The sequence below is a fragment of the Ursus maritimus genome, unplaced genomic scaffold (genome assembly GCF_017311325.1).
Source record: "Ursus maritimus isolate PB19 unplaced genomic scaffold, ASM1731132v1 scaffold_21, whole genome shotgun sequence".
NCBI lineage: Eukaryota > Metazoa > Chordata > Mammalia > Carnivora > Ursidae > Ursus > Ursus maritimus.
The window spans coordinates 11,441,963-11,514,051 of record NW_024424564.1 but is presented as its reverse complement, the minus strand read 5'-3'; the positions used below and the strand labels follow the sequence as shown (position 1 = coordinate 11,514,051).

General features: G+C 43.0%; 1 protein-coding gene across 2 annotated transcripts; it reads left to right on the top strand.

The window, feature by feature from the left end:
* Positions 1-15,135: 15,135 nt before the first annotated feature.
* BEST3 (bestrophin 3) lies at positions 15,136-47,114 on the top strand. Of its 2 annotated transcripts, XM_008684282.2 has the most exons (9): positions 15,136-15,287; positions 18,406-18,500; positions 18,965-19,198; positions 27,956-28,110; positions 29,261-29,338; positions 29,427-29,579; positions 32,983-33,063; positions 34,792-34,943; positions 46,168-47,114. In XM_008684282.2, the coding sequence occupies exons 1-9, from the start codon at positions 15,136-15,138 to the stop codon at positions 47,105-47,107; spliced, it is 2,040 nt and encodes a 679-aa protein (XP_008682504.1). In that variant the 3' UTR covers positions 47,108-47,114. The 2 variants fall into 2 exon arrangements, with proteins under 2 accessions (XP_008682504.1, XP_040493189.1); XM_040637255.1 differs by lacking the exons at positions 15,136-15,287; positions 18,406-18,500; positions 18,965-19,198; positions 29,427-29,579 and having other exon boundaries at positions 27,961-28,110.
* Positions 47,115-72,089: the final 24,975 nt, after the last annotated feature.

Here is a 72,089-nt window from a genome sequence, read left to right as displayed (position 1 = left end):
GAGGGGAAAGAGATGAGGACTAAAATGGCATGCAGGCCACAGCAGATGGGTGAGATTCACCTTTGCAAAAGGAAATCAAGCTACTGAAGAGACCTCTGGGCTGTGGTGGAGAAAAATGAAGTGGTTTCTTTCTAGGGCCACTGAAACTATTACATCCAAGCCAAGAAGTATAAAGCATGGCAAAGAACGAAAAAAAAAAAAAAAACAAAAAAACACCACAAAAATAAAGCTTCTCAGCCTATTGCTGTGTGTTTACAAGATTTACACACTCCACAGGACAGCAAACAAACTACTTATCTAATTGAGTTTACTTATATGTAAACCTGACCTGTGGGGTCTCCTGGTTTTCATCTACTGGAGTGATTGAAGAGCTGGGACATCTATATCGGCAAATCTGTATGAGTGACAACCTAGCTGCGTTGCGGGTTGTAACCTAAGTAATTCCTTGAACCATCTGGCTTCCTAGATTCACTTTAGCCATCCTGGAGATGAATTTCAAGTCAGTATTGAGTCTCCCTGAGAAGTGACGTTAATATTGTGTTCAGAGAAGAGGGAAGAGCATTCAGATGGGTGGGGCAATGGGCCATGGGAAGGTTTGCTAATAACATCTGAGAGGATGGCTCTCTCCTCCTGACCACTAACCCCTGAAGTTCCCTGAGTGTGTGCTATTTCACACCTTTGTGTTAATGCTGCCCTTCAAGAGCAGATTGTAATCTCTCCCCACCTGACAATGATGTGTTTATATACCTGACTTCCTTCTAGACAGTGAATCCCTTGCAGGAAGGGTTTGGAGCCTTACTCATCTTTGTATGTCTAGCTCCCAGCACCAAGATGGACACATAGCTGTTACTCAATATTTATTTGTTGAATGAAGGAATCAAACGCTCGAATATATTTTTTTAACCTATGAAAATTTTTTGTTTATGAAACTTTCTTAAAGCCTAAAAAATAAGATGGAATGCATTGTTTTGTGTTCAAAATCACATTGGCCCCTGTGGCAATCAATGGAAATTTATGTAATCTGATTATTTATGATGTCACCAAAACTTCCAGAGTTAGACACAGACTGGAGGGTTGGACCCAATTAAAAGAGACAGACATATGAGTACTTTGCACAAGTGACAAATTAATATAAATAAATTTAAAGGCTATTAAAATTTACATCTTGGAGTTAACCCTAAAGTAGGTATTCTTAATTTAGGGGCCAAGGATCCTTAGCAAGGATGAACTTTGAGGGGCATATCTTTGAACCACACAAAAAAGTCGAAGTCAAAATGAGGTATGTGAATATGTGTATTTTGCAAGGGAGGTGGTGCATAGCTCTCATTAGATTCTCAAAGGTGTCTACAGTCTAAAAATAATACAATCCATTCATGCAGACACTTGCAGAAACACGAAAAGAAATATGCACAAGGATGTTTGTCACAACATTTTTTGAAAATGGAAAATCGGAAACAATCTGAATGGACTTCAGTAAGGGAGTGTTGAACACATCCACAAAACACGTGTGATGTGCAGATACATATCACAGCATGTTGTTCAGTGAAAGAGCAGATTACCACACAGCATGTATAAGATGGCCTCATTATGGAAAATAACGTGCATGTGTATCTAGGCATAGAACGTGTCTGGAAAGACTGTCATCAAATGTTAGCAGTTATTGTTGATTGGTGGAATTTGGGGTGGTTTTGTCCTTCCTTTTTACTGTTCTGAATTGTTTGAATTTTTACAGTGAGCATCTTGTCATTTTAACAAATAATAATACTGTTTTCAAGAATTGGAGGGGATGTTTAGAGAAATGTACGGAAGGTGGAATCATAATCGACAACTACTGGAAACTTGGAAATTAGCCTTAAAGTTGGCATCACAGAGATCACTGCTGCTCCTTGAGTGGACAACAGGGGAAGATAAATCGTAAGGTGGACCCAGCATGGCACTTCCTATGTCCGAGTTTAAGAGCATTCAAAGGAAGTGACAACTGGTCTTGTCAAGCTCACCATGAACTGGTTTTTCTGTGAAGACGCAAGAGCTCCATACAATAATAAAACCATGTGTGTAAGAAGTAGAAACAATTGCATATTACCACTTATGGTTGTGCCAGTCAGCCCGGTATGTGGCATGACCAGTTCCTGGAAGAGTTCAAGTTGCTCATCATCTGAATCAGGATCAGATTAGATTTTTTTTTAATGTTTTTAACACCTTTATTGAGGTATATTGGACATAATTTTTATTTCTTTTATTTAAAAAATGTTTAATTCCAGTATAATTAACATACAGTGTTGTATTAGTTTCAGGCATACAATATAGTGATTCAACAATTCTATACATTACTCAGTGCTCGTCACACTAAGTGTACTCTCAATCCCCGTCACCTATTTCACCCATTGCCCCCACCTCCTCTCTGGTAACCACCAGTTTGTTCTCTATAGTTAAGAGTCTGGTTTTTTTGTTTGTCTCTAGAAACTTCTTTCCTCCTAAATGGTCAAAGACCTGCTTTCAACCTTAGCTTTGAAATGTGAAATGTTTATTTGTGAGATGAAAACCCTTCGCAGAAAGACTATGTATGAATGCACATTTGCCCTGAGTAACCGTTGTCCCTTTTAATAGTTCTTCATGGAAGCTCTCTGGTTTGTTGTCACAGGTATATGCCTCAAAAACTATGCATTTTCAAAATGTCCCTTTGCTTGGTGCCCCCCCCAAATTTCACAACTTGAAATAATGCATTATAGTAATATTTGAGATGGCCAAAAGAATGATTTTCTTTTGTCAAGTAGAACTATGAAAGGAAAGCACATTAATTTTAGGAGAGAATATATATATAAGGAAGTTGTGGGTCTAAAAAAATGATTCTTAAAACTTTTCATGCCCCTTTACCTCCTCAAAACCCTCAGGTATATACCAGGAGTATGTGTACCCCAATTTGAAAACCATTGCTTTAGTCTACCTCATTTATTCATAGATATGGAAACTGAAGCCCAGTGTAGTGGCCAAACCAAGATTGAACCCAGGTGTTTCAACCTGCAGACCAAAGGCCGTACCATACTGCCCTTTATTGTGACATGGAATGTATTTTTCCCCCTCTTTAAGTCTTGTTTTGCTCATCTGTAAAATGAGAGAGATAAACTATCTCAATACTTGATGCCCTCCCTTTTTTCCTCCACATCCACTTTCCAAACTTCTGTACTCTGCTCTGAGTCCCTAAAGGTGCATATGTTTAAACTGACCTCCAGCTTCTGTTTGGGTACAGCCAGCTGAGGCCCTGGCAGGAGCTTGGAAGGCATAAGAGGAGTAAGACTGGGCCATTTTATTCACCTGGCTCCCCTGCTTGGTTACTCTTGGTTGGTTGTGTCCTACCCCTGAAGGCACCCACAAATCCCACCCAGTGTCCTTTTCATTCAGCTACCCTCTTTGGGTTCCACCAACTTCTCCTTCCCCTCTCTCATTCAGGCAGAGGGGTGGTAACATTTCCCAGATCATTCCATCCCACTGGATTCCCTCACCCACATCCTACCTCACCATTTTCCTATTTCAATTAAATCTTTTCTCTAGGAAGGGAGAGGGATCAGAGGCAACTTAATTTAATAATCCCAATTTCCTTCCTTAATCCCTTGGTTTTTTTGAAAGGGAAAGTAATGATGTCACTCTACCCATATTTTCAAAATCTTGGCTCAGCCAAATGTGAAAACAAGCAAAATAAACAAAAAGGTTTTAAGTGAGAAAGACTTTTTAAAAAATTTATTATTTTGAAGAATTTTAGACTTAGAGACAAGTTGCACCAATTGTACAAAGTTTCCATATACCCTTCATCCGGCTTCCCCTAATGTTGACATCTTACCTAACCACAGCACAATGGTCAAAACTAGGAAGTTAGCATTGATACAATACTACTAACTAGTCTTCAGACCTTATCCAATTTGACCAGTTGTCCTACTCATGTCCTTTTTCTGGTCCAAGATCCAGTTGTCATGTTTCCTTAGTCTCCTCCAGTTTGTCACCTTTTCTCAATCTTTCTTTGTATCTCACAACCTTGACACTTTCAAAGAGTACTGGTCAATTATTTTGTAGAATATCCCTCAATTTGTCTGTTTTCTTGTTATTAAGTTGAGGTTATGCATTTGAAATAAGAATACAATGGAGTGAGGATGTGCCTTTCTCAGTGCCTCATCTTAAGGGTTCGGATGTCAATGACTTATTAACACGGTGAAGTTGACTTTGATCGCTTGGCTATACAGTAATGGCCATGTTTCATCTCTATAAAGTTACTACTTATTCCTTTTGTAAGTAAAACTATCTTGTTAGGAAATACTTTTGAGACTATGCAAATACCCTATTTCTCAACATTCTTAATCTTCACTACTTTTAGTGTCTATTAACTCTTCTTGTCTTTGCCTTTTGGTGATTTTCTATTCTCATCATTCCTTCTATATTAATTAAAGAAGAGCTGTTCCGTCTCTCCATTTACTTATTTACTTATTCAATTATTTACTTGTGTCAGCATGGACTCAGGGATATTTATTTCACTTTCTGGGTTATAATCCATTTCTATCATTATTTATTTTTTAGCTCAACTTGTCCCAGCTTTCATTAGAAACTCTTTCAAGTTGGTTCCTGTATCATTTTTACACATGCCATCATTTTTTAGTACTTCCATACTTTCTGGCAACATAAGATATTCCAGACTCATCTTATATTTTCCCTGGAATCAATCATTTCTCAAAGAAGCTCATTACTTATTTGTTCAATCCTAGTATACATAGAAAGTGTTTCAGAATTGCTAACCCATACCCCTGAGGAAAAAAATTTACTAACTAGAGTATAATATTTGCAGGCAGTTCTGTCTTTAGCCTTACATTATACAGTCTAAATACTATTTTCCAGAGTTAGTTGGTTCTTCCCCAGCTTCTTTAGAAAGGTTATGATATTTATCAGTAATACATTTGCACCCATTTGTTACTCTTTGTATGCCAGATTGGGGTCCCCCCACATCCTGGTTAATTTTAATTCTTTATTTTTGGGGTATGTGAAACAGTACTACAGTTCTAAGAGTCAGAGCCATCCCAAACTACAAAACAGAGTATCAGGTAAATGTCATTCTCCCAACCCTCCTACCCACTCCTACTTCCTCATTCTTCCCACCCCGCTCCCACCCAATCCTGAGTAACCGATTTCATTAGATTTAATCCTTTTATATCTTTTGCACAAATGAACAAATACCTGTATATTTTCTCTCCCCCTTTTTCTTTCATGAAAGGAGGCACTACCATAGGAACTCTTTCTTTTGTACCTTTTTAAGGTACAATTCATAGACTATAGAACTGTCCATTTTAAAGTGTACAGTTCACTGGTATTTAGTACATTCGCATGTCATACAACCACCAGCTCTGTTTGGTTCCACTGCCCCAAAAGGAATCCCCATTACCGTTAAGAAGCTACTTCTCATTTCTCCTTTCCCATAGACCCTGCCAATGACTAATCTGTTTTCTGTCACCATGGACTTACCTAGTCTGGAAATTTAATATAAATGGCACTATACAATATGTGTGACCTTTGGATCTGGCTTCTTTCACTTAGCATAATGTTTTTGAGGTTCATCCACACTGTAGCATGTATCACTACTTCATTTCTTTTTATAATTAAATAATATTCCATTGTATGGATTTACCACATTTTGTTTATCTGTCCATCAGTTGATGAACAGTTGGGTTGTTTCCACCTTTTGGCTAATGTGAATAGTGCTGCCATGAACATTCATGTACAAATATTTGTTTGAATATCTATTTTCAATATTTTGGGATAAAAACCTAGGAGTGGAATTGCTGGGTCATAGGGTAATTTCATATTTAACTTTTGGAAGAACCACCAAACCGTTTTCCATAGCAGCTGCACCATTTTACATTCCTACCAGCATTCCTACCAGCACCATTTTACATTCCTACCAGCAATGTGCAAGTGTCCCAATTTCTCCTCATCCTTGCCTACACGTGCTATTTTCCATGTTTGTTTATTTTTTAATTATAGCTATCCTAGTGGGTGTGAAGTGTATCTCATTGTGATTTTGATGTGCATTTTCCTAATGACTAATGATGTCAAATATCTTTCCACATGCCTATTTGCTATAGGCACTCACCCTGGAAGTCACTCCCTATCAATTTATAAAGATCTGTAGTACTCCATTTTGTGGATTACCATAGTTTGTTCCACCACTTACCTACGTAAAGGCATTTAGGTTCTTTCCAATATTTTGCAGCAACAAATAATGCTGCGATTGATTTCTTGGTACATAAACATTTTTGCATTATTGGAGGCATACTTCAAGGTGGATTTTTGGAAATGGGATTGCTGAGTCAAAGGTGAGTTAATATGTAATTTTGTTAGATATTAATGAAGTTTGCAAAGATGATTCTCCTAAATAGTTCTCTTAAATAGTCTAATGATAAATACAACAAAATTAAACTTTTTAAAGATGGGTTTGCAGAAGGGAAGCCAAAGAGAAAAAAAACAACCCCCTAGTTTTACCATGAGGGAAAGGAAACTGTATGTAACTTACCTTTTTCTTTGGTCTTCTTATAACAAGATAATGCTATGCTAAGGGAAAAGTAGCCTTGTCCACACACAGACTTCATTTTCCCAAAGGCAAGATTTATGTTTTTATAGGATGCCATGAGATCTATGAGCTGAATTCTATGAGTTTGCTTTTATGCAACTAATTTTTGTGCTTTTAATTGAGTCTAATCATGAGTCTATGTGAAAAACAGATAAGAGTGAATGTGAGTCATCCCAAAATTATCAGGGTATGTAGACGGTAGTAAAGAGTGAAAATAAGACTTAATTCTCAACTTACCTCCATTTTTATGTCACAGAAATACTGAAATATATCAGAATATGCTCTGAAATACCCTTTAACAGAATATCTACACCCCTCATATACTATTACTCTGCTATTGGGATTTAGTCATTAAAATTACACTAAAGGACTTTGGTAATTTAATCTTCACCAAGAATCATATCCCCTATCCCAGGAGGGCATGCAAGGTCAAGAACCTCGAGGCACCTTATGTGCCACAAGAATGATATCACCACCACCTAGACCATCATTAAAGAACATTTACTGTATTCATCCTTTCATTACCCTGTTATTTTAATGGGTGTGCAATGCATTTGTCATCAGCAAAGTGAGTGCTCAGTCCCATGCCTGGAACAAAATGATGCTATGAAGTAGTCAACAGGAAGCAGAAGGAATCAATTTATTCCTGCCTCTCTCCTTATTGCTATTTAATACACAGTGGTGTCCTCATCTGAATCTCCTTGAGGGCAGAGTAAAAAAAAAAAAAGCGTAAGAGGCAGAGTTACAGATATCTGGATGCCTGGAAGAGGCCATTCACACCCCTACTCTCTAAATTCCTGAGTTAGCTAAGGATACAAAACTTCAGAAGAGAGATGACCACACAATGCAGGTGTAGCATTCCACAGTCCAGAGAGAACGCAATACTCAGAGGTCCCTAAATGGTATCAGTCTTTCCCTCTCTGGAGTGCTGTAAAACTGCTGCAGGAAAAATACTGAGACTCCTCATTTTCATTCTATAAAAAGTGTTTATATGAAAAGGATAGGCTAAACATCTGAATAAAAATATATGTTCTCTTATTCATTTCACAAATATTTATTGGGTGCCTATTAGATTCCAGACACTTTCCTGGGCATTAGATACAGAGCAAGTAACAAAATAATGGAATCTGTTCTCAGAAGTTTACATGAGAAAAAGTGGAAACCTCTCTAGTCTCTTTTTAGATGTACTCATTCAATAAATATTTCTTGAACTAGGCATTGGACGCACTTTGTTTTCATCAGTGAGAAAAACAGTCCCCTGCCCTCGTGAAACTTCCAATTTAGTAAGGATGAGTAGACAATAAACACAACAAATGTGTGAATTAGATGGTATACTTAAAGGAGATAAATGGCATGGATAAAAAGCAAAAGGATAAAGGGGATCAGGAGTGCAATGGGGAGAGAGGTGTGCTGGGTCAGTATGCAATTTCAAGTAAGATTATCAGATCACTGAGAAAATATTTGAACAAAGATTTGAAAGAGTGAGGGAGACAACCCCTCAAATACCTGTAGGAAGGGCATTCCAGGCACAAAATGAGCCATTCCTAAGGCTTTAAGATGGGACCATGCCAGATATATTCCAGGAAGGAAAGGAGACGAATGTGACCCATAGGATAGAGGACAGTAATGGGAAATGAGACCTGAGAGGAAATGGGGCAAGCCATGAACCTTGCAGACTGTTTAAGGCCTTGAGCTTTTAACAGAGAGCCATAGAGGGGCTGACATCACTCACCTGACTTACCTTTCAGTATGAGCACTCTGCCTTTTTGTCAGAAGCCTGAAGGGAGGAAGTGGAAAGCAGGAAGGTGTGCTAGGAAGCTGCTAGAATAAGCTGGGAGAGTGATGATGGTGGCTCTCGGGAGGCGGGAGAGGAAGAGACAGGGATGTGAGGACGAGAGGAAGAGAAGAGAGTGAGGTGACAGGTTCTGAGTCTATTTGGACGGTGGAGGATTTGTGGGTGACCACAGTGGTATGAAAAAAGAGGAGCTGAGAATGACTTCAATGTTTTTATCTTTTGGAAGGAAGGAATTTTCATCAACTGACATGAAAGGTTGCAGGTGGAGCATTTTTTAGAGAAAAGATCAGGAGTTCAGTTTGGGGAATGTTGGATTTGAGATGTTGATGAGAATATGAAGAATATTCTGGAGTTGGGTGAAAGATCTGAGATATCAAATGAGATTTTTTATTGCATATGATTAAATATGAAAATATGGATGTTATTTTAAAAATACAAAATTACATGGAGCACAAACTGAAGTTTCTCCATTCTCTTATTCCAAACCCACTACCCTCTCCAGCAGCAGCCATTAAGCAGCAACCCACCATATGAGAGAACCAGAACCAACATCTGTTTTTCATTTCCACATGCGTTTTACCTCAGACAGAAAGGTGTCTTAGAGGTGTCCAAATATTTATGCTTAGAATTTTTCTATTTCCCTATACCTTCCCTTTGCCCATATAGTTCTATAATTTCCAGATGACCACCTTCTACCATAACGGTGGTGAAGTAACAGAATTTCTCAGCTGTTTGGAATAAACAATATACTTGGATTTGCATGGTTTTTCATGTAAAACTAAACTGTTTTTTAGTTGGTTCTATGTTGCAGGGTTTTTTTTTTCTTTAGTGATCAGGAATGTACCTGAGCTAAGCAGTACCATCCATTTAAGAAATATCATTGATTAGAAAGCCCAGGATACACTGACTCTAAGCTTCCATCCCTAAAATAGAACAAAGTTTCTATACCTTCCATTAGAAAAAGATAACCTTCAGAATTTGAACTAATGCATTTCTGTTCGGCTGAGTTGGCAATTACTCGGTGTAAAGAAAGTAATGATGACTCTTCAAATATCCAGTCTCTTATGAGCTTAGAGCTTCATCTGTAATAAAATTCAATAGTCTTTCTAATCCTAGAGGTTCTCTATTTCTCCCCTGAAGTCAAAAAGAAAAAAATTACTTAACCCCGCTTTGGTTTGGTTTTTGCTGAGTTCTGTCGCTAACATGTATCAGAAACCTCCATACATCCGGCCTGACACATGGCTTGTCCCAATCAGCTGCTTGCTATGCAGGGATTGCGTGCTTCATGGCAACCAGTAAATAGGGAAAGAGAAACAAGAAAGACTAAGGTAGGAGTTCTCAAGAAGCTTACAGTCTCTCTGAGCCAATAAGAAATTATCTGTCAGGAAAAACTCACAGTGCATGGTTCTCAGACCAACTGAACCAAGATACTCTGCTGTGGGAAAAAAAAAATGCATGAATGAATGTTCTCAATTGAAAGTTTACTCTGTGAATTTTTCTTGGGCTTTAGCACTGACTGTTATCTATTTCAGAGAGATCCAGCATCTAGCAAAATGAGTAAGTGCCAGAAAAATTATTATTAACAGAATTATTAACAGAAAACCTGAGGATTAGCTGATCATACATAATTCGACAACTTGACTTTTTATTGGCACATGAGCTCCTACTTGTGATTTTACTTTGCACCCATTTTTTTCTGATAAAATGTTCCTATTTGCAGGATCAAATAAAACATCAAAGTCACATGGTGCCCTACAGAGAACTGTGTCACTTGAACAAATTTGAAATCATATTCTGCAGTTCTTGTTCTTCATAAGCAAACGGGTTCAAAGGACAAAGCGAGAGTCTATCAGACACATCTTTCCTCCTCCTCCTTTTGCTCCCCCCAGCCCCTGCAACTTTTTCTGCCTCTGGTGGTAGTTTTCCTCAGGGCTCTCTCTCACCATCCTTCCCCTGCATTCCACTCACCCACCACCCAGTTCATACCAGAACAGCCATAGTAACTCCAAACTTGTTCCCTTCCTATTGTCCCTGCCCACTCAAATCCATCATACTCTGTGCTCACAGACTCACCTTTCTGCAACACAGGTTTTTTTCAAGCCCTTTTCCTATTCAAAAATGTTTGCTGATTCCTTATTCCCCATTTAATAATGTCCAAAAGTGGGGCACCTGGGAGGCTTAGTCGGTTAAGCATCTGCCTTAGGCTCAGGTCATGATCCCAGGATCTTGAGATTGAGTCCCGCTTTGGGCTCCTTGCTCAGCGGGGAGTCTGCTTCTCCCTCTCCCCCTGCTTCCACTTGTGCTCTCTCTCTCTCAAATGAATAAATAAAATATTTTTAAAAATCCAAAAGTCTTAGAGTCAGAATTCAGTTCTTCAAAATACAACTCTGGTCTTTGAATATTTGAAAGCAAAGTTTTGCATGCACACACATGACCATGTTCAACCAAACACTCCAAAGAAATTTGGTAAAGGTTTCTCACATCAATAAAATAAATAGAAGAGTCTAGGGGCGCCTGGGTGGCACAGCAGTTAAGCGTCTGCCTTCGGCTCAGGGCGTGATCCCGGCATTATGGGATCGAGCCCCACATCAGGCTCCTCTGCTATGAGCCTGCTTCTTCCTCTCCCACTCCCCCTGCTTGTGTTCCCTCTCTCGCTGGCTGTCTCTATATCTGTTGAATAAATAAAATCTTTAAAAAATAAAATAAATAGAAGAGTCTAAAATGGCTGTGGTGCTTTTTAAATAGCTGGTTCTCCTCAAGGAACTGGCAGTGGCTACCTCAATTTGTTCTTGTTTGCCCTTGAGAAACAACGGGTGATTTATCCTGACACCTATGGATGAATATCAGTATTTTCATCACTTAGAAGTGATCAGTTGTTCTTTTTTTATGAATTTTCCTGTCACTGGATCTTTACTGGAATCAAAGACAAATGTGTTTATTAGGATTGTTGAGAGCCAGAGTGGTCAGGATTACATAACCTGATGTTTGCTGTCAAAAGAAAATATGACTGGAATAGTGTATACACACACACACACACACACATATATACACACACACACACACACACATATATACATACATATATATTGCTTGTTCATATATATATATATATATATACACACACACACACACACACAGAGAAATGTCTATCATATTGTTTGCTATTAATTATAGGAGTTAAAATATTTTCTACAAAAATCTAGAAAGACAAACTTTATGCCAAATGATTACCACTCATCTAGGGTAGCATGATAGAGTATGACTCTGTTCTTTATATGTTGTTTTATTTTTTATTTTTTAATAAGCATATGTTATTTTCAGAATCTGGAAAAATGTCTATTTTTAAAAAGAAACTTTAAAGTTTTCTTCGAAAAGTCATATGAACAGTTAACTGTGCAATTTGGTGTTTGTTGGATATTTTGAAATGAGCTACAGTGGCTTGTCCGCTTTAATGAGTTTATCTCTGAAAGACATCTTTCGAGACATGTTAGAAATAGTCACCGGACTCAGAGCTCAATAGTGAAAGTTTGTTCATTTAGTCTAATCCTTATTGACTAACGTGCATTTAGAATGTGATCTCAACCATTAATTAGTCATTCCTCAAAACAGCGCAATGGGAAAGATGAATATTATTAACCTTGTTTAAAAGTGAGACAGGCCAACAGTGCCCCGCAGAGGAGGCCGACTCCCCCGGTTACACAGTCATGACTGCTAGTAATCCTGCTACATTTCAGGGCCACCACACATCCAGTAGGAGACACAAAAGTGAGAATTTAAAAAAATACCTCCCATGTTTCTATTTCACAAGCACTTGGGTTTAGATTTGCTCAAATTCTGTAACATTGATCAGTCTTGCAAACCCTTATAAATGCACCATCAGTTCTATCCAACCACTTTTCATGGCAACCAAATGCAAAATGTGCAGCATTTTATATGAGCTTTTAAAATGTTCACAAATTCCCCCAAATGTACTGACAGAGTATCATAGTGATGATAAGATGATAATCAAACAACAGATGCATATTGAATATCCATTATACACAGAGCTTCATTCTGGAACTATGAACAGGGATGGGGCAAGAAATCAGATGCCTATGCTCCGTCTTTGCTCTAGGGTACTTATAGTTTGATAAAGAAACCAGGTAAATGCATATAAAACCTTAAAATGCTGTAAAAAAAATCTTTTCAATGTATATTTCTCAATTGTAAAATAAGCATCTTTTTTAATTCTTTTCTCACAAAAATATATGTTTTTCATAGTCACTTCAGTTAAGCTGAAGTTGCAATGCCTGGTGTACGTATTACTTTAGAAGGTTGCAAAGGCCCTGAATTGACCTGGAAATTATTTATTTCATTATTTAAAGAATGCCAATGAACTCCCTCTTTGAAGAAGGACACTATTGGAAGCCATTTTGAATTATTAAAAAATGTTCCTAGCTGACCACGGAAGGATGAATCCGTGTTTTATTTTCCACTACACTTAGCCATCGCACATAATAATTTTCTATGCTCTTTCTATGCTCTTCTATGCGCGCACACACACAAACACACACATGCTTACTTTTAATGGAAGAGCATTCTTGACACCTCGCAAACGAGAGAAAATCTTGTTTATTTTCTCGTCTGCCCCAGTTTATAGCCTCACAACAACTCACTCTTCATCCTAAGCACACACAGACTGTCCCGATTCCCCTTTCTGGCCCGTGAAGCTTCTTCAGAACACTTTAGGGGAAAATAGGTTTTTCTTCCTTGATCCCAGGGTAGAATCAAAATGAAAATAACAGACTTCAAGGGCCCAACCTCCTTCACGTCACCTCCGACTTCTCATTCAAAGGGGTACTTTGGGCGGCAGGTGGAGTTATAATTATAGAGTAGAAAAAAGCTACATCAGCAGCTGTTGCTTCTGTTTGTTCCCGGCTATAACTGTCATCAGTGGGCAAACTGGCATAAACAGGCCTCCACAAGTGGAAAAACATTTAACTCCTGGGCTTGTCACACTCCGGGTCTTCTCGGTGGCCAGAGAAGGAAAGAAAATCTGAGTGTGCATGAGCGAAGCGTGAAGCTGAGCGAAGCGTGAAGCCGCGAGCAACACCGACCTGAAGGCTCCTCTTCAGGGGGAGCCCGAAATTGGAAGATCTTCTTTCCCGTCGGAGACTCCAAACCCAAGAAATAGGTTAGTGCGCAAAGAGTACCCATGCATTTTCATTCTGACCTCTACTCTATCTGACCTTAGTTTTTCTGAAGGCTGAAACAGAAGGGTGAACTGTTAAAGAAAGTTGAGGACTATTATCTAAAACGATGCTGCCCGTGAGAACAAATTATGAAGTGGCCTTAATTTATTATGCTCCTCTCCCCCAATTTTGGCTGTACTCACATTAGACAGATAGACAAGGTAAAGATGGAAAAATGAGACTGGTTTTGCAGCATAAATCCCAGCCTCTCGTATCTTACTTACACCAAAAAGCCCCTGTTTCTTTACTAACATCAGTGATGTTGAAGGCTTAAGTTTGTGAATATAGTGCCAGAGTTTTATTTCTCTAGGGAAACTAGGCAAATTAGAATTTGATTGTTTTCCCACCTCTGAATAAAGATAGGAAGTTTTCTTGTTTAGATAAAATGTGTGTTGCAGGCTACTTCATGTAAGAAATCTGCTAGAGGATTTATTTCCTGTGTCTAGCCCAATTTACCTAAAACCTCCATAATTTCTGTCTAAGTAGCTCTGTAGGACCCTCCTCATAGATCCTTTTGAAGCAAAAAAGATTTCAGAGATGTTTCATGTTATCTGTATATGCTCCACGTTAGAGAGTAGTGGTGCAGGATTTTCAAACAAAGATTAGTTCGGGCCAACTCAGAACCTGAATGCTTGCTGTCTGGTTGAAAGCAATGGAATTCCAGAGAACTCACTGGAAGTAGGCATTGGGGTCCAATTCTTATCCTCCTCACATCTATGAAACAGATCCAAGAAGAAAGAGCCCTAAATAATGGCCTCATTTTGGGTCAGCTCCAAACAGAAAGTGAACGTCCCTAGGTATTTAATGCATGACTTTTCCATGGGGAAAGCACACCTTCCCTCCTATCGCGGTGGCCCTACCTTGTGAAGTCTACAGAGTGCTCACCGTGCACTCAGAACTCCACTAGAGAGAGATCCACATCCTACTAAAGCCACCAAGTGACCCATGAATTGAATTCCCACGAGAAGCTTCTTTTCAACAATACCTCCTGATTTCTAAGAGAGCTGTAAGTTCCCCTTAGGAAATTTAAGGCTGAAATAAATACTTCTTTACGTACTTTATCAAATAAAGACCCAAACAGTTAAGTTTGGCTAGTGCTTTTGAAAATGACAATTAATAGAGCATATTGATACCCTAAATCTTCCCATGGATTAAGAAAATACATGACAGGCATATATCAAGACATATTTCACATATCATATTTGTTCATTCAAATATTACTGAGTGATGACCATAAACCTGAAAATAATACTTAGAAATGAAGGCAAGTTCTAATATCACTCTTTCCAGAGACTACTTTCCTCCCCTTTCCTACTAAAAGATTCAGCGCGGAGATGGTGCTTATCCCCAAATTCCAAATTGTTTAAACAGAGAAAGGTAGAATGGGGAGATGGCTGGTCAGTGGCTTGAGCTTCTTTCGGACATAGACTTATGCTCAATCTTAAACATTGCTTTTTACTTGTGTTTTGTCTTCTTGCTCTTCTAGGAAAAAAAAGCTTTCCGGGATGACTGTCACGTACTCCAGTAAAGTAGCAAATGCGACTTTTTTTGGATTTCATAGGTTACTCCTCAAGTGGAGAGGCAGCATCTACAAACTACTGTACAGGGAATTTATTGTCTTTGCTGTTTTTTACACGGCAATAAGTTTGGTGTACAGGTACCTTCCTTTGCATGTCTCACATGGCCATCAAATCTCATGTAAGAATACAGTCTCAAAAATCTGAGCCTTTGGTTGCCGCTGACTTTTGCATTATGTAACCTCCTCCTTTGCATGATCCTCTCTTGCCGCCTTCAACTCAGGACAGGGTGTTTTAATCCACACCTAGCCAAGCTTAGGATGTGAAGTAGACGCCGACTATCATATTCAGGTGGCTCTCATGCCAGCCCCACGGTAACTGGTCACAACGAGGTATTAGTCATGCTGTCAGAACGTTGCTAGAGGTATAGAAGGGAAGACTGATACTTAAATCCGCACTCAGGGATGATTTTGAATGGCAAAGGCCACAGGTAATCATTTGTGCCTATCTCAGCTATGTCACTGACAATTTCAATTTGTGATTTGACAGCTTATAGCAACCACCTAGCTGATTAATGTGTCCGTGTATATCAGGCGACTTTCCTTTCTTTTGCCTGGAATGACAAGATCTTACCCAGGATGGTGCCCGCCAATCCTGCCAATACCTCAGCCAAATAAAGGCCTGTAAAAACTAATTTATTTTATTTATATCTTCTGAGCTCGGGGCATGTTATAGTCACAATGGGAGATGTTTATTCTTTATAACATCACAACCTATGCCTGTCAGATTGACAGAAAATTTGAGCAAAAGCATGCCCAAGAAATACTTTCATGATTAAAATCATAGCCTTAATAAAATTTTATCCGTAATACAAAAAAGAAGCTTTATAAGTTTTTTTTTATTCAAATTGATTGCATACATTTCTACTCTGGGGGAAGTTAAAACTTAAAAAAGCTAAAGGTTTTTGAGGCTGTATTTCCACCCTTTCTATGTACTTCCGTTTGTTCTTTCCTGCATACAGATGAACAAATTTGTATTATCATTGCTCTTACCCACCTTCTTCTTTGCAGCAGCAGGACTCCATCTGAAGAAGAGGGATAGTAATTTGGCCAGCTGATAATTATCAAAAGTAGACAAGGAAGAGCTATTTTGCTGCCTATCAAAAATATCTGTAAAGGGAAAGTTTTATTTACAAACCTCTAATAATCTTTCAGATGTGTCTTATAAATACAATATTATTTGGACAATTTATTTTTGTGTCACCTAATCCTTCAAAATATGAAATGGTGGAAGGCACATGACGTTTCAGATTAATTGTCTCATTAGTTTATTTTTACTAATGTGAGTTTATTGCTGCTACTACTGCTTGGGACAGAATAGCACTTAGGGCAGCTGCGTCGTAGCCAGAAATGCTCCATGGGGCCTCAACTTTTGCTCCAATATCTTATTTATACCCCATAAAATTGTATGCGTATATTTTTTCTAAAGACCAGGAAGTGCTTACATTTATAACAATGATCAACTGTGCAAGTCGTTCTTCATTTTTTTAAAGTTCAACTGTAAAATCTTGTTAAAATAGATGCTTGATCTCGACTGAAGGTGTACCAAGAACTATAAACTGGATTTACCAAGAAAATCAAACATACCTGTAGAAAAATATAGACATACTGTCATTCTCATGTGTACTAATAATCCTAAGTTTTAAAATTCTATTATAAGCCAATAATTATACTCAGCAACAATCACAAGCCAAAGCCAGAATTCATTTATTTGATTATATCTCTTTTTACTTTTGGATGAACTTGACAAAATCACCAATTTAGTACTTTCTAGCTAGTAAACTTTCTGTGTAGCTATTAGCTGAATATTTTTTCCTTTGGCCAATTATTAATAATAACCACTTTATTACCGATTAAGCATGACACCATATGTTAAGTAGTTGTATATACAATATATTCCTTAAGCCTCATAACATTCCTAACACATAGGTATTATTCTCCCCATTTATAAATGAGAAAACTGAGGCTCAGAGAGATTTAAAGATATGTTCCAAGTCCAAATCTGTAAGTGGCAAATCTGGGATTCAAACCTGGCTTCATCTGATGTTATGGTCTGTGCTTTCCACGTTTAAATCCTCTTTGACCATTTCCATTTGAGTGTCAGAAACTGTTCTGGCTGTGACTTGTCATTGACATGACCTTGATAGGCCCGTGCAACCTGTTCCTGACTTCAGAATTTCTGACACCTCCTCCAAAGCTAAGGCGGGAACTCCAAGCCCACCCTGCACTCCAGCTCTTCTGTCAGCACTAGCTCTTCATCTGCAACTGATTGTTGGCTCACTGTTACCTCATTATCCCTCTGCTTCCTCTATCCAAGTTCTGCTGACTCAAACAGGCCTTTGACACATGTTATAATGGATTTCCAAGGGATTTCTTCCTCCCTTGGAACAGCTGTTCTCATTCTTTTATGCAAATTCATCTGTGTTGCTCCTCTTTGTAGATCTTGACCATTACAATTAACCTGCCTTGAGACTTTCTTCTTACTCTGAATCCCCGCCCTATAATATAAATATCAGTAATAGTTTCATTAAATGAATTTATGTCGAACAATGCCAGAAAATGAGTTTTGGTCAGATCTGTAATATAAATTTTTGTATTTATATTATATAACTACAAACCCACCAAATATAGTAATAAAAATTTTTACTTCTTCATATCTGTGTTATTTTGTATTTTAAGTAATTGTAGGCTTTAAAGTGAACAGTTATAATATCCCTTGAAGTACAGCACATATAATCAAGAATGTGCTAAGTAGCATATTCAGGAGAAAGTAAGATCAAGATGCTGAATTTAAGGTTATTATTTAGTAATTAACTTAATAACTATAATTTACTTCATCAAGACACTCTTTTTTTTAAGCATACCTGATGAATAATTGAAAATTGGACTCTTTCATGAGGTATTGTGCTCTATGTATTCATCATACAAAAGCTTGAAATACAAAGTATTTAAAAATAAAAGTTAATAAACCCCACTGTCTAATGGCCAATAACATTTATGTGCTAAAAACATTGGTACTTGAACCATTCAGCAATTAAAAAGCTTTTGAGATACATCAGCTTAGGTAGAAAAAGAACATTATTGCTCCCTTAAAAAAATTACAATTATTTGTGCTTAATTGTTTGCACTGAATATCACTTGCAAAGCAGGTGCAAAAGTATAATATCATAAAGGGCTGTGCATTTTATTTTTGCTCCAGATTGTTACTTACAGGAGCCCAAAAACGTTACTTTGAAAAATTATCAATTTACTGTGACAGATATGCTGAACAAATTCCAGTAACCTTTGTGCTTGGTAAGTATAGGTCACACGCAGAATGCAGCCACACAGCTGTCTCCGTTAGGATGACACCGATGACTCTGCATGGGAGTGTTTCCAAGCTCAGAGGCATGCCTGAAAAGCCACTGCTTGCAATAGAACCAGAACCACCCGTAAGGTTTGCCTTCAGAGCTGCTTTTGCTAAATTAACACCAAACAAGTTTGAGGTCATCATTTGCTATTGGACAATCAAGCTTCCTCTTCACTAATAGTCCATTTTTGCTGTCAATATTTGAACTCTAATACCCACTCACTGGGTGCTATGGCATTGCCAGGCACAAATTACTTATTTTTTTTTTTTGGAGGGCAAAATCATAAGATATGGATAAAACCATACTTTTACACCCCAATCCCTAAAAAGGCTGAAATTCTGCTAAAAAGCATCAGGGTCAACATGTCTGCTGTAAGAAATTGCTTTATAGTTTGCTATTATTTTACAGGGTTTTATGTTACTCTGGTAGTGAACCGATGGTGGAACCAGTTTGTGAATCTGCCCTGGCCAGACAGGCTGATGTTCCTCATCTCCAGCAGTGTTCATGGAAGGGACGAGCACGGGCGGCTGCTCAGAAGGACATTGATGCGCTACGTCAATCTCACGTCTCTGCTCATCTTCCGCTCTGTGAGCACGGCTGTGTACAAAAGGTTCCCAACGATGGACCACGTGGTTGAAGCAGGTACCGTGAATGGCTTTGCCCTCCTTGGACGCCTCTCAGCCTAGATGGGAACCTTCAAAATTCCTCTGAAATTTTCTTTTATTTATTCATTCATTCATTCAAGAAACATTTATTGATTACCTACTATGTGCCTCAAACAGTTTTAAGAGGTAAAAATGAATAAGACATAGTTACTGCTCTCAAGAAGTTTACTTGGGGGGCAAAAGAGGGGAAATGGCAGACAGTCAACTTCAAATTAAGTGGCAGAGAGTAACATGGCCTTTAGGTAAATATACCATAATAATAATTACCATATTTATTAGAACCATTTTAATATCATCTGATCTTTTCTAAAAGTAGATTCCTGTAGGAACCAGCAATGTGAGTTTTCATCTAGGCAGTGTGGCTCTGTTGTCTCTCCCCCACTCCTCAAAGTGGATGGAGATGGGGGCACCTGGCTGGCTCAGTCTGCAGAGGGTGCAACTCTTGATCTCGGGGTTGTGAGCTCAAGCCCCATATTGTATGCGGAGATTACTTTAAAAAAAAAATCTAAAAAAAAAAAAATAGATGCAGTTATTCTACCTGGGCTCCTGGACACAGTATGCTGAGAACAAATCCTGTAGGGAGGATGGTTCTCTTTGGTGTGTTCATATTTAGAGAGAAGCTGTTAAACCAGCCCTCCATGGGATGAGGATTAAGTGAGATCATTGTTGGCAGGCACTGAATAAAAATTGGTTGTTGTGCTGGGTTGTTCCTAGTCGATCTGATAGTGTGTTGGGATATGTTAATGAATACACATTTAAAAACCATGAGATGATTCTGCCTTTATATTGAGTACAGTCTCAGATTAGGTTGCTGTATCCAGTCTCCTCTTCTGAAATGTCCTTGAAAAGAGATTTTCTAAAAAGATTAGTGCTGGGGGGCTTTTTTGGAAGGTTTTATGCATGGGCATAACGAGCCTCATTCTGACTTCAGTTACTCAGTTAGTTTGTGTGGAGCCTCAGAAGAAGGACAGAACTGACGGAGCCAGGAGGGGGCTAAGGCCGGCGGGTGCCTCTGGGGCCACTGCTGACATCACAGTGAATATGTCCCTGCTGTTCTCATTCACACCCAAGTGTTCTCACAAAAAGCAGAAAAGGCGGTAGCTGGACAGCTTGTGCCCACAGGAACATAAAGTTTGTGCACTGGGCAGCGAGGCAAAGGTTCCAAACCACTGCCTGGAAGCTGGGGGAGCCACTCCAGAGGCCGGGTCCTTCCTGACTCCCCATGGCTCGCCGCATGAGTGGGCACCCGCTCTGCGGACTGGCAGCTGACTCACCAGACTCCTTGCTCCTTTCCCCAGCAGACAGGGCTGACTCAGTCTGTACATGGGGTCAGTTTCTAAGCTCCCCCGGCTGGATACATGCCTCCGCCACTGTCTGACTGTCCTTGGCCTGTGCCAACGTTTCTGGGAAGAACAGGAAGTTCAGGGATGGCGGAAAATGTTTGGCAGAGGCCTTGAGCCCAGAGCCAGGACACCTGCTCCACCGAAGGGCAGAGAGGGCTGGTGAGTAAAGCCCAGGGGCCCCAGAGGTGTAGGGGCAAAGGCTGGAGGCAATGTTGAAGGCACAAGAAAACCTACTTCCCGTCAAGTGACTTTCCTACATAAAATTGCCTGTCAGAAAAAGTATGTGTTCTCAAACCTTAATGTACGTTAGGTATTGTTACAGATCAATATTGCCAAAAACGCAGATCCCGAGACACCACCCCCAGAGATTCGGATTCAGTAGATCTGGGGTGGTGTCCAGCAATGAATGGATTTAACAAGCCCCTGGACACTTTGAGGCAAAGTGGTCCCTGGATCACATTCTGAAAAACAATGGGTTTTAAGACGATTGGAGTTTCCCTGTAACCTCTGCCTGGCTTCAGGGAGGGTCCCTGCCACAAAGATTCAGGACCAGCCAGGAGAAACTGAGTGAGAGGGTGGGGAGAATAAAGACCAGCATCTCCTTCTGAAGCATCTGGCAATCTCTTGACCGGAGCCGGAGGAGCTAGGTCATTCACCTGCTAATCCCTGAACTTTCCTTGCTTTTAAGTTGGACAGTCAAGTTACGGTACTCTGGAATATTAAAAGGACCAAATGCATGCTATTGGGGTAATACGTATGCTTTGATGTTACAGGTTAAATTTCTCAAATTAAAAATAGAATGGTTTCATTTCTGCTCACACGAAAATAGAAATAACAGTAGAGTGTAAAATAATATCTATTATGCTGAAAATTCCCTAAACTGGTCTGTTATCAGTTATTTACCAGAGGAGCTATAACAGAAGAGTCTCTATCATTTTGCCTATTGGCAGCAAACCTGGCCTGGAAAATTCCAGTCATTCCAGTCAGCAGCCCTGGAAGATGTCACTCACCCCGTCAAATCAGGTGTACAATTCCAGACCTTCGCTGATTCAAGCGATGGCCTTAATTGGGTGTTTGCATTATGAAATGAGACTGAAACAAAACATTTTATCTGGTGTTTCACAGTGATCAGAAGAAAAAAATATTTCTCTTCAAAATTACTCACCAGAAGCACAAAAATAAGTAATGGGAAATTATCTGCATTCCTCTAAAAGAAACGTCACTAAAGCTGTTGCTAAATCTGTCATGCATTTGCTTATTTAACAAAGATCTGTGGAGTGTATATGATATGCCAGGCACTGTGCTGAGCACGGGAGCACAGCTATAAGCGAGAATAGATATGGTCCCTGTCCTCAAGGATCAGTAAAAATTGCTACAAAACTTTGCTCACATGAATCATTTTTAGAGACAAACACAAATGTATTTACAGCTGAACTTTATATCTGTACATCGCTTTTCTATTTCTCCAAAATTATTTCCTTCTGTGCTTGGTAGCCCATAAGAGTGATTAGAAAACAGTAAAGTTTGGGATGCCTGAGTGGCTCAGTCAGTAAAGTATCTGATTCTTGATCTCAGCTCAGGTCTCGATCTCAGGGTCATGAGTTCAAGCCCCACATTGGGCTGAGGCATGGAGCCTACTTTAAAAAAAAAAAGAGAGAAAGAGAGAAAACAGTAAAATTTGAAGAAAGGGCACTGTTCAGTTTTCCTAAAGCCCCAGAATCTTAACATGAAGTTCCTTGAGCTTCTCCTATGAGAGAGCCTGAGGAGACCCCATCAGGATTTTTAGTGGCACTTATGGTTAACAGACATTAACACAACTAAGCAAGCTCCCAATTGTCAAATGGCTGTTGAGACCCAAGTTCTACCTTTAGATGCACTGGCTGGGAGGCTAGCGCCATACTTAGATCATGTAACCTGTGATCTTCTCTCACTAAGTAAAATCAAATAGATGTTGTATAGTATTGACTTTCTGCCCTGTGTTCTGCTCTTCAAGTTCTTTTGGAAGCATTCCATGGCGCCGGGGCTCCTTGATCCTTGTAAAATCTTCAGCTACTCTGCGCTCCAGAGAGAGGAGCAAGGGGACGGTGGTATTCACAGCTGTGCCAGTTTTCCCTGTTGGCTGAACTTTTACAGGCTGAGCCAGTTACCCCTATAGTCTCACATGATGTGCCCAGAACAGACCGAATGTTATTCCGTGAGTGAAACTTGACTCACCTGTGCACACTTGCTCTACACAGGAGAGAAAATACACAGAGGAACTAGCCCTCCTTGAATTAATGCCATGGATGCGTAGTCTCAGTGGGTCAAGGTTTGAAGATTCCACACAGTTCTAAAAGTTAAATCAAGGCATCCACTCAATGTTTCTCAAAGTATGATTATAGACTACATTCATTTATCACAGGTACTTTAAATTGCACGTTCCTGGGAAGCTGGCGGAATCAGAATATCTGGGGCTTAGCACCCAAGAACCCCATTTCAGACGAGCTCCTGGAAGCACCACAGGATGTTTGAACTGGGCAGAGGATGCTAAAATGGCATAGCAATTCTGTGCACTAGGGTAGACATTCCTAAATTTTGTTGCAAGTTGAAATCACTAAGGATCTTTTAAAAATACCAATGTCTGGCTCCCACCTCCAGAGATTGGGATTTGATACATCAAACACCTTGGGCATCAGGAATTTTAAAAGCACCCGCCCCCCGCCCCCGGCCATTCTAACATGCAGCAGAATTTAGGAAGCACTGTACCAGAGCATAGAGCACTTCTATTAACTCTTCCAACCTCACCTGCAAATCACCTCGGGTCTATCCACTCAGGGCAAATGAAATTCTGGGCCACCCGGACAAGTGAGGGTTAAGAGCACTGATTTGGGGGGTGTTATTTCCTGTGTGTCATGTGTAGAAGGCAGTGAGCTACCAGGGGACAGGGATATGGCTGAGTAGAGATGTTTTACTCATATCAGGAAAAGAGAGAAGGTTCTCTGTCTCTTGTCAGCATTGCTATCCTAGAAACTGATTTTACTCAACCATATCCTATTTCAAGCTTTTCAAACTGTGGGTTGTAACTCATTATTGGGTTCTTAAGTCATTTTAATGGCTTCAACCAGCATTTTTAATGGAATGGAATGGAATAGAATAGAACGGAACCGATCAGAAAATATCAGAGAGCCCACCAGCTGGAAGAACCAATCATTGTTTGGGAACCCCATGCATCTTACTGTGGATCATGGTTTAAAAAAAAAAAAAAAAGTCTGACATACTGCCCTGCACAGAGCTGTCACAATGTGATGCCATCTTTCTCCCCCTTACCTCCCTTTGATTTTTCTAGTTGACAGGATTTCTAAACCTCTACCATTGAGTTTAAACGAGAGCTATAGTTGAATCGTTCATTTCGGAAGTACAGTAGAGAGATGAAATTGAGCCAGGCACATTGCAATCTTCCTGAAAAAGTCATCTCTCTGAGAGCGGCTCAGATGCTGAATGTACAACTTTCTCTTTCAGAAAGAACTGGCAATGAACCCATTCTGCCTTCAAGTTTTGAGATGCCAAGCTTTCAGTTCCTCTGCTAATAGAGTCTCATTTGCACACTCTGCTTTAAAAGCAAAAGACATCTGCCTCAGCTTCAACTGAGGCTAAATAGACCAACTGTACAGCAGATGAAAATCTTTTAAAGACTGCAATATTGTTTATCAGCGGACTTAATTAGGCCTTTGGCTTGAGGGCAATAACATTTTGCCTTAAAGTAGGAGGTCCTACTCCATCAAATCACAATCCAAGTTGCAAGTAAAAACGTGTGTGTGTGTGTGTGTGTGTGTGTGTGTGTGTTTTACTCTGATTTGAAATATTAAGGTTTCTTGGGATAAGTATGAAAATTGCTGAGCAGAGCTGAACTGGCCAGAAAGCCAGAAGGAAGAGAGAGGAGTGAAGCTCTGGGCAGATGTTAACAGCAAGATAAAACAGCAATGTCAGGGTTGTGGATAGGGCCCGAGGGAGCATGGCATGGAGACTGACAGGTCAAGGTCACAGGGTCGTGTGAGGACCAGCCCAACTGACAGTGCTACCAAACTGTGGCAGATCAGTATCTGCAGATCACACAATCCTAGAGATGAGAGTAATGACAGCATTCTGAAAAAGATCACTGGTCTCCGGTTACAGTGGCCTGAGGTACTGATAAAGGTAGCATTCCATTTCATAACAAAAGTTTTTTCAATTGATTTGACCAACAATTTATAGATTTCCTTGTAATCGACCAATGCCTTGATTTCCAAAGACGGGGTTACTTTAGATGAGATGTGTGACCCTGTGGGGAACAGCAAATACCACCATGCCTGGGCACTCTCGGAGGACGCATCACTGTCTGTCATCCATCTTCCACGGAGCCTAGCAAAGGACTCTCTGTACCTCGGGGCTGAAAAATTAAAAATCACCAGCTTTCCTTGCTCTGCACGTCCCCTTCCGGTTGGTGGGTGTGCTACCTGGGGGAGAAGCTAACTCTAGCTTTAGTGTCTGCACTGAATAAACCCTCACTCTGCTAACAAGCCAAGAAAGAACTTGCAGGAACAAATTGATCCATACTCCTGAATAAAAAATAAGCAGAGGTAAAGTTATTCTTTGGTCAAATGACACAGATTGCAGCCAGTACATAAATGGGGTAATTTTTGAAAATTGCGGTATAAATCCCAAGAATATAACTACTAGCCAATTGATATGAAATGTCTGAGAATAGGTTTCCAGGGAAAGGATGAACCACTGCCACAAATCTTTAAGTACAGAGCCAAGACAGGTGAAGTTTATTAACTTCTTGTAACAAGGTTCAATCATGCTCTGCAAGTCTTTAAAAAGAAAAAAAAAAAAAAAAAGGCAGAGTATTTGGATCAGGCAGCAACTTTGAGATGCCCTGAGAAACGAGAAGAGAATGATCAGGCTCGTTGTTCTGACATCCAGAGAAAGTCCGGTTCCTCAGGCACGGGCAGAACCCTTCTAAACTAATATAAATAACCTGAGCATTATCTAAAAGGAGTCTCCTGTTGGTAAATATTGGCTTTGTAGTTGATACTCTGTTTACTTCAAACACTGAATAAATAGAATCTTCATTCGGCAGGGCAATAATTTTCAAACCTTGCTGTGTGTCAGAATTTCCGGCAGAGCTTGGTACACATGCGACTGCCTGGACCCAATTAACGTTAAATCACTCAAGAAGATTTCAATGAATGCTGACGCCCAGACTCACTCTAGACCAAATGAATCGGAATCTCTGGGGATAAGCCAAGTTATTTTCTAGAAGTACCCATGTGAGACTCTAACGTGCAGACCTGGGTTGAGAACTCCTGCCCTTCTGAATCTGATTTAGTAGGTGAGGGTGGAGCCTAGCCCTCTCCCCATGTGTGACAGATGTCACAAGTCACTCAGATACCCATAATCAGTGGCCCTTATTCTCAAAAACACTGACCAAGCTCTAGGTATCTCCAAGGCTCTATGAATCAGTAACTCTCAAAATGAGCACGTCTCACTTCTCCTTTGACTCCTTTGACACCTCGGAAATAAAGCTCAGCCTCCATGGTAAGGAAGGGGGATTACTTACAGCGGAATAATCAGATTCGTAAATACGATTAACTAGAAAGCAGCCATTAAAAACAATAGTGCTGCTCTGTATATATTAACAAAAAAAGATCTCCAAGATATAACCAAAAAATAGAAACAAATGACAGATATGTATGTAGTATAAAGCCATTTGTGTTCTTAAAAATTAAGCATGTATGATATTTCTCTGGAAAGATACACAGAAAATGGTCATAGTGATTCCTTCAGAGATGGAAACTGTGTGGCTGGGAAAATGAGACTGACTTTTCTTATTAATATTCTTTTGGCCCCTCTGGAATTCTGTACCATTTGAATGACTCAATCAAATTAAAAAAAAAAAAAGTCAAGTGTAAATTGCAAGCTTTTAAAGTACATACTTTAGGGCGCCTGGGTGGCTCAGTCGTGGGATCCAGCCCTACAATGGGCTCCATGCGTAGTGGGGAGTCTGCTTGAGATTCTTTGTCTCCCTCTCCCTCTGCCCCTAACCCCCCCAAAATATATATAAATAAAAAATAAAGTACATATTTGTATGAACAAACCCTGGTACATAGTAGATATTCAGTAAGTGTTTGTTTATTAAATAAACCTGCTACCTTGTTTCTCCTCTCTTCTTATTCAAATCTCTTCTTTCCTTGGTGTGCAGGTTGGGGGTGGGGTAGATAGCTAAAATTTCATAATGTATTATGCCTTGGCACTTACTGAGTGCTAAGTATGTGCTAAGTGTTATGTTAACCTCTTGACATGTATTCATCATCTCAGGAATTTCTGCAACATCCCTGGGAAGGAGATATTATCATTTCTCTTTTACACCCAGGAAAACTGAAGCTAGAGAGATCACTGCAAGCTCAGGCAAACTGTGTTTTATAGACACGCACACACACAAATAAAGATTTTAAGAAAGAAGGGGGTAAACAGAAGGGGGAATGAACCATGAGAGACTGTGGACTCTGGGAAACAAACTGAGGGCTTCAGAGGGGAGGGGGATGGGGGATTGGGATAGGCCGGTGATGGGTAGTAAGGAGGGCACATATTGCATGGTGCACTGGGTGTTATACGCAAATAATGAATCATGGAACATTGCATCAAAAACTGGGGATGTACTGTATGGTGACTAATATAACAAAATAAAAATTATTTAAAAAATTATACTTTTAAGATATGCTTTGGGCACTATGAAGATCGCACGCTCTTTGCCCTTCCAAAGGGTCTTGGCAGGAGAAATCTTTATGTATGACATTCCTATAACATAAGGTAACAGAGAGCACTGTCGGGGAGCTTCGAAGGGGAGAAATCCCAGGGGAGGGAGAAGACAGGCATCAAGGAAGGCTTCACAGAAGGGGACCTGGCTGATCAGGACTGTGAAGGGAGCGAGCGGTCAGGAGGAAAAGCGTGCTTTATATGTTAACGGCTTTTATTCTTTTAATCCTAACATTTCTAAGTATTCTTACTCCCAATTTTAGATGAACAAACCAGAACCTAAAGAGGAAACCTTCCCCAGATGTTCTAGTCCACATTTAATGTCAACTTACTTCCTACTGGCCATCTCTACGAGGGATTACCAACATGCCTTGCCTTATACATTATTGTTAGATAGCTTGCGTGTGCACGCACACACGCATGTGTGTGTGCACTCACACATACACATTCCTTATGTCTAATACAAATATAAACTACTTGAGGCAAGAACCTTCATTTTATGCATTTTTAATATCCCCCCATTGTATGCTCGCGTAGTAACCATGAAAATATTTATGGTAATGTATTAGTGCTAAACTAATTCTGCATAATTGCGCTGTTTTTATTTTGTGCTAAAGGTTTTATGACAGCAGATGAAAGAAAATTATTTGACCATCTCAAATCTCCTCATCTGAAATACTGGGTTCCATTCATCTGGTTTGGAAATCTTGCAGCTAAAGCCCGAAAGGAAGGTAGAATCAGAGACAGTGTTGATCTGCAATCATTGATGACTGTAAGTACATCACAAACCATCAGTATAAGATGCTAATCAGAGACCAACAGGGATTTGGATATAACAGGTCAGACCAGGACGAGTCTGCTTTGTTCTGGTTCCAAAGGAACCAGAAAGACTGGGCTAGTATCAGAACCCTCAACATGCAGGACAGGAATAATACACAGGTTTTAAGTCACATTGATTCGTGGTGGTAGCTTAGAAACTGTCTAAACAGAATTAGGCTTTGTAATAGGCTCTGTGCTGCCACGAGTTCTGAATGACCTGGTGCCTACGTGGCATATTTACCATTCCTGGCTCCAGGATATTAGAATAAAATTTGGAGTAAAAATAAACCTGCCCAGTCGGTTCCCCCAAACTGGAATTTCCTGAGGTTAAGCCAACTTTTCAGATATGCCAGGAAACAAAATGATGTTTCCATTAAATGAAATAACCCCAAGTTCATCTGAGAAACAAATTAATGGAAGGGCTAGATAGACATGTATCATGACAATCTCCTGCCTGAATTAGGCCAAAAGGAATGAATGATATAAAAATAACTCCCAAATTAACACAAACTCTTCTTCCCAGTCTTATATAATAACTTATGCATGATAAAGGAATATTCAATGGATTCGAGTCCTTCCTGCTCCAAACCGAGATATTTTCTATCAATATAAGTGTTGTAAAGTCCTCATTTGGGGGAGGGGGTGCAGGATGTACCTCTTTTTTTCTAAAATCTATAGTAAGCACGTTTTCAAAAGAGGGAAACCAACAAAAAAATTCTGCCCTCCACAGAAATTAACCAAATGGATAGAAATGACTTATTTAAATACTAACCCCCACCTTTCCACCACCACTTTGGGCCAATAAACATGTTGGAAATTATGGATTCAACAGAGTAGGGGATGGTTCTATAAAGTCCTGATTTAATATTTTTTTAAATGTCCAACTGTAGTCGTCCTTTTTGCCTCGTGGAATGATGTTGATTGTCATATTCAGAATTTTCCTTTTGGAGTCGCCTTCAGAACCAATTACCAGCCTTACAAAGTCAGCCTCATCCTTTTACAAACATATTCATAAAAGCCATGGCCACATTATGAATCTCAGGAAATATTTATTGCCACACCCATCATTTTAGTGAACTGTGTTTTATTTGTTTCTGGCTTAGGAAATGAACAGATATCGCTCTTGGTGCAGCCTCTTATTTGGCTATGACTGGGTTGGGATTCCACTCGTCTACACCCAGGTATCAAACATTTGGCACGTGGTTTTTCCTTGCTCCTTGCCGCGGGTGCCTGGCGCGGGGCTCTCACTCAGGCTTCTCTCCACTGCAGGTTGTCACGCTGGCTGTCTACACCTTCTTCTTCGCCTGCCTGATTGGACGCCAGTTTTTGGATCCCACCAAAGGCTACGCGGGGCATGACTTAGACCTTTACATTCCAATCTTCACTCTCCTCCAGTTCTTCTTCTATGCGGGATGGCTCAAGGTAGCCCACAGTCTCCGTGCTTGAGACCTGCTCTGTAATCCCTGTCATGTTCTACACTCTACACACCGGTCCTTTACTGAGTTGCTCGTTCATGAGCCCTTCAGAGGGAGATTTAATATTTAATCACCCAGAGGTGTTATTACTTTTAAAGTAGGGATTCAAGAGATGTGGTGAGTACCGTATTACAGCAATCTGAAGCGAAGAGATGACAAGAATACTCTTTTATGGCTACTGATTTTTTAAGTCTCTGTGTGCTCCCATCAGGATTATAGTAATGTAATTAAAGAACTGTAACTGCCTTGAAATTTTATGCCACAATAGGCAACTAGGCAGAAAAAGGGAGTAGATAAGAAGCCTTGTGTATCAGACTTAAGCATTAGTATTGTATTATTATCTTGGTTCGGCTAGACTCCGTAGTTAACTGTGACTCTCGGAAATTCCACTAGCTGTCCCACATTAACTGCATCCCATTTTCAAAACCAGAACTGAGCCTCAGAAAATGATTCATCAGAATCAAAACCAGAAATATCAGGATTTATGACGACATTCAGTTTGCCAGGAAATTAAAAACAGGTCAGAGCCGTGAGAAGGACTTGTCCTGCCATTAGTGCAGAATTGCATTTGTTCCCCCCCACCCCCCCACCCCCACCCCCCACCCCCCACCGTGGACGCATGCATTAACACCCCAGCCTGAGTCTTCCAGCTCTTCTGTGAACTTCCAAAAGAGAAGTGCACACACACAAAGGCAATGGCTCCATTAAGTTAATTGAAATCTAATGACAGTTTGAAGATGACTTGAATAAAATCGAATTGCCCAATGTTTGACCTTCCAGCCAGCCACACGCTGCGTGCAGTGAGGCGGCCTTCCCGGCTGTGGCAAAATTTTCCCCGCCAGTGCCTTTATTTTCATTGGTTTGAATCTCAACCAGGAAAAATAAATATGTTGGCATTTCAAGAAGTAAAGGTGTGTCCTTTATAAATGGCAAAAATATTTTCAGCCGGGTGACAGTGATTCTTAATTATTTTTACCCATTTAAGAGAGAGAAAGAGCAAGAGAAACAAACGAATAGCTCTCGTCTCCCATTAGAGAAAAAAGCAGACTCTAGTCTTATAAGCAGAAAATCACCAGGCTGGCCCAAATGCTCGATCATTCTATAACTCTGTCCCCTGAGTTATGCTGAGCTTTTCATTCTTTGCTTGGTGTTCATGTGAGGTGTTTGACCAGCCTGTATGGAACCATGAGCAGTTCCTACCTTCCGAAATGCTCTCTAAAACATTACCATTCTGTTACTTTATAAAATACTTTTAAAGGCAAAATATGAAAAACAATCTTTTTTTTTTAAGATTTTATTTATTTATTTGACAGAGATAGAGATAGAGACAGCCCGCAAGAGAGGGAACACAAGCAGAGGGAGTGGGAAAGGAAGAAGCAGGCTCATAGCAGAGGAGCCTAATGTGGGGCTCGATCCCATGACGCCGGGATCACGCCCTGAGCCGAAGGCAGACGCTTAACGACTGCGCCACCCAGGCGCCCCTGAAAACACAATCTTATCTCCTTTAAGAGACAGACAACCCTAAAAGAAGTGTTTTCCCACCCAATGGATTATATCTCAATTTCTAAGCAGCTGTTTTATCTTGCCCATCCTAACATTTATAAATCTTTTCAAAGTGTAAAAGAACCTATCTTAACCTTATAAACAGTATATTACTCAGTTATTTGCTGGAAATGGAGCTTCTAAGAAAGTAAGATAATCAATTCAGACACCTAAGTATCATTTGGGTGGGTAAATGTAGACTCTAATACTATATAAGGGATTGAGTCCATAAAAGTGAAATTCTGAATGTAACAAAAATATTTTTAGGGCCTATCCAGTGGCCCATTTAAGGAAAACCCTGGGCAAGAAAGGGTGGATAGCCCCCTGGAAGTTGCAGTAAAGGACTTTGACATGGATCTTGCTGTGAGGCTGGCTGATTCTGGGCACAGGCCCCGCCCAGTTTTGTCCCTTAGGATAAGAGTTGTGCCCCTCCAAGCCGATGGTTCTCAGCTCCAGCCAGGCACTAACATCTCCTGGAGCTTCACTCAGTACTGATAGCTCAGCTCAACCTCACACCCCTTAAATCAGAATCTCTGAAGGGGGGACCCAGGCATCAAGTTCCTTTAAAGCTCCCCAGGAGCTTCATCCAAGGTTGAGAAGAGGTGCTCTAAGTGGTTAGTGGTTAGACTTAAATCCTAAAACTTAAGTAGATAGATTTTCTACCAAATAGTCTGAGAACACAGAAACTCAGCTAATCAATGGTGCCTTTATTTTATATACTTGTTTTTCTCATTTATGCCCAATGTAAAATTTTTCTCTCTCTCTTTCTCTCTCTCTCACACACACATCTAGATAATAAAAATCAAAGGGATTATTTTTTTTTAAGATTTATTTATTTATTTGAGGGAGAGAGGGAGAGTTCAAGCAGGGGGAGGAGCAGAAGGAAAGGGAGAGAGAATCCCAAGCAGACTTCACACTGAGCGCAGAGCCCCATGTGGGGCTCTATCTCACGATCCCAAGATCATGACTTGAGACGAAACCAAGAGTCGATGCTTAACCAACTGAGCTGCCCAGGCGCCCCTCAAAGGGATTATTTAAAAAGGAGATAAATAGGTGAGTCATATTTGGCATATAAATCTCTCATCAAGGCTCTTCAATTCTGAAACATGATAAGATCATTTCATATTGATCAACTATTAGAAAATATGTGAAAAAAAATGCGTTAAGGAGCTACCTAAACTTTTCCCAGGGGGAAAGCTGACATACCAGGTAAAGGCAAATCCTTTAGAGTAAAACAAAGTGTGACAAATTTCAGCTTTATGACTCACTAGCTCTCTGACTCATTCATTTAGCTGTTATATCCAATAATTGTGAAAACTCCTTGTTTTATTTTCTTTAATTGTGCTTTAAGTCTTTCTTGGCTGTTTATCTTCCCCATGGTTACATTTTGTCTCATCACCTGGGCTATGTAAATTCCTTAAGATCACAGGCTACATAGCCCTGCAGGTGCCCAGCACAGTGCCTGGCGTCTTGTCAGTGCTCCTTCAACTTTCACTGGCTTGATTTGTACCTGAACATCAATTATTTGGCTCCTAAATGGTACACAGCTTCTCCTGGGGAGGGCCTGCACCTTCCCCAGCTGAACAGACAGATCCACTGGAGAGCAAACCCATGCAGGTGCCTCATTGGTGGTCTGAGAGTGCAGTCTCACTTGTGGATAAATATTGGTGTCTGTGGAATGACCCACTCCCCTCTGGGCTTCATGTTATGAAGGTGGCAAAGGGCATCAGCTTCATCACTGTCAGCCTTCTTAGTTCTTAATCTTCACAAACATCATGATGGACTTACTCTTACATTCTCAACTGCAGGTAGCTGAGCAGCTTATCAACCCATTTGGAGAAGATGATGATGATTTTGAAACCAACTGGTGCATTGACAGAAATCTGCAGGTGAGAGGAGCTTCTCTTTCCTGTACAAACATTAGTAATGAATCACTTGTGATGTTTCAAATCTGAACAGACTCTGAATGCAGGCCCCTGAACTTCAGAACTTTAGCCACAGATGAAAGAGATTTGGCTTTTCAGTATGTTGTCTCACGTCCTTCCAGAACCTCACAGGTCCTGGGTCTCCGTTGCTGTGAAGTTTAGTCCCTTTTAAATAGAATATCAAGCCAATTTTTTTGGTAAGTTTCTTTATTAGCTTCCCACAGCCTCTTCCATCTTACTGCAGAGTAATATTTTCATCCATTCTTTCATCTGTTTTCTGTTGCCACCCACGTGAGGTTAGCAAGAAGATAAAATGGCAACCAGACATGATCTGGTGTGAGGTGAGTTCCCGAATTCATGTGATGTAGGAGCCTGCTGTCAGATTTCCACACAGCTGGATACTGGGCACGTGGGCCACACTGACCTGTGTCTCAAATCTGCCTGAACTAAACCAAATGGACCCCAGGACCCTGACCCCAAAGCATTATGCCAGAGAGGTTTTTCATGAAGAACCAGCATGAGAGAATTTTCCTCTCTAGCAGGACTCTCCTCAGACCATTCTCTTCCTCACAGGCTAGAAAAGAATTTCAACTTGTCTACTTGCTTCAGGCTCTTACTCAGCTCCTAAATACGCTCAAATGTTTCACCATAGATCACTGTTGGTTCACAAAATGGCCTGAACATGAAGGGCCAACAGAGAGGGAAGAAAGGCCACTTCAGATTGGTAGGTGGCAGGTTGACTAAGCAAGGGGACTGACAGACCAGGCTTGGCTTGGGTGGCCACAAGACAAGTAGATCCCCAAGCCCACCTGCCAGAATCTTCAAAGTTTATATAGAGGCCTTAACTGGGTTCAGCCACACTTTCAGTCCAGATGGTCTCAACCACACTTTCCTCTGTCAAGGCTGTGTCCTTGAAATGGCTGCACTATGGGAACAGTAAGCACAGTGTACATTCCAGTGACAGGGGAGGGGTGGGGGGTGAGGGGCCTCTAATTGTCTGGGTTCAGCTCTCAGGTCAACAGAGGTTACATCCTCTCCGTGACCACCTCCAGCAATCACGCTGTCAGTCTATCAGGGAGGAAGTATAATGGTTAGGCCACTCACTCTTTGTAAAAATTGGATTTGCAGAAGATTAATAATTTATTCATGCATCAGTGTGTCAAAGTCAAGAAGAGAGACCATAGCCCCAAGCAGTATAAACTTGCTGATATACTTTTCCAAACAAACAAACAAAAAATTAGGGTCCATAAGAAATGATATCAAGTATGTTTATGGCATCCACTGAATGGGATATTGAGAATCTTCAACTTCCTGTAACATCTGGAACTATGAGCTTGCTCTCAGGATAGCCATTAGACAACATGGTAACTTTGAACAAAGAAGAAAAAGGTGTCTCTCCTGCCTCCAGGTAAAATGTAGCTAGCTCCATTCTGGGCATGTGGCTTGATAAACCAAGTCTGGGCAGTTTTATAGTCCTACTTAACCCCCATTGCCAAGGGCTCTTGTGCAGTAAACAACATGTACAACTGTGTGGCAGCCCTGGTTACAACAAATATGAGCAATAGATATTTGTATATTTACTCTTTCAGACTGTTCTATCCTCCTGAAAATCCCATCCACCAACTGGAACTTACTCTCTTTCTTTATACAACTCACATCCAAATTACTCTAACAATAAAACAATGATTTTAGGTCTCTCTTTTAGCCGTGGATGAAATGCACATGAGCTTACCTAAGATGAAGAAGGACATTTACTGGGATGATTCTGCTGCTCGACCACCTTATACACTGGCAGCTGCTGACTACTGCATACCCTCATTTCTGGGGTCAACGGTCGAAATGGGGTAAGTGCATTTTTTTAAATCATCAATATTTGGAAAATAACTAGGGCACTGTTCTGATATTTTTATGCCCTGATCTTGAATTTACTTTCACGACAACTCTCAATTATTAATATCTTAGGAGGGTAGCCTTTTCAAATTATCAGATATAATTAATATGCCCAAGAAAATTTTAGAGTAAAGAGACTTTAGTTTCTGATTTAAATGTGGTGCGTGTGTACACACCTGAGTGTGTATTTGGGAGTAATTTGCACTTTACCTTGTTTTTATACCCCAGAAAACTTTTCCAATTGTTATGAAACTATCCTCTTTTTTTCCCTTCCAATTTGAAAAGTAGTTTAATTATTCAATTATACAGTCATTTAATCGACTGTCATAATTAAATGTATTTGTAACAAGTACTAATTGAGTGTATACACGCGCACGCACTGTGTTAGACTACACAGAGACAAGCAAATCTTAAGGAATGAGATAAGTTTTATCAAAAGTTTTCTCTATGATTTTGATTCAACTATGTTTAATAGACAAGTCAGTCTCTGTTCTGCGGTTTTAACATAACAATCTGTCCCTGTGTACTTAGCTTTAAATAAATGGGCTGAGGCCTGAAGTAAATCATGCACAGTTTTTGAATAATTTTATTAAATCTGATAATGTATTTGATTTTGGAGAAATGTGTGAATGTGGGGGAAGTTTAAGTATACTTGCTGAAAGCAGATGCCACAGTTTCCAAGTAACTTAAAGAGAAGTCTGTGGACAAATTTAGAAAAATAAGAAGAACCCCTCTAAAAAATTGTAGAAAAGGCAAAAACTTCTGCAGGATTTTTCTTATAACTTTTGGCAAAACTGTGTTTGCTAGTCTTTGAGGCTCTCAGCTCTCAGCAGATTTGTGAGGCGAGTTCATGTCCTGTTGTTGCCACCCAGGACTTTCTTTCCTCTCCCCCACAGTATTCAGCGTCCCTCAACCCTATTCCCACAAGGCTTTACCCTTGGCCAAATGTCTCTTCATCCTGACAAATAATGGTTGGTGGCATTCCTCCTCCAAAGGAGCCTCTGAGGCTGAAAGCCTTTCAAGATCCAAAGGAAAAGATGACAAAGTCAAATTTCAGGAGTTGTGGCAAATAATGAGATGATTTACGAGCCGGGAGATTTGCCTTGTTGTCCTCAAAGCACATGTTAGAGAAGGTTGCATGTTCCAGGGTAGGCCTCTGCTTCTAGAGGCCTGCTGAGCCCCGACTCTCCTGGCCAGGGCTTCCTCCAGCCTGGGGCGCTCATTCCTTCCCACCAGCTGGTTGGTCGGGATCCACGAATAGTCATTTACTGCTGTTCCCACTTCTCAGCGTTTTGTCATTCATTCTGCAGGGGCAATTTCATGGCTTTTGAAAACCTTCTCAATTTTGAAAAATAACATGTTGTTCTGTGAGTTTGTTTTTGGAAAACTCAGTAGGCTTTAACCTTTCCCTTCATTCCCATCACTGATTAATACAAAGTGTCTAAAGATCAAATTTGTAGAGAAAAGAAACCAGCACATTTGATAGGGCCAGGGAATCGTTGTGGTGATGCTGTTTAAACTATTAGCATCGTTGGGCTCCATTCGCCAACCCTCTCGTGCCTAGAGTAACACTGCCCAGTAGAAACATGATGCAAGCCACATATGTAATCGTAAGTGTTTTGGTAGCCAGATAAAAAACGTCAAAATAGACAGGTGAAACTGATTATAACTAACTCGATATTTTATCTCAGGCAAATACCCCGTGCTGTTGTCCCTTTAGTTATTTTTGCAGGATGGTTAAAATAATATTTTTTTGGTCTTAAGATTTTTATCTTGATCTGCATATTCATCCTAATCGTCATAATTTTACATTCTCATGGAAGTGTCCATGTTCTTTAGAAAGTATTAAGGAAAAAAAAGTATTTCTCCTATTTCTAAATATAGAAACTCAGAATTAGGGATTTACAAGACCTCAAAGTAAATATCTACCCCAAACAATTATTGAGAAGATCAAATGAGATTGTAAACATAGAAACAGTCTAGATATAATCATAGAGCATTGACAGTATTGACTTGTATAAATCTCTCATTTGTGGATGTCAAAGTGAGGTATAGAAAGAGTAAACAAGTCTAAGCTATTATTTGTATTAAGCTAGTTCTGGGAAATTAAGGACAGAAAATAAAATGCTTCAGAGAAAACTAGGAGATACGATGTTTAAGCATGCAGCAAGGTTTTTAGCTGTCAGAGAGAATTCCTGTAATTAAGACAGGCTGTTTGCTAGCAGATGGAACAGGCACAAGCAAAGGCCAGAGTCTGTCAGGGGAGGCATTTAACTGGACTCCTCTAGAACCAATTGATCAAAGAAAAATTAGGCAAAAGCTTACTTGATCTTAATTTTCTGTATGAATGAGGACCATTCAAGGGGAGCCTCACAACCAGGAAAAGTCGCTACAAGAATGCAGGCTTTTGGAGAATTCGAAGAACTGCCCTCTTGATCCATCACTGCTGATTCCTTCCAGGACTGTGCTATTAGACAAGTTGTTTCTGGTTGCCTGTGATGGAAAACCAACCCCAGCTAACTTAAGCAAAAAGGGGTTTCTTGGGTCACATCTAGAGACTGGCCTCGCTTTGAGTGTAGCTGGCTCCAGAGGCTCAAAGAATGTCACCAGGACTCACTATTGCCCTGTCTTTCTGTTCCCACTTTTCTCTCCACTGGCTCAGGTTTCAGGCAGGCTCTCCCCTCCTGACGGCAAAATGGCAAGATAGCAGCCAGAAGCTTTAGGCCTATGACCTATTTTCTGAGCAAATCCTACGGAAGGAGTATCTCTCTTCTCCAACTCTTACAACTAAAGTACCAAATTAATTGGCTGGGCTTGGCTAACATGCCCATTCTTGAACCAATCACTATCAACAAGAAGACATGATGTTTTAATAAGCCAAGGCTTGTTCATGTGTCCATCTTTGGACCAAGGGGTGTGGTCAGCCCCAACCAACCATATGGACCACATAATGTCTTAAGAAAATTAGGGTGGTATTAGCAGGAAAGGGTGAATTGTTTGCTAGGCTGACAAAAGCAATAGGTGTCCTCTGAAATCACAAAAGATAATTCCCTAAGCATTGTATTGTTCACTCACCAAATACAAGGTCAGTATCAATAGAGCCATCTGACTGAGGCTCAGGGAAAAGGGAAGGTAAAAGTAAGGATTATTGTAGCACAGATGATTTTATTGATGATGACTGAGCTAATGAGCCCTTTGCATTAGAATAAAGACCAGGTGTCAAAATAGTATGGATGCAAACATTTCAGACAAGTGTTTGCTGCTTGATGTGCATATAAAATCCTTTCCTGGATGAGTACATTTTTTATTTTCTTATTCTATTGAGGACGCATGTTCCCAGTTCCCTTATCTTTTTCATATCAATGTTTCAAGCTTATGATCACAATTCCCATGACCCAGAAATTCTAAAAATCAAGGCGATGCCCTTCAATAACTGAGCAAAAGTACTATCCAGGGGCAACCTGAGAAATTACTCTGTTTCATATTTCATTCACACTCGGCACACTGCTCATTTCCACATAAAAAGGAAATTCCTTAGAGACAATTCCTCTCTTCTCTATATTCAGGAACACGTTCAAAATATTGCCCTATTTTCTACACATTTACCAAATGTACATTAGTGAAATAAAGTAAGTTTTTCCCCCATTTTTTATGTTAAGTACAAATTTAAAATATCATGTTTTTCCTTGTATCTTCACATATGCAATGAACTCATCCAATTATTCCAGGCAAAATATGCTTTCAGGGCCTGGTATGTGGTAGCTTCTATACCAAATGCTAGGCAGAGGCAGAAAACCAAAACCAAAACCAAATAAATACCTCTTAAGATCACAGACATAATGAAGAGACAGTTTATAATACAATGTGGTAAACACAGCAATAGAGGAATGCTCACCCAGCCCAGTGAATCAGACAAAGCTCCTTAAGATGAGGAGTCTAATGTGCATCTTTAAGAATAAATTAGGAGCTAGCACAGATAGGAGTAAGGGGATTCAGCACAGGATAAATTCCAAGCCAATATAAGCAAAAGCAGCAAGGAATGATAGTGTACTTCAAGTAACAGGGGTTTTTTTGTTTTTAATTTCAGCTTTATTGAAGTATAGTTGACATATAAAATTATAAGATATTTAAAGTATACATGGCAGTGATATGCTGTTTTAATTAAGGCATCTTGTCATTGTCTTTGCTGTGGGGACACTGTTAACCAAGACGAAGAGAACACACACAAGCAGCCATATGAACAGCTGTCCATCAGACACACGAAAAGAAAACACGGCCCAAGCCCTGAAATGCAAAAGGGTCTTCTTTGGGCACTACTAAACACTTATGTCTAATAAACCAAGCTTTACCACAACAAACCTAGAATGCTTAAACTCATGCCAGCATTGCTGAAAATAAATTTCTTTTTAAAACAAACAAAAAATAAGATCCAGGCCTAGCCTACCACAGCTAGCTGGAGGTAGAATGCTTTTCACATTATACCACCATGAGTCTCTCCAAAATCCTTATTGTTTTTTAAATACCTGGGATTGTCCATTAGTGCAAATTTATAAGTCTCCGAGGAATGGAACACAGGGAAATGAAAAGACCCAAATTCTCCTAACTCCCTTGAATCCTGTCTTGAAAATCAAAACCACCAAGAATCCCTTAAAGGCGCTGGAAAAACCCTGATGAAATATCTATCCATAACAGCTGAAAGATTCCAAATGCTGGAGAAGAGGGGCTGTAGCTGCTTACAAAATGGGTCACTCAAGTGTGTACACGTGGGACTGTGCTCGCTCTCACTGTCCTGCTGATGTAGACGCATGCTCTCAGCCTGGGAACCTTGAACTGCTGGCTGCAGCGCCATTTAAAGAACACTGCTTTACTGGGCTTTCAGCCAGGATTCAAATATGTCACCACTTCCTCACATTTAGAGCGAGAATGGGTCTATGAAGTCAGTTCAGGACATTAGAAAAGAAGAGAAATATACAAATGTTTGTAAGAGTTCCTTCTAGTTCCGAGCTGAGGGATTTATTTAAGATTTATTTGGTAGTGTTAAACAGTAACCACTTACCCGGAAAGAATGACTTTTACTTATCTATCTTTATTCCAAAGGTTCTAAGAATATGTAGAGATAATACAATTATCTTTTTGCAATTATACATATATACTTAACGTGCACAAAGCATTAGGATTGCACAGTATAGCAGAAGTATTTTTAGTGATACTAGCTGAAATATACCAAAATATGCATTTAATGAGCAAATAGTTTATTAAATTATGGTTAAATATACTTCTAGATGGATGTTTTAGTCAGTAATCCTTTCTTAGCTAACTATATTCAAATATTTTAGCTTTACAAAAAAAAAATACAGTCTGATATATACTATTGCATGCTTGGTTATAAACTACCAAAAATATCTCCATTTCTGAATCACTAACTTCAACAAAAATGTATTCTTGGAACATTGATCTTCACTTAATGTACCAGAAAGGAAGGAGAGATGGAACCTCCCAAGGAGATGGCATTAAGTTTGTAATTTTAGAACTTTCTCAGGGATTCTTTCATATGCCAACATGGGTTTACCCTAGGCACTCAGTTTTCACCTTCTAAAAGACATAAGAGGTATAGATGACTTAATTTCCTTTTCTAGCAAAACTCTCATAGAATACAACAGTGTGGAAACGTGGGGGACTGTAAGTGAACCCCACTTTGGGCCACAATTTATTTTTGAGTCAGTCAGCAGAGGCCAAGTGAGCATAACCGGAGGGTAACATGAGGCTACATATGCCTGTTCTTTTACCAGATTTGCCATAGTCCTTGGTCCAAACTAGCAGAGAGGCAAGAGAGAGATAGCTGGAGGGTCACCAGCTCTGTGTGCACCTCTCTGGGCTAAGCAAACCTCCTACGATGCTCCACTTCTGGACTCTGTCCCCCAGCAAGGGAGTTGGGAGGAGCGCTGCTGGGTGGATACAACTTTCTGTCTGCTGGGTTTTCCTCACAGTGCTTGGCCCCACAGCTCCCAGTTCAGTATGAGAGTTACCTTTCCCATCTCACAAATCCTGGGCTACTGCTTTGACAAGATTCTGCAGCGCAGAAGGTTATAAATAACAGCCTTCGCCTCCAATGGGTTTGAAGAGTGCATTTTGCTTTGCCATGAATAAATGGTCCTCCGCACGTGCTCCTGCTGCCCTGATAGATTTTCAGGCAAATTATCAGCTCCCTCCGAGGCAGCTGCCTGACTTCGAGTAACACCAGCAATTAGAAAACAATAAATCTGATGTGAGAAGTAGAACTCATCCTATTAGATATCAATTTCCTAAATTCCTCATTAAAATTCTGCTAAAATGACCTAAATTCATTGAATTTAAGTTGTCAAAATACCATTTTAATTGTGGCACAACAAGAAAAAAAAACGGCAACCATGTGAGGTGACAATGTTGGCTAACCTTATTGTGGCAAACATTCCACGATACACACGTGTATCAAATCATCACATCGTACACATTAAACTTCAGAATGTTCTATGTCAGTTATATATCAATAAACCTGGAGGGATGATTTAAAAAAAAAGTGGCCCAGAGAAAAAAAGGCAAGCATCATCCACTTTTACCCTTCAACCTTTTGAAGCTCTATGTTTACCTATCATTACATGAGAAAGGGGTTGCTTTGTAAAAAGCTTGCTCCAAAAAAAATGCATTAAATCTCTCAAGTCATCAGGGCTGTTTCGGTCTTGCCATATCAGACACAACCCAAGAATTCTGAAAGTCGCCGCCGTCTCCAGCAGTCCTGTCCCCTGCCTCTTATTATGGCAACAGGAGGTGACAAGTGTTCTTCGGCACTCTGACCAGCTCAAGCAGCTTCTTGAGAGCCCTTAACTAAATCACTGCTGCTCATGCCCTCAGATATCTGTCACTGGCAAGGGAGACTGTGGGGCTGATGGTGTTGTCGGTGCTCAACAGATATTGTGAAAATGTGGTTTGTTGGTCTTTTTTAACAGCTGAGATTGAAATAAGAACACATCCAATCCTGGTGCCAGTGTGACCTGTAGAAATAATGCATGCTCTCCCTCCTAGGCTCGGCTAGCACCAACTAGCCTGACTGGCTTAACGTAACCTATTCTTGGTGCCCCACCTCCCCTTCTCTACCCCTTCAAAAAGAGCCCAACAGTTGGCATAACCTTCCTTATTCTCAATTCTTCTGTACTGATGATTTGCCCTGTGCAATCCATGTTTACTACAGGATTTGGCCATGTCTGCAAGTGGTACGAAAACCGCCTGATAAGCCCCATCGTCCTTCTCCGGAAGAATGCAGTTTCTCCCATCCCCATGCTTCCTCTCCCTACATTCAGTGCCCTCGTCCATGAAATGACTGCTAGAGTTTTCCCTTCTAAGGTGTTCATTGTCAGTTGGCAGCTCCAAGATGTAGTGACACTTTTAAAATATACTCTTGGAGGAGAAAAGGGAGTAACCTTCGGGCAGACGCTACCCTTCAACCAGGTGCGAGAAGTCAACGATGACTTGGAAGTCACCTCTGAAAGTCTGCCAGTCGCTGACAGAGTCCTTTTCATATCATCTACTCCTCAAAGCTTTTCCATATCTATTACTCCTTTTGAACTCCCAAACAGCCTGTGAGGCAGGTAGAGTACTGTTGTCCTCGTATATCAAGTATGATACTGAGTCACAGAAAGGTTCAGTGGCTCTCCTAAGGTCACACAGCTGGTTAGAGTCAGCCCAGGCAGCAGAAATCCTGGCTTTGCAAGCTCCCAAAATAAATCATTTTCCTCACCACAGAGGCAATTCTCAAATTCCATCTTCTGGACACTAATGGCTGCATGGCACTTTCCATGAATGTCCTCCTAGCTCTAATTACCTGCCTATCTAAGTCCAAGCGAATTCCAGAATGTAAGACCTTTTTCAACTGACCTTCTCTAATGTAAAGCAATATAATGTTTCTGCTATCATTGTTTTGAGGCATTTTAAGTGGTGCTATATTTGGGCCTCAGGATTGTACTAACCCTTCACTAAAGGTACACTTTAAAAACCAAATAAGGAGGAGAAGAAAGTCTAAAAGGACCTAAAAGGTACATCCAAACCTCCCAACTGGGAAATGAAAAACCTTTAATGTTTTCTATTCTGTGTACTCTAAGTTTTAAACCATTTTGTTCTTAGACCATGATTTCTGCCATCATATTGGGAACCATGACTTTGGGAGAAAGGAGATGGGGATCTCGTGCTGGCAGTGAAACGTTCGCTCACGGAAACATTTGGATGATAGGTCATTTGGTTCATCATGCAGGGGAGTCTCACTACTGCTCTTTGATAGCATAAACACCCAGAGGGCCTCCTTCACCACATCAGTCCCCCAAATCACAGGCCACTGAGTGTTCTTCCAAAGACCCACTAATGGGTCCTTCTGACTAACAGCATGGAAAGTTCCCATGTATGTTTCTCATCCAAAGCATTTCTAGATGACAACATTCATCAATGTTGCTTTCCATGTAGCTTTTCCAGCTTGCACACTACTACCAAACAGCACACGATCTAGTTATGCTCTCCATTCGCGGAGTCCAGAGCTGCCCGCTGCTTCTGCGGTAAAGTCCAAATCCCTTCACCTAGTATGTGAGACTCCTCAACACAATCCAAGGCTGTCTTTTCAGCTGTATGCCTGACACTCTTCTGTGCTTGATACAACACAAGTATCTCCCATTCCTTACAAACACCCTAGAGTTTCCCCTGTGTTATTTGCTCAAGTCACTTCTTCCCCTTGGAATACTCTGTCTCTTCTCTGCTCATTCGATTCCTACTAGATGTCAAATGTCAGCTCGAAAACTTACTTGGCCCCAAATGTAGCTATTTATATACAAACCTACTCCCTCCTTTTAAATGATGGGTACGGTACTTATACAGCCGATTCATTCATAGCCTGTGCTCAATAGATTGAGTAAGTGAATAAATCTCATGTGTCCACACCACAGTCTCCTGAGGCAGGAAGGTACAGTGGGGTCTCGTTGGCAGCCATGCCTGGTGTCAGCTGGTGAATCAGTATTGATTGAGCAAGAGCACTGCCCTTTGTGCAGTTTGTTCTTCGCAACTGGTTTGTTTTTCTCTAATTTGTGACATAGGGCTTATTCTTCTTGCCCCCGCCGAACATACACATCCATCACACCAGTGCATAGTTAGAAAATTGCATCCTTAGGATTTACAAAGTTTTGAAGTACTGATAGTATAACCATGTTTCCTGGAAGATGTTATCGTGCTTTCAGGATTGTGTGGTTTAGAGGTAGTCAAGGAAGACAAATCCCAAATACAAAGTCAAGATCCCAAATGGAGGACAGAGGCTCACCTATAAAGGGGGATCGCCAGCTCCACCTGAGATTCACAGCGTGGCGATCTGAGCAAATGACCGCACTGTCACTCCTCCAGTGCCCTCCGTAACCGAGTGCAGTCCTGAAGTGTGACTGCAGATCTGACCTCATGAAATCCACCAAGCCGGGCGGCCAAGGCCGCGGAGGCATGAGTCTGCGTTTCTCAAGTCCGTGTAACAGAATCAGACCATGCACAGCCGGGGGTGCTGGCCAGAGGCTATCTGGTAGCCAAGGGCCCTGCTGGGGCTTTAGAATAACAGCACGAGGTTGTAATCGGACACCATCCAGGGACATTTACCCAGTTAATCATCTCGATCAGCCATCTTTTATTCATAAACACGGAGGAACGTTTTTGCTGCTCACTTTGCCCTTTCAGGTTACATCAATATCGTGCTTTTCCAGCTTTCTCCTTTGGATCACAGAAAGTGCACCTGGCACTGTGTAGGCATCTTGTTCCCATGGATGTCCACACGAATCCTGGACCCGGGCGGATTGGGCATGGTGGCTCCCAGAGCCCGTGTGAGCATTTGCAGTTTAAGGGCGAGGTTTAAGTAGCTCTTCTTCGAACCTCAGTAAGACCATACACGCACCATGTACTCTGAGGCCAGACTAGGCCTTATTACCCCAGAGCCCTCACTGTCATCCCAATTATCCATTTTATTTCGGCCTTGAAGGAGATGATTCAAAGGGTAGGGTTATTTATTTTATGTCTCAAATGTTGAAAATTCAACATTATCGAATCAATCAAGCTTCAGCACTGGGGAGCCCAGCCACATTTCGAGGCCCTCCTCGATGGATGTGCTCTTTCCACAGAGTTCATATTTCTCCTTCCTTAACCCTAGGTGAGCAGACCAGGGATGGTAATAAATTACCTGTGGGCAAGGACCGTCTTACTCATTAATCTGCACTCCTCCCGCCCCCAGCTCTACCTTATCACCTGACACCCATGTAGCAGACTTTATACAAAAGAAATTAAGAACAAAGGCTTCGGACTTAGATTTCTGAGTTCTAACCCCACTGGTTACAAAGCCTTCAGGAATCTCTCTGGGCCTCAGTTTCTTCATCTGTAAAGTGAGAATCATAATAGTACCAGTTCACACAATGAATGTGATAATTAAGTGAATTAATGCATGGGAGGTTCTTAAATGTGAATGTCAGTTGTGTTTTCCATGGTCTTGAATTTATCTGTGGTCCAATGTTTTGGGGCATTTTACGGATCCTTAGTTCATGGCCTTAGTTCACCTGTAATAAGGGGGAAGGAACACACATTGTATCTTTTTCTTTTTAATCTCCAAATCTCTAGATTAGTTATTTTCAAAGTGTGGTTTGGGAACCGCTAGGAATCCCCAAAAACCAAGACCCCAAGACCCAAGCCCTTAAGGTCAAAACTATTTTTGTAACAACACTAAAATGTTATTTATCTTTTTCAGTCTCATTCTTTCCTGAGTGTACAGTGGAATTTTCCAGAGGCTCCATGCTCTGTGATGATGTCATCACTTAACATTTAATGGAATGTGTGCTTGCACATTCTTGTATGTGGGGTTTTCTTTTTTTTATATTCCTCGGTTATTTCTAATACAGTAAATAGCAATAGCTAGAATCCACATAAACAAATATCTTCGGGGTATTCAGTAATTTTTAAGAGTTTAAAAAGGTTCTGTGACCAAAAGTTCCAAGAACCTCTGCTGGACTATCTCAAGTTAAAATCCCCTCCATTTCAAAATCTGGAATGTGAAAATACCAAACTCTGTCCTTAACTTTGAGATGCTACCCAGAGAGTCGGGGCCTCGAAGCTGCGCTGCCTGCATTGTGTCATTATGTGTTTCAGATTGTCCGGGTCCGACTTCCCTGGTGAGGAGTGGCTGTGGGGTTATGAGAAGCATGGCCACCGCCGTTCCGTGATTAGGAGAGTCAAGAGGTTCCTGAGTGCCCACGAGCACCCCTCCAGCCCCCAGAGGAGAAGCTACGGCAGGCAGGCCAGCGACAGCTCCATGTTCCTTCCCCCAAGCGGTGATGTCAGCCCAGCCAGGGATCTGCTGGATGTGCCCTCGAGAAGCCCCCACCGTGCCTCAGCCACCCAGAAGCAACCCTGCTCCCCAGAGGAGAGCAGTAAGCTGTACTCCAGCCTGGGAGAGCTGTCCACCATCAGGGAGACCAGCCAGACGAGCACTTTGCAGAGCCTGAGTCCACAGTCCAGCGTGAGGGTCTCCCCCACCAAATTGCCGCAGGTCCCCGAGGTACTGATCACAGCGGCTGAGGCACCAGTGCCTGTGTCAGATGGCTCCAGTGCCTCCATCCAGAGCACAGAGTTTACTGGGGTAGAGCCAAGCAGGACTGGACAGCAGGAGGTCCCCGTGGGATTGACTCCATTCCCCTCAGAGAAAGGGACACCTCCTAGGGACCCCAATCCCCAGACTAGTTCGGCCAAAGATGAAAGACACATCCTCCCATTTGCCTCTGGGGAAGACCCTAATGATGACAAGTTGCTGAAAAGGTGGAGCCTCCCGGGGTTCCTGGAGTCCAATCACCCCTCCCCGGCAGGCCTGAGTCCACATCCCATGAGCCCTGAGCCTGTTCTTTTACTTGACACAGAAACATCCTCAGAGACCAGTGGAATCAACATTGTGGCTGGCTCTCGAGCCTCTCCTGATATGCTGTATTTAATGGAAAACCTGGACACCAAGGAAACAGATATCATAGATTTTAACAATGAGCAAGCTGAGGAATCAGCCAAAGGAAGACCAGAAAGGCCAACGACCTGGTTCTAGATGAGGCTCTTACTTTCCCAAAAGTTCAGCATTAGTTCCAGAACATACCTAGGGACTGGTCAACTTTTTAAAAAGCCACCATACTGTATAAGCTACTTAAAACTGAAGGGCATTATGATCCTGAGTTTCTGAGAACTGAGAAAATCAATACATTCACATCATCCATTACAAGGTGACTTTCATGGAAGTCACACAGACCACAGCGACCTATCTTAACCAAACAAGGAATCTTAATAGTATATATGTGACTTATAATTCAGAGATTGTTAGATTTGGAAAGGGCTTTGTAGACGATAGTCCCCCCGTTTCGCCTACAGGAGACAAAGGACGCTCTCCTCCCCACTTTTTCTCTTTTCTTTGGCTCCTCAATCATAAAGAGAAGGGAGAGGGGTCGCACAGTGCCGCAAAAGCTCCTTCCTAATACTGACTCTTCAAGGTTTCTAACCGTCTCACTCCCACTTTCTAGAACTATTATCACTTCTTGATTCTTAAGCTTCATCAACATCACAACCACCATCTCCCTTCAATTTCTTTTTCTTTGTTTTCTTTTCATTCTCCATCCTTTTGTCTTTCCCTTCTACTCTGTCCCACCTTTCAGGATGTACTGTTTCCTCTTGCCTACCCTGCTGCTTACTTTTCGCCACTGTTTCCAAACTATGAGGCGTTAGCAGCACCTCCCACAGGGCAACCAAAGATATCAGCCAAGTCCAACCTGACACACTTGGGCCTCCCAGTGGAAGGGGCGGGAGGGCTGATGGCAGCCATTGCCATTCTTTCTGTATCCACCCCCTGGTCTTGAACACTGGAGAAATTGGAAGCCAAGAGGACAAGGAACCTGCATAACCAAACGCTTATGGAACCAAAGAATAACAAGGCTTGAGTGTATTTAACTCAAACTCTTAAGCAAAAATCCCAATCATGTCACAACATGGGACCAGTTACTGTGTCTGCCAGGTTGTTTGGCATGAGGTAGGATACTGGAGCTGGGAGGTTAAGGGGGTCCAGGATGGCACGATGGGGACAGGACGATGACCAACTCCCTCCAAGGAGTTGTTGGGGGTAGCAGTTGGTTGGGGCCTCAGACTTTGTGTGGAGAAGGCCATGTCTTAGGAGTGCTGCTCTCACTATCTCTGTCGTATGATGAAGCTTGGCTACATGTGACTTAAGAAATAAAGTAACCCTAACTGCTACCATTGATTGAGTGCTCAAGGGTCCAGGCAGCAGAGTGTAAAGTTCACAGGGAACCTCACTAATCCTCACAGGAATCCTATGGGTCGATATACTATTTTCTCCATTTTAAAGATGAAGAAAACAGAGCTTTTGGAAAAGCATAATAGTGTAACTAAAATCACATAGCCAGAAAGTGGTAGAGCTTGGATTCAAACCCAGGTTTACCTGACTCAAGAGCCCACCCTCTTAACCTGTGCACTCCCTCACTGTGTCATGCCACCTGTAAGGCCCTGAATTGGCCAGCAATTTGCCCACAATTCTGGAGGATGCCCCAAGGAAGCCATGCCTGAACTTCTCCAGCCTTGGAAGGCCCTCTGGGTCCTCCCTGAGTCTACCTGGTATTTTTTTTTTTTAAGATTTTATTTATTTATTTGAGAGAGAGAGTGGGGGCGCAGAGGGAGAGGGAGAGAATCTAAAGGAGACTTCAAACTCAGCATGGAGCCCAATGTGGGGCTCAATCCCACGACCCTGAGACTCTGACCTGAGCCACTCATGAGGCTCACAAGACGCTCAACTGACTAAGCCGCCCGGGTGCCCCTACCTGGTCTTTTATGCAGACAGGAGGGCATAGCTCCCCTTTTGAGCCCAGCCATGGTCCTCTCCATTCTTCTGACAGAGCCCTTCCCTTCCTCCTCCCCAACTTCTCCCAACATGCAATGTTATAATTAGCACATTTTTACAAGACACTGCATTTAACTGGGCCACCCAAACTGTATGACAGCAGTGACATTTACTTTAACTGGGTTTTCTCAAAAGACTAAAACGAAATAATATTGGAAGAAATACTATACACTGATGGTTCTCTACGTGGGTCAAGAGTGTTAGCACCTGGGAAGGGACCGATATTCCCAAAGCATTAGTATGGACTATGCAATCAATCCCCGATATCACGCAGCTAAGAGCCAGGAACACTAACCCTCCCCCAGCCTCTTAATGCTATTTTTTTGGCTGTTTCAACTTAAGTCCCTCTATTCTCTTCTCTTTGGCTTTATCTATTCCTCAAATTCAAACAAGTTTCCACTTAGCTGCTTTCAAAATATAATCAATTTTTGTTCATAAATCCAAGGTGATAAATTATACACAGACTGTATGATTCTAGGAGTCCACTCTCCTGGACTAGGAGAGTGTTCATTCATCTCTGCTTCCATCCATCCCTTAAGCACCATTATTTAATTTCCTCAATATTTCATCAGACTCCGAGGTGGCCTCCCATTTCCTCCTTGCACTGGAAGCTGAATAATGACTCATTCAATGAGCCCATGTGATTGAATTCAGCTATAAATTCAAGCTAGCAATTGCCCAGATCAGAAGAAGAAATTCTCTATTTATTCTAAAATGAGTTTTTACCCAACATGGACCAAAGCTGCAAAGGAAGAAAAGAAAAAAAAGAAAAAAGAAAAGAAAAGAAAAGAAAAGAAAAGGAAAGGAAAAAGAAAAGGAAAGAAAAGAAGAGATTTCTTCTCTGGTGACTGATTTCATTGCCTGCCTAGCCCATTTTCTCCTGAGCTCTGGAAACTTCTACCCCCTGCATGAGTGGTCACCTGGCCTGGTGGCTTAGTCTTTTTGGCTTGTCCATTCCCAGAACAGGCTCTGCTGTGCTTTAGAGGCACTCCTCCAGCCAGAGAGCGCAATGAGGCTGAGCCCCCTCCAGCACCTTCTCTCTCTGCCCTCTGGAGCTGGCTGTGCCCTGACGCCTGTCCACAGGTCATGGAAGGTAAAGGGCTGTGAACTTTTTCTCTGTTGTCCAAGAATTCAGGGATGACCGGCCCCCCAAAAAACAAAGAATTCTCCACCCTCTTTAATTGTCCCATGTACTTCATGGCTCACCACCTCTGCCACTCCAGCCATCCACTTTCAGCTGGGTTGAGCTAAGCCATAGAAAACACATTTTAAACGGAATGGAGAAATGTAAAATTGTCCATTTGTTTAAAGACTCACATACACTCTTTTTCAGTGTCTTCCCCCTCTAGCTTCTTCTCCAGAAAAATAGATTCGGTCCTCAATCATTTTTCTAAAATTTTCTCATCATAACATCTACTCTCTGAGAATCTGCTGAGCCCAGGCGGCCATGTGATGTAACAGAATGAGGAGTACGAAACCGTCATGTTGACTTCTGCCCCTGTAGCTTTATGAACTTGAACGAGCCCCCATCCTTCTGACTCTCATAGTCTCACCTGTGAAATGCGCTCTTCTCTGCACCATCTCACTGGCCCTTGTAGGAGCTGAGGGGGGATATGCAAAAAGGCCGGGAGCCCCAGGCAGCAATGTCTTGTTGATGGGTAGGGCTGGACTTGATGCCCCCATGATTCTGCAGGAAGAAGGACTTGTCCCTTTCCACTTTAGCCATTTGCTTGTCAAGATCCCTTTATTCTCAAGGATTCTAATCTCTTTCATTCAAGAAACCTTATTATTTCTCTTTTGGCTTCATTTTTTTTTTCTTTCCTATGCTTCCCAGCATCTCCCACATCTTCCTTCTCTCCAGTGTCTTGTCATTCCTTCACTTCTCACCATACATAGCCCAGACCTCATCACCATGGTGATGAGTGCCTCCTCCGCCCAATCAAAATGTGGAACTTGAAACAATTAATTGCTCCTGTTCTTTCCACTGTAATTCGAGAGGATTTAGCAAACTTCAAACTTGGTTTGAAGTTTAAGGACCATCTTAGGGCATCTACTCTTCCTAAACCTGGTTCTATATCAGGTAATTTTTGAATAAGCACCACAACTATAAAAACTCCTAAGCAAGAGCCAAATTCGAATTTGATTCCACCTGCCCTGCCCTCATCAAATCATCATGAACATGACCCACAACAAACATTTTCCGAAGTGCTAGGGAGTATTAACAGTAATAACCAAGGATTTTCCTTATTTCGTCTTAGCCAACTATCTCACGGAGATCCTCAATCCCTTCACATGCACTCTGTTTTTCTTAGTTCTATGAACCCTAATTTTTAGGACAGTCGTTCCCACTGAAATGGCCACTGAGTCAAAGGAACCAATTTGAGAATGCCCGCCTTGTCCTATTGCAAATCCTAGAAAACCCAGGAGAAGGATTCCAACCCACTGGCACAGCTGGAGAGAGGCGACCCCAGCAAACATTCACCTCTTTCCAGCCGCTCTTCACACCTCTGCCGAGCATGCATCCGTGGCCAAGGCAAACAGGAAACAGAAGCACTTCCCCAGGAAAGCAGCCACACAAGAGCCACATTTGCCCTAACGACTCAATTAACTCCGACCAGGGATTCCGTTTTTGCGCTGTGTTGTTTTGTTTCTGAATTAATTCAGGAAATAGGCCCAAACCTTTTTGCCACAGGTGGATGTGGCCAGAGGATTACCTGGAACCATCTTCTTGGAGCTTCTGGTTTTAAACATTTACCGAACAGAGTCAGCAACGGGAATGCTGCATCTTGTATCCTGAAACAAATAAGAACATTTCTAAAATAGATTGTGTACAGGGGCGCCTGGGTGGCACAGCGGTTAAGCGTCTGCCTTCGGCTCAGGGCGTGATCCTGGCGATCTGGGATCGAGCCCCACATCAGGCTCTTCTGCTATGAGCCTGCTTCTTCCTCTCCCACTCCCCCTGCTTGTGTTCCCTCTCTCGCTGGCTGTCTCTATCTCTGTCGAATAAATAAATAAAATCTTTGAAAAAATAAAATAAAATAAAATAGATTGTGTACAGAAATGCTGATGTGTCCCCCGGCTTCTCTGTGCAGGCTAGTGGTTCTCCACTGGAGGTGATTTCTTCCCCAGGAGATATTTGGCAATGTCTGGAGATGTTTGGGGTTGTCAAACTGGGGAGCACTACTGGCATCTAGTGGGTTGAAGCCAGGGTTGCTGCTAAACTAAGCATCCTACAATGGACAGGACAGACCTCCGCAACAGCTATCCAGCCCCAAATACTGAGTTTCGGAACCCTGATTTAGGCCGATAGGAAGGTTAAAATGAGACAACCATCAAGGAGACTAATGAAGAGAGATGAGGAAGAAATAGGACTAGGAAAGAGCAGATGAACTCAGTCACTAGCTGACCTACTCAGTGCACCAGCTGCAAAGCTAGTCATCACTTCTTCCTGACGCTAAAGGAGCTGATAGGTCAAATTCAGAAAAGGGGGAACGAACCCCGAGGTTCACCCGTAGAGAATTCCTCAGATGTCTCTTACCAGGAAGAGTGGCAAAATGCCACTGCTAGCCTGACAGTGTGGCTCACAGAAAGGGTGGCGACAGTATAGTCTACCAAATACTACATAAGAACTTGTGCCAATACACCGCTAGATAACGGAGAGCGACCTCATCCAGCTTCAGCCTTTATATATGTCTCCCTGAGGACCAAATAAACCATATCTTCTAGAGAAATAATTTGGCATTTTATTTTGTATAGAAGGGTTTTTTTAGTAGAGAATTGTTACAGTGGGTAGGGTGTCTACCTCCTCCCCTCCGGCCAAGCAACCTCGTGGATTTCCCAGCGCTCCCAGAATAACATCAGAGAATTGGTGGTCTTGGATGACATCACCAGCTGGACTTTTATTCACAGTCACTTGTGAGACATGAGGCAACTGCTGAGTGGAGGACATTCAGCTGAAGCTGGGCAGGTGGGAGTTAGGACCCTCGGCCTCCCGCATCATCTGTCTCCCTCTTCCTGAAGTTCAGCCAGTTTGTATGTTTGTTTCCTTTCATCCCCAATCCTGCTCCCCTCTGAACTTTGTTTTAATGTAAAGCCCTTTATAAACATTCTTATACAACCTGTATTTGGGTGTGAGGGTTAACTTATGTAAATGATTTTATATTATAGGTCTCATCTGTTTGTGTGTTTGTTCCCTCAGTACAATGTTTTTAAGGTCCTCCCAAGCTTCCTTGTGTACCTCTCATCTGTTGCTTCTAACTCTGGCATGTTCTAAGATGTCTTATAGCTCACCTGTCTACTGCCCTATTGCCTCCATCCCTTCCACGATAAGCTCCTTCAAAGGCTTCCTTTATGGCCCCAGGGAGTGCATACCCTGGGGCAGCGCTGCAGGGTCCGGGAGTCTGGATATACTTAACCTGAGACCCTCCTGCCAGACGTGCTCCAGAACTGTAGCTACAAGCACAGCACATGGTTTCTCCACCACCCCCTCCCTGCCCTGCTTGGCACCACCTAGGTTTTGAATTTTTCCAGTCTAACAAGTGTAAAGTGACACCTAATTGTCATTTAATTGACATTTACCTGCCAATTAAGTATTATTGATCACTGTATGACATTTACCTGATTTACTAATGACATTAAGCGTCCTTTTATATACTTCTTAATTCTTTTGGGACTTCTCTTCTGAATTGCCTTTTCAAACTCTTTGCCCTTTAATTTAATGGGGTTTCTATCTTTTTCTTGTTGACTCTCAGGAGTTCCTTACATTCTAGAATAATAGTAGACCCTTGTTCGTTTTGGACATTGCAACAATCTTTTCAACGCTTCGAGTGCTTATTAAAAGTGTCCGTGCTGTTATTTGTTGACTAGAAATCCTTAATTATAACATAATCAAGTTCATCAAGGTTTTTTGTTTTATGTTTTTGCAGTTTTGGATAAGAAATCCTTCCGCACCCCTATGTCACGATGCTCTCCTACTCGCCTAGATTTTCCTATGATCCTACGGTGGTACATAGGTATCCAGTTTTATTTTCCTCTATAGATTGAGGCAGTTTCCCCCTATTGCCTCCTGCTAAGCGAGCAGTCTATAAGTTCCATGTATTTCTTGAAAGGCAGATACACTGGTATGATGGAAAGTAGCATCTGAGAGACGAGAAAGACGGAGTAGAACGGGAAAAGAGAAAGCTGGGTCATAACTCCATAAAACTCTAACTCCTCTCCACTAAATACAAACTGCTTCCAAAATGCATTCCCTCCTGTTGTATTTTGACTAGTGATTTGCCCTGCCTGGGTGCCTGAAGGGTGTAAACTCCTAGTATACTCGACTGCATAAAAACCCGCTAGAAATAAGCCATCTCTTCCATCAGGCTGAGACTGACCTGTAAGAGCTGAGCCTGGCACGCAGGGAGCTCTCACTGAAGAAGATACAGTGACTGCGTTACAAGGATAGCTCGGGATCCTGCGACGGTCAAAGGAAGGCAGGATGGAATCCGAGAGGCGGAGTCCACAATCACACCGCCATCCAGCCCTGGGATCCAGGGGGGGAGGGGGTTACAGCGGGAGGCCAGCTGTAGGTCTGCCCGGGACCCTCTAGGGCTTTCCACTTTCCACAGTCGTCCTCATCCTCCTGAAACAGGCTTTGCTCAGAGATGGGTGATGCTGGGTGTTCACGGCCACCCTCGGCCCAGTCCTGAGGAATCAGCTGCCGTGCTTGGGACAGGTGGCAGATGGTTTCAGATGAGAACTAATCTCATCTCCCCTTTATTCCTCAGGAAACAAAGCTTTCTGAAATGGGCAGCATCTTTGATACTAACAATACACTTGTTATTCAGACACATGGTCACTGGACCCCACAAGCTCCAAAGGAAAAAGCACTGTTCAAGATTAGAAAGTACTTTCAAACAAACCATCAGTCGTACTTTTCCCCAGTAAAAATGAATCTCAATTACATTCATCACTAAGGAATGTGGGAACACAGGCAAGTTCCTGAATGACACCTTCCCTTCTCTTCACCATTACATTTGCTCCTCCTGGCCCCGATTCGGAGGCTCTGTGCTCCCCTGCTACTCTGCCAAGAAAGAAGGTCCAGGTTTAGCTGGGAGAGGCCAGGTGGGACCGTGCCACCCTCGTGGGTATAGTGCAAACCGTGCATATTGCCACATGTCCTAGGAGGCAGCCATACCCCTTCCATTGGGTGTAAGCTCCAATCACTGTCTTGTTCAACCAGGGTATCCCCCTTGCTAACGACACTGCCTGACACGTCTCCAAAAAATATTAAATGAATGAATGCTAGAGAGAAAGAGAAAGAAAACTGTATCCACATTAAATCTAGATCCAAAGTTAAGAGACCTGGAAATCTCAATCAGATGTGACCATAACCTTAGCTGTGTGGTCTCAGTCAAGTTACTTGAACACTCTGGACTTCATTTTGCTCAACTCTAAAATTAATGGTTAGATTAAGTGATTTAAGGTCTCTCAAATGCAGTTCTAATAACATTTCTGGAGATTCTAGGAATGCGGGAGGAAGGAAGAGACAGTTATGATGAATATTAAGAGTGGCAGAAAGAAACAAATGGCAGAAACAAAAAGGGGCAAGGGATGAGGGGAGGGAGAATCAACACCTCTCGGGTACTTGGGGTGTGCCAGTGTTCAACGCACCTCACTTCGGCCGGTCCTCCAAAAGAATTAAGAAGTATATAAATTAAGAGGTATATAAAAGTATATTACCCCCTCATTATATGGAAGGAGACAGAGAAGCTAACCAACTTGCTGAAAGGAACACAACCGTTAAAATTTCAATCCTGGATTTCAGCCCAGGTCTCCTAGGCTCATTGCTGATTCTACTACTCCACACTGCATCTAAAAAACCATTAACCAGGAGAGAATAGAAATTTCTGTATTCAGAACACAACAGATCAGCAGTCGATGGCCATAACTACTCAGCCAGCTGTGTTGACATAGCCTCCAAAGTCTGTGGGGACCCCGGGAGGCCAAGACTGACTGAATACCTATCATGTTTTAGGCGTTATGCTAAGTGTTATACGCGCGCTCTCCCAGTTGATTCTCTTAATAAACAGGGAGGTGTCTCTATGCCCATACTACACATAGGGAAACTGAGGCTCAAGGAGATGAAATAGCGTACTTACGTCACAGGGCTGACAACTGGCAGAGCTGGGGCTCAAAATCAGGTCTGCACATAAACTCTGAGGCCAATACATCATTTCCCTGAGGGAGAGCCCAGGTCTAGAGCCGATTTCTCTATAAACACCTTTCTTGCAGCTAAACCTGATCTCCTCGCAATCCCTTCCTGCACCGGGAACAATTTAAACCCATGGGCATAAGACAGGACTGTCCTTTGTCTTTAGTTAAAGCCAGGGTGGGTGCGTGAAACAAGTCTGTGCATCCAGAGCAGGACTACTAACTCCTTCTCAGTGCACATGGAATGGCTGTAGGTGTATCCTGGAGAACGAGAGAAGCCTAGGAAATGCGTGTGATCTGGATGAATTCAAGGAAGGAGAAGCACGTGTACACACGTATAAAGAAAAGGACCTCCTCACGTCCACCCTCCTCCCCAGGGAACACAGGCCTCAGAGGGAGTGGGAGACAGAAGATGGGGATGCCACCCCATCGGCTCAGTTCCAGTGTGCGGAGAGCGAGTCCTGCGTGTGAAGGCACAACACTAGACCTCCTCACACAGTTTGGCTCCTAAACACAAGCCGAGCATTGTCTGCTGTTCCACTGAAACGCTTCCAGTGACTTTTAGTATCCCGGCACATGGGTTCCCGAGAAAGATCCTAATAAAGTGCCCACCATGGTCCCTCCCTAAGAGATTCTCCGTGGTAATTTCCACTCTACCAATGTTCTCATTACGTGCTGGATTGAGGGTCTTGCCTCTGCGTATGCTCGCTGGGAGACATTCACTACCCAAGGATCGATACAGGGGCATCCCAGAAGCCCAACGAAGGGAAAGTGCAAGGGCAAAAGTCCTTGAAACAGCTGGACTGTCTGGGCCGAGCCAGAGTTGGATGTATGACTTGGGTCTGCAGAGGAAAACTCACGGCCGGTGGCCTGGATCTGAGTTCCTTACAGTTCTTGCTTGTCCAGGATTCTCGGACTGACCACAGTCTCCACCACTGCCCACTGCCCCAGCCTGGGCCTTCTTCACTCCGTTGTGGCCTATTTGGCCCCGGGGGGTATCCTGAGTTGGCAGCTCTTTTACTAAAGCATCCACAGCTCCATGGAGACCTCAACCACTGTGAGATCCCTAATCTGTGCAAAGAGGGAAAGAAGAAGAAGATGCAAAGCTAAGGGTGGCGGGTCATTATTCTATGTATTACTCTAAACTCCAGCAGCCCCAAGCTGCTACCCACACATGATAAACCTGTATTCTCCCCTCTTTCTGACCTGCTTCTCTGGGTGAGCTGTACAGTTGAGATGTTCTCCCTGGCTCGCTGACAGCGCAAATCATTTGAGACGCAGGGACTCTGGCACTAGCCGGCCGCGCTTGACCAGGCCCCATTGGCAGCAGGCCTTGCAGGGATGTCAGATCCAAACAACCCAGGAACAGCATGTCATTTGTGTGTCATTCCCACAGGAGAAACTCCAGCCTCTGTTCATAGTAGCCAGCCGGCTGGCTGTCTCTTGCCATGGGCCGAGGCAGCCTGGAGCCCTCCTGCTATTTCCAGCCATCGACCTCAGTCTGAGGTCAGCTCCCAAGCAAGCTGCATGGAACACTGACTAACAGGGGGTAGCTCTGCAGAGAGGGCAGAGAAAAGGATATGTAATTTTTAAAAGCCAGGTTCACCCCCCGCCCCCGTAAGGAAAAGGGCAGGTTTACTTACTAGTAGGAGAAAAAACAGCTAAGCCCTAGTTGGTAAACCCTGTTGGTGTGGGGAAGGGATGGCTGAGAAGGAACCTCTAACAGCCATAAGGAACTGGCTTTGTGTTCAGCTCACACCAAGTCCAGAGTCACTTTCCTCAGAATATACTTCAAGGGACACTCAGAGAGCCTGTGGGAGGCCCTGAGGAGATGGAGAACCAAAGTAAGACGCCCAACATCAGAGTAGAAAGGACCCTCTCCCTGTGTCCCGTCAACATTTGGGGTTGGGGTCCGGCCACCAGGTTCTCTGCAGCTGCCTCACCTCTGTTACCTGAGGCCACCCCCACGCATGGCTTTTGCAAACCCCACTCTGTTGTTACCCCACCAAACAGGCAGTTCAATTCTGCTATAAACAGCACTGCTAAGATCCAGAGCCATCTGGAGTTGGCGGCGACATGGAGAACCTGCAAGCTGCTGGTATGCAATCCCATCCCTCAGGGCCACCAGGGAACCCAGCGAGCAGATGGGGGTCACGTGGGCACCCCAGCTGCCCAGCCCCCACAACCCAGGGCTCGCACCTTCCCATGTATGTGTCAGCGGACACGCATGCTTCTGCCAGTCCCCAGGGAAGGGCCCAGGGCATCAGGGCCGCAGGGGGTGGAGGGAGCTCTTGGTTTTACTTCATGTTGCACTCAGAAAACTCAACTTCGAATGTGGCCTAATCACCTTTTGTCAAGAAGAGAACATAAACGGTATGAATGTAAACTTTTGGACGTGGACGGTGTGGGTTTGAATTCTGGATCCACTGCTGCTCGTGCAAAGTTACTTAATCTTTCTGTGACTTGGTTTCCTCGGAGATAAAATGGGGATCATCGTAATGCCTGTTATTGTTAGTATTAAATGAATTAATACAGACAAAACTCCTAGTACATTGCGTGTCATACAGTAAGCACATAATAAATGTTTGTTGCCATTATTATATCCTCATGGTATTAAATAAGATGGTAAGTAAGAGCTGGGGGACAGGTTCTAGTCAAGCCCAGACACTTCCTAGCTGTGTGACCTAGGTCATGTTGCCTGACCTGCTCTGGCCTCTATTTCAACAACTATAAAATGGCGTTAATTCCCGTATCTTCCTCACTGTGTTGTTTTAAAAATCAGATGAAGTAGTGGATATGAAACAATTAACAGAGGACCTGATGAAAAGTTATGGCTCCCTAATTGTTAATAGTCTTTACCATTATTTAATGAAGTGGGCCTGACTTTAGAGCAAAAGTAAGATTTGAGAATGTTTAATATTTTTTCCCTGAAGATATAAAAAGGACTCCTTTCCTGAATCAAAGATCGAGTTACATAATTTCTTAAATGTCCTGCCTTAAAGTGAGTTGGCAAAAGCGTATCGCAAACTCCACTTGCAGAGGCAAAGGCCCAGGAGGGGGACAATACGGGGGTGTTTCTCCAACAGTGCAGCCCCGACCTGCCTCCAGGTGGCAGCATATCAGCATGTCGAACTTCGGGAAGCCCCGGGTCAGACCCTCCAGTTTCCTCCACCTAAACCAAGGGTCATCCTGATGTTTATCCCTGAGGGCTGCTGAAGCTTTTCAGATGCACTAGAAATTGCCCCTGGGAGAGGAAGTTTGGGACACAGACAGGACTAGAGAGTAACCAGGGGCATGACTAGGGTGTGCGAAGCCCCTCTCTGTATAAACAATTTGAGTAACCCCAAATCAGAGTGCCTCTCCTGGAGGCCCAATCTTATGCCAAAAAAGAAGAAGAAGGGGGGGGAGGAGGAGAAGGAGGAGGAAGAGCAGGAGAAGAAGAAGGAGGAGGAGGAGGAGGAGGAGGAGGAGAAGGAGAAGCAGCAGGAGCAGAAGAAGGAAGCAGAAGAAGCAGAAGCAGCAGAAGAAATTACACTCACCCCAAGAGTGATCCACTGGCCAGGAAAGTCCCTCCTGGAACCAGGTCCTGGTCACAGGGTGCAGGACACCCCCATCAGCCTCAGGACACCCTGCCTGGATGGCACTGTCAGCCCCACCCTCACCCCAGTCCCACTGCCAGGGAGGGCCTTGAATGTGTGAAACCAGAGGAAAGCATTCCAAAGTAGGGAAGGGCTTCGGGTGGGAAGGCGGCTTACTAGGGGTGGGGGTCCCCAGTCTAAGATGATAAAGGAGAAAATAATGGAAGTATGGGGTGGTGTGGGAGAAAAGGGGGAAAGGCAAAAATGAGGAGGGGTATCCCATATAATCTCCCAGGCCCACTTAGTAATCCCAGTGCCTTAGGTGGCCTGCCTCCTCCTTATTCTGAACAGCAGGCCAAACACCCCCTCCTGTGATCCAAGGGCATTACCAGATTGGAACTAAGGACAGCCCAGTCACACATAATTTGTTTTGAAAAACTTTGGTTCACATTTCAAATCTCTTCTAAATGGGTTGCTTACCAAAGAGAAAAATCTAAGAAATTGGCAGCTAAGAGGCTTATCAGGAGGGAAAACAATGTAATAAAGATGAGCGTGTTGTCTGAGATCAAGGAGGTGGTTCCACAAGCCCCTCCAGATGTGTGTGCTCAATGCCTGGGGATGTCAGGGTGAGGAAGTAGATCAGGAAGTAGATCAAAGGCTGCCCCAGTAAAAAGTCTGACACACTGGTCTGAGCAGAGCTGGGGAGCTTCAGCCTTCACCATATCTTGCAGGCCCCTCAGATCCAACTGCTCCTCTCTTCTTGAATGGATGGGACATTATGGAATAGAGAGGCCCTTCATCAGCAAGACACTTGGGGGAACAGACCCCCAAGGTTGCTGATACCCCACTGGCACCAGGCTGGTTACAGAAATGCATCCACACTGGATCTCCATATCACTGATCTGCCAGTTCCTGGAAACTCGGGGTGGGAAGGAAATTTTGGTGTCGCCTAGTTCAGCACCCCACTGCATGACAGAATTCTCTCTACAGTATCATTGCCAAGATTCTTCCAGCCAGAACCTTCCGGTGAAAGACAATTCACCCCTCCTAAGATGACCCACTGCGTGCTGGAACATGACACTCAGTAGATGGCCCTCTCCACATTGAGCCAAAAGCTGCCTCCTGGCAGCCATCCCACTCGCCCTCCGGGTTCATACCTAATTTGTCCATCCTTCTCCACACTGAGGGCCACCCGCAGACATTTGAAGGATGCCATTACGCTGCATCTACAGAAGCCTCCCACACGCACATGCGCCCATATGCACGTGCACACGCACGTGCGCACACACGCACACTTTTCTTGAAACCAAACCTTGCCAAATAATCTTTACATTTCATGATCCCTTCCCCATCCTTCTCTCCCTCTCTCCACTGAAGTGTGTCATTATTTCAAAATGACCCTACTCAAATGCGTACCCAGAAGCAAGCATAATACTCACAAATTTTTGCGTTTTTTCCCCACCAGTGCACAGTGGAGCAGCACGGTCCACTTCCTTGTTACAGACATTTGGCTTCTATCCATATAGCCCCATAATGGGGGGAATCACCGCCATAACGCCTCCCCTGGGTGGACGCTCAAGAAAGATTTGTTTAGTAAATGAATGACATTTTGAGAGTATAGGCTCACTTTTGTTTTGTTTCTGTTGTAGCAGTCGGTAGTGATGGTGGTTGTTAGCAGTCAGGAAGAACTTGGGGATATATTTAACCCTATCCAAGTAGACACATCAAATGGACAACTGGATATCAGCAAGTCTTGAGATTAGAGGAGTGGTCAGGGCTGGAGAGAGATAGTGGAGTCAAAACTCGCAGAGAGTGTGGCCCTCTTTCCACTTGGTCTCCTAGGGCCAGTAACCAGTAGAACATCAGCCTCTCCTCTGCACCCCACTCAACCCAGATAGTAGAACGCCCCGACTCACTCACCTGCCGCTCTCTGTCCCCACTATGCCCTGGAGATTCCAGTCCCGAAGGGGGAATGCTTGCCTCTTTGCCAAAGGGAGCCCCACAGGAAAGATCGGCATCCATCACATGTGCATTTCTGTGAGCAGCATGACCAGTTTCCACTACGGCTAGAGAAAGTCAGCCACTTCCAGCTCTAACACGAATTTCTACCTCAGTCCGTGGCTGGGAACTCAGAGATCCGCAAGCAAGGCAGGGGCATTTGTGCGCTGTCTCCTCACGTCCATCTACCTAGGACAGGCGCACGAGAGTGGACTCCTGGTGTCCCCCGTCCTGTGGACTCCCGGGGTCGGGAGTGCCCTCTGCTGGTCACAACAACACGGATGCTCCTGCGAGTAACTAAGAACATCAGGAGCCCATTAGTGATCATAATGACCACCACTTATCATGAGCATTTACCATGAGCCAGACTGGTAATAAAAATTTTACCCAGATAATCGCGTTTATGCTCATCCTAACCTTACCAAGCCCACTATTCTACTGTTTTCCCATTTTACTAATGAGGAAATTGATCAGGGCACTTAGATGATTTTCTCAAAGTCATCAAGAGGAGGTTGGCTGGTTTGCTCGTGGTCATCCCCTTCAAATGCCTCAAGACAGACATAAGGAAAGGGGGAATTTAAACATGTATTTTTTCCTTGTAAAAGTAAACACCTTGTTTTGGAAAAACTGGCAAGAAAAATACATGGTTCCACATCGAAACAACTGTTAGTGTTTCAACATGTTTCCTTTCAATCTTTTTTTTCCCCTCCTTTCCATTATTTATTTTCATAACTGAAATCAAGGCCTAGTATAAATTCTTCACTGAAGAAGATTCTTAAAGATTTTTTTTCTTCAAGAATTTACTGTTCTTAGACGAAATTTTCACATGTTTTAGTCAAAGCAACAGGTAATTTACTTGGACCTTCAGGAAGAATCTGACCTAGAGTTCCTTGCCAGCAGTTCTATAATATTGCGGCCTGCCCAAACGCACTTCCCGGAGAGCCAGGGCTGCTATGGAGACTGAATGTGGCCAGGAAACCTCAGGACAGGTCACAAGACCAGTCAGCCAAGGACACTGCTCTCAGGGCCGGTGTCCAGGGTGAGCTTTGGGGACTGCTGCCTGGCACACTTCCGGCAGAGGTTAGCACAGAGGCTCTGAGCAGGGGGAGCCCCCAGGCAGCCATCTCCAGGGCCTGGGATTCTTGGCACGTTTCCCTCCGGCCGCCATAGGGACGTGGCCATGTGGCAGCCCCCTCCGTGAATCTGTTTCACTTTTCTGCACTGTTTCCTGGAAAGTGGCTCTTCCTTACCAGAAGCCTCTGTGCCTCTAACTTAGAATGAAGATACTCCCCTCCAGTGCTGTCCCTGCAGACTATGGCATCTTTGGCCAGACTCCCAACTCTGCCACTTCCCAGCTCCACAACCTGAGCACTGCTGAGATTCTCAAACCTGTTTCCTCGTCTGGAAAATCGGGGTAACTGTTCAGATTCCCCACAGTGTGGTTAGGAGAGGTCAGTTATCTGAGTACCAAGCACATAGTAAAAGTTCAATGAATGGTGGCTATTGTTCTAGAAACCTTCTCCAGATAGACGGCTCCTGAAGGAACATGGAGAGCAACTGTCTGCACAGAAGGCAGCTGGAGACCACTCATCATTTATTTGGAATGTCCAAATTCCCAGATCCTCTGAGTTCTATACAAATGCCAGTTCTATACATACTGCCTGAATCCTCTCCTGCTCCTCCTCCCTTCTCCCCTCTTCCCTGGACCACTTCCCAAGAACACAGGAAGGACTCTACCAGGGGTAATTCTCAAATTATGTAAAAACTCAGACTGAAGAAGTATGACACCAGCCATGGAGCTGAAACAGGGTCTTGGGAGCCTCCTGTTATACCAGGCATTACCACCCTATTTCCTGGATTGTGGGGAGGTAAGGGGTCTCGGGACAGGGGCCAGAGAAGCTGGTGCATTGGGAGAATCCTCAGAAGACTCTGGGCAATAGTTCTTTACCAACCGATATAGCAATATGTTTACATTTTAATAAATATGGCCAAACCACCATGTACTAACGGATTTATCTCCAGTTGAGACCCCAGGAAGGTTATTCTGGGACCCCCTCCTCCCAAGAATATAAGGGGCCACAGAATGGATGAAGCCCATTTGGACTCGCAGAGTGAATGAGTTGGGGAGAAGAGCTTTACTGCCCAAAAGTCTACTTAAGTGTTAAAACACCCCTATCCATGTCATTCCTCACTGCACGCCTTGCTGTTACAATAGGAAGAAGAGATCTAGAAGTTGGGTGATCCCAAGTCAAACACCATGGTGAATGCATGAGATGGGATGTCAGTGTTGATGTTCCAGACTGGGCCTAGAAAAAGAACCACCAAACCCAGTGTTGCAGTCCAGCATCAGCCCCTTATGCCCAGTCATTCAGTCATTCATTCCACCAATACCCACTAATCTCACCTTAGGTGCCCAGTGCTGTCCTGAGGGCTGGGCATACAACACCGAGCAAGACCACTAGCATCTCTGCATTCATGGCGCTCAGCCTAGTAGGGGAGCCAGACATAGCAGTATAATACAGGGTGACAAGAGCTACGATGAGGAAAAGACAGGGTGTTAAAAGAGCAAAAGGGGGCACCTAACCCACAAGTCTCACTGCATTAAATAATGTGTTAGCCAAGCCCTGAGGGCGAGTGGGAGCTGGCCACATGAAGAGGCGGGGAGAAGCATGCAGAAACGTGGGCCAACACTGGAGGCTGGCCAAGCCCTCAAAGAGCAGAACAGTCCACCTGAACGTCAACATCATCGTTTTGATGTGTCAAGTTTGGGATGCAATTAATACTCACATGTGGACCTGACTTCTGACTTAACCAGAGAGTGGTCTGGAAAGACTATGACCCCATAAATCTAAATTTCCAAGCCAAAGGTGCAGGCAGGTTGGCAGGGAGTCCAGGTTGGGTGGGAGGCAGTGTCACAAGGGGCTAAGTGTTGGACTTTGTTGTCCCATGAATTCATGTTGAAGTCTCGTCTGACTCTGCTTCTTAGCTGGGTGACTTTAGCTGAGTCAGCTCAAGCTCTCTGGGCTGTAACTTCCCCACCTGGAAATGGAGAACAAGGCAGGTATGTACTGTGTAGTAGCATTTGAATGAGACCAAACATGCAGTCCTCAATGTGGGAAAGAGCACGGGGCTGACTCTCGTTACAGGCAATCCACCCCCAACATAAACATCATTCTGTGCCCAAGCATCTCAAGTGCTTTTGAGAACAGAAATCCGACCTAATCCAAAAGTCACAGCTAATACTTATTGAGAGTTTACATACCCCAGCCCTGTCCTCCACACCTTATGTGGGTAGCTTTATTTCATCCTCACAACAACCCAATAATAAAGGTGCTCTTTTCCAGATTTCACAAACTAGGAAACCAAGACTTAGTGATTTGCTTCAGGTGATCAAAAGTTTCAAGAATCTAGAACACTGACAATACCAAATACTGGCAAGGATGTGGAGCAACAGGAGTTCTCATTCACCGCTGGTGCGAAAGCAAAACGGCATAGCCACTTTGGAAGGCCATTGGGCAGTTTTTGACAAAACTAAGTATTCTCTTCCCATATGATCCAGCAATCATGCTCCTTGGAATTTACACAAAGAAGTTGAAAACTCTATTCATAATTGCCAAAAATAAAAAATAAATACAAAAACTTGGAAGGAACCAAGACGTCCTTTAATTGGTGAATGGATAAACTAAGATACATCCAGACACTGGAATATTAATTGATACTAAAGAGAAATAAGCAATCAAGCCATGAAAAGGCATAGAGGAAATTTAAGGGCATACTACGAGGTGAGAGAAGCCAATCTGAACAGGCTACAGAGTATGATTCCAACTATATGACACTCTGGAAAAGACAAAACTATGGAGACAGTAAAAAGACTAGTGGCTGCCTGGAGCGCCTGGGTGATTCAGTCAGTTAAGCATCCAACTCTTGATATAGGCTCAGGTCCTGATCTCAGGGTCCTGGGATCAAGCCCCGAGTTGGGCTCCGTGCTCAGCGGGAGGTCTGCTTGAGATTCTCTCTCTCCTCTCCCTCTGCCCCTCCCAGTGCTCATGCACACAATCTCTCTCCAAAATAAATAAATAAATTAAAAAAAAAAAAAGATTAGTGGTCCCCTGTTAGGGGAAAAGGAGAGATGAGTAGGCAGAGTACGGAGGGTTTTTAGGGCAGTGAGACTATTCTGTATGATGCTACAATAGTGGACGCATCACTGTACATTTGTCCAAACCCATAGACTGTACAACACCTGCAGTGAATCAGTCAGACTCTGGACTTTGCAAAGGTACTAATGATGTGTCAATGTGAGCTCACTGATTTTAACAAGTGTACCACCACGTGTGGGATGTCCATAGTGGGCAAGGTTGTGCCTGTGGGGGGACAGGGTTATGGAGGAACTCTCTGTACCTTCTGTTCAATTTTTCTATGACCATAAAACTGCTCTTAAAAAAATAAAGTTTACTAATGAAAAAAAAAACAAAACAAACAAACAAAAAAAAACGAGGCTTCAAACCCAGGAAGTTTGGCTCCAGAGTGCACCTCTTTAACCACCATACTATACTATCTCCCAACTTCTGATGATAGAAAAATCCGATTTTTGATAGAAGTAAAAAAGAAAAAAAAAATCTGTCCATGTAAAGTGAAACAAGATCTCTGGGCTTTGGAATGTGCTTCCAGCTCAGGCTGCCAACCCTTCCTTAATCCTTTCTAGGGGGCTGGCAAGCCTTCCCAGCTGATTACGCCGACTCCTGCCTCACACGTCGTGGTTGATGAAAAGCACCTGACATGTGGCTCGGGGCCAGCATCCCCAGGGCTCTTTGGTCTGGAGAACAGCTGTGAGTCATCTGGGGCACGGGGAGGAGAAAGTTTTATCAGCTGGCCTGTCGCGAAGCTGCCGGCAAGACTATCTGCTGGTGTAGCCACACCTCCAACTGCCCTATTTTTAGAGAAAGGCATTCATTCCAAGGCCGTGCTTCTGACAAAGGAGCTCTGCCCAAGGTACAGCCAATGACCATCAAGCCACTTTCACTGGTTTGCCTGACTTAGGGCTCATTTTCTGCAAGCTTGTGGACCGCCATCCAAAGCATTTAATGAAAGGATTTATCAAATGCTCGCTCCTCCTCCTGCTGAGGGAACCTGGTGTGATACTGCTTTGTGCCCCTGGAAGGGGGACATCAGACATTGTAAGACTATTCAAACAGCAGCATCTTGCCAACATGTCAAAGAATACCATTCAAGGTCAATACAAAGCTGTTTTTGCTGTATGGAAACAAAACATCTGTATGGAAGACCATAGGATTAATTTCTGTTTTAATACACCATGATGGGGAGAGGAGTTGGGGGAGTGCATAGTGGACCAAAGGGGTATAGAATTGGCTCAGTGGGCTTTGGGTCTACCCAACACCGAATCAGGAAGCCAGCTGGGGCCCAGAAACTGAGAGAAACAGCCCCAGGGCTGGCCATTAGGACTCCCTGCAATAATCCCAGACCAATAGCTAATCATAACACTAATAAAAAAAGGATAATAATATCAACCGTTTTTCAAGTGCCTTCTAGTGTACAAGATACTTTAAGCACATTATCTCGTGACAACCCCGTGTGCTGAGTGTGACTACTCCAATTTTACAGGTAAGTGAGCTGAGGCTCAGAGAAGGGAACAGCAAAGATACGCAAAAGGGACAAAAAAAGGAAGGCTGGGTCAAGGTCATTGCGATTTTTACTTAGTGTCCAAGAATTTAAACTAGAACAAAAATATCAACGTTTTTCTCAAGCACAGTCCCCACCCCACTTACCCACCCTAACGAACCCGCATTTGCTTGGCTGAATGACACAGTGTGTGTGGGGACATTGAAGTCATGCAGTGCGAAGCCTGTGCTGCCAAGCTTAATGGGACTTTACGGACTACCTGGTCCAACCCTCGTGTCTCCAGATGAGGGAAAGGAGAGGGCAAGAAATTAAACAACTTGCCCACAGTCATACAGCAATTAGAGACATTCCAACACAGATGCCTGGAGTCCAAATAGCGGCCTTTCCCATAGCACCCTCTCCTCCCATCAGTGTGACTCTGACTGGGCAGGATTCGAATGGAGCCCAACAATCTGAAAGACAGCTTTGATCCGGCAATATTGAACGAATGCTAGTCCTCCCTCCAAAAGTAGATGGGAGAGGGGCGCTTGGGTGGCGCAGTAGGTTAGGCGTGCAATTCTTGGTTTTGGCTCAGGTTGTGATCTCAGGGTCATGAGAACAAGGCCAGCATCATGAAAGCTACTTCAGATTCTCTCTCTCTCCCTCTGCCCCTCCTGCTCATGCTCTCTCTCTCTCTCTCCCTCTCTCTACAATTAAATCAATCAATCTTAAAAATAAAAACAAAAACAAAAACGTAGATGGGAGAAACTCTCCAACAAGAGAAAAAGAGAAAAACACAGCTTGCCTTAGGCCTCTGGGGATTTCAGTTTAGTTTGTGGCCCTTCAGAGCTAATGTCCCCAGACCCCCACCCAGTCTACTCACAGAATCTACTCCTGTAAATCACATTAACTGCTCTTCTGTCATTCTCTCATGTAAATACACTTCCTAAGGGAAGTGTCACAGATAGCTCCCAGCAAAAACTTGTGGCTGGTGGTCTTTCCCAAACTCCTCCAGAGTCCCTGCTTCTCCAAGATGATGCCTGCGGAACTTCACTTGGATCAAAGAAATCCTGACAATCAGGCTCATCCCCAGTTTCAATCTGTCCCATCCCAGTGTCAGCTCAGCAGTGTATGGGGGATGGCAGGTGACAGTCAAGGAGAGACGGTGTCACAGCCTCTGGCTGTGCCAATGTTCCCTTAACTCTCCACACCTTGATGAGCTAAAGGCACAGCAGAGTCTCCAAGATCAGCTTCACTGTCCTGGTTCAGTGGCTGCCCACTACTCACCAGGTTTTTGAGAGCTCACTGGTTGCAAGAGTTGTGAGGTTGCTCCATCCATCCTAGGAGGTTCTAAGTTAGCAGGAATTTTAATGATGTGGCTGGAGCTTGGGCAAATATTGACATTCCATCGCACCAAGCAAGTATTGATTGATAAGAGAGAAAATATACAGTGGGAAGGAGAAAGCTGACACTGTATTAAGCTTCTACTACATTCTGGGCATTTACTGTCATTCAATCCTCACCATGACATTATTATCATCTCTATTTGACAAATGTAGAAAGACCTTCAAAGAGATTCAGCGACCTCTCAAAGGCCATCCAGGCAGGAAACGCTAGAACTACAATTCCACCCCAGATCCACCAAACTAAACTACCAACCCACACACACGAGGCGTGCCCATGGCAGGCACTGCTGGTTTCCCACCGAACCTCTCCTTTCTTCCTTGCTCACGGAATCCTGTTCGCAGGAGGCAGCAATGTGCCCAGCCCCAGGTGGCCCCAGAATTCAGTAGCATCAACCATCCTCTGAAAGCCCCTCTGGCTACTGGGCCTGATGCTTGAGCTGCAACTCAGAGTCCCATTTCCTCATGGAAACCACATCTTATACACAGAAGTCAGTAAGAATGCAACCACTGTATCATCACCGTACTTCTGTTGTTCTATGGATTAAGCCAATTCTTGTAGATTAACCTGGGATGCCACCATTTATAGCATTGTTTCTACTGGAAAATGCATTAAAGATTCACCCACCCCCTGACGCCTACTCTGCAAAAAAACAAAAGAAAGAAAAAAAAAATCCCAACAAGTTATAAGAGCGTTCATGAGTCCTTTATAAAGTTTATAAGCAATTCCAATTTCCAAAGCTACTTTCACATTATCAGCCCTTTACTCATCAGAAAGATCTAAGAATATGGAGAATGCCAAGGAATTTCTTGAAAGTATATACAATGGGTCTTTCTATACCATCTTACTCCATCTTATTCAATTGAAAGAAAATCTTTCTCTGGCTGAAAAAAAATGTATTCTAGTCAAGATGCTAAAATACTGGCTACTGTATGCATTTTACAAATACAGCGCTGCTCTTCCTGGAGAGAGCTGGCTGGCATTAGGATACAGCCCACAGTGTCCAACCTCGGCACCGGTGACATGTGGGGCCAGACAATTCTTTGTTGTGGGGGCTCTCCTGTGCATTGCAGAATGCTGAGCGGGATCCCTGGCCTCCATCCACCAGACGCCAGGAGCACCCTGAGTTGTGACAAACACAAATGTCTTCAGACATTGCCCATGTCTCTTGAAGGGCACGATCGCCCCTAGACAAGAACCACGGGCAAAGGCTGACAAATTGGGAGGACCGATTTCCTAACAGGGCTGCATTAAACCTGCCAGAGCCATGAGACACTCCAGGGAAGGAGAAGGTCCTGATCTGTGCTCCACTAGCAAATCCCGCCCCCATACAGTGGGGGGCGGAGGGTCACCGAGGCCTTCAAGAAAGCCCGCTTCAGAAGAGGTGTCCCCCTCACGGCCGGCTCCTCAGGGTTGCCAGGCAGAATCCCTCAAGGCCCGCGTTCCCGCCCTGGGTCCTTCCACTCACCTGCAAGCTGTGAAGCGGCGGCCTGTCCCACTTCCTGTCACTTGGCGCCGGGCCCTCGACGCGGTGAGGAGGAGGAGCTCCTTCAGGGCTCGTGTTTCGAGCTGCTCACTTGGGAAGCTTCCTTTGCTCAGCTCAGCAGTGGCCACAGCCCGGATTCCAGCAGTTGCGCACCGAGAGCAGCTCGGGAACCTGACAGAGCGTCTCGGGAGCTCGGTGGGAACCCGCCGCCGCACCTGCGCACCGAGCGGGCCGGGCTCCTTCCGGGGAAGCTCTGCGCTTCCGCCCCAGCTCTGCCCTCGGGAAGGTAGCGGACCGTCGTGTATCCTCCAGGTTACCAAGCACCTGTCAGCTCCTCTCCGGGTTCTTCCAACGCTGTGCAGTCTTGTCAACTATTCTGGGTAAATCCTGAGTCTTTCTCAAAACTCACTCCCTTTTACCTCAGTGATAATCAAGGGTAGAGAAAATCCGTTTGCTCAACATACATCGTCACGTTACTGGCTGCTAGGGATTTGAGTTTCCCGTATCAAACGGCGAGTAATACATGCGCCCGTCCTTCATTCAGATGCTCCGGGAAGGCAGGGAATTTGGTCTGTGGCTCATCACTTATTTTGGGATAAATTAATGCCCACTTTGTCTGAGGTGCTGTCGCTGTGCTAAGAGTGCAGCAGTGACCAGAACTGGCACATCCCTGGCCTCACAGGCCTGCAGGAGAGCAAGAGAACTAAGAAATAAAGAAAACGAACCCAAACTAAGAGCTAAAAGGGAGGGAAACTGTAGAGCGGAAACAGTCTCACTTAAATAGGGTGGTCAGGGGACCCTCTTTGAGGAAATGCTCCTTAAGCTGAGACATGAAGATGAGGAGCTGGCCTGAAAACATTTTCAAGGGGCCACACACAGAAACACATGCACACACGCGCATCTGCACACACACGCATACACCCGTACACATGCATATGTACCACACACATGCACGCCACACACACAGATACATGTGCATATGACCAGACACACACACACACAAATGCGCGCACCACACACACATGCACACATGCAAATATACGCATACATGCACACACTACACACAAATGCCACATACATACACACATAAATACACGTGCACACATGTATACACATGTGTGCGCACACACACACATCCCCTTTGCTTCAAGGGAACATTTCAGGGCTAAGGGAAAAGACTCTACTACAAAGACCCTGAGACTTAGTTCTTTGTATTACTTAGTAATAAAAAGTGTGGAAGACACTCTATTTCCCACAATTACCACAACACTGGGTGATATATATGTAAGAAGACCTTGACCTAGTAGTGCTGGGGGTGATGGGAAAAGAGAAGCCTTTATTCCTAGGCCTAACCTTGGACTTACTCCAAGATACACAGATTTGATTTGATTTGACTTATATAGAGAGTGTGAGCAGGGGGAAAGGGAGAGAGAATCTCGAGCAGACTCCATGCTGAGCGTGGAGCCCAAAAGGGGGATCAGTCTCACGACCCTGAGATCGTGACCTGAGCCAAAGTCAAGAGTCAGACGCTTAACTGACTGAGCCACCCAGGCACCACAAGATATATAGATTTTAGGACTATGCGCTTAAGATTTTAGTATTTATTTGAGAGAGAGAGAACAAACAGGGAGGAGAGAAGGAGGGAGAGAGAGAGGGGCAGACTCCCAGCTGAGCGGGGAGCCTGACACAGGGCTTGATCCCAGGATCCAGAGATCATGACCTGAGACGAAGGCAGACGCTTAACTGACAGCCACCCAGGTGCCCCAGACTATGACCTTAGAAGTAGTTTTTATTTAGGGAAGAAAAAAACTTTACCAGTCAGAAAAGTAAGTTTATTATTGCTTATCATTCTTTA

What these genes read in the sequence shown, in the direction of transcription:
- BEST3 (XM_008684282.2), top strand. Translation starts at nt 15,136, where the DNA reads ATGACTGTCACGTACTCCAGTAAAGTAGCAAATGCGACTTTTTTTGGA. An exon ending in GGACCACGTGGTTGAAGCAG is followed by an intron (nt 19,199 to 27,955) that starts GTACCGTGAATG and finishes TTTGTGCTAAAG; the next exon opens with GTTTTATGACAGCAGATGAA. An exon ending in GGGTCAACGGTCGAAATGGG is followed by an intron (nt 34,944 to 46,167) that starts GTAAGTGCATTT and finishes TATGTGTTTCAG; the next exon opens with ATTGTCCGGGTCCGACTTCC.